General features: G+C 29.8%; 4 protein-coding genes across 10 annotated transcripts; 3 read left to right on the top strand and 1 right to left on the bottom strand.

Moving 5' to 3' along the window:
* Nucleotides 1-14,485: 14,485 nt before the first annotated feature.
* On the bottom strand, nucleotides 14,486-21,865 carry LOC129303199 (homeobox-DDT domain protein RLT1). 4 transcript variants are annotated; one of them, XM_054942333.1, is made up of 9 exons: nucleotides 21,540-21,865; nucleotides 19,436-19,543; nucleotides 18,689-19,348; nucleotides 17,928-18,007; nucleotides 15,935-16,378; nucleotides 15,743-15,826; nucleotides 15,507-15,595; nucleotides 15,314-15,377; nucleotides 14,486-14,933 (listed from the first exon to the last, which is right to left on the bottom strand). In XM_054942333.1, the coding sequence occupies exons 1-8, from the start codon at nucleotides 21,553-21,555 to the stop codon at nucleotides 15,353-15,355; spliced, it is 1,506 nt and encodes a 501-aa protein (XP_054798308.1). In that variant the 5' UTR covers nucleotides 21,556-21,865; the 3' UTR covers nucleotides 14,486-14,933; nucleotides 15,314-15,352. The 4 variants fall into 4 exon arrangements, with proteins under 4 accessions (XP_054798308.1, XP_054798309.1, XP_054798307.1 ...); XM_054942334.1 differs by lacking the exon at nucleotides 15,314-15,377 and adding an exon at nucleotides 20,400-20,476 and having other exon boundaries at nucleotides 21,540-21,860; XM_054942332.1 differs by lacking the exon at nucleotides 15,314-15,377 and having other exon boundaries at nucleotides 21,540-21,858.
* A 13,934-nt stretch (nucleotides 21,866-35,799) lies between these two features.
* On the top strand, nucleotides 35,800-43,810 carry LOC129302088 (pentatricopeptide repeat-containing protein At5g01110-like). 4 transcript variants are annotated; one of them, XM_054940767.1, is made up of 5 exons: nucleotides 35,800-35,933; nucleotides 36,097-38,718; nucleotides 38,814-38,915; nucleotides 40,219-40,280; nucleotides 42,193-43,810. In XM_054940767.1, the coding sequence occupies exon 2, from the start codon at nucleotides 36,408-36,410 to the stop codon at nucleotides 38,655-38,657; it is 2,250 nt and encodes a 749-aa protein (XP_054796742.1). In that variant the 5' UTR covers nucleotides 35,800-35,933; nucleotides 36,097-36,407; the 3' UTR covers nucleotides 38,658-38,718; nucleotides 38,814-38,915; nucleotides 40,219-40,280; nucleotides 42,193-43,810. The 4 variants fall into 4 exon arrangements, with proteins under 4 accessions (XP_054796742.1, XP_054796744.1, XP_054796743.1 ...); XM_054940769.1 differs by having other exon boundaries at nucleotides 42,162-43,810; XM_054940770.1 differs by lacking the exon at nucleotides 35,800-35,933 and having other exon boundaries at nucleotides 36,648-36,782; nucleotides 36,854-38,718.
* Nucleotides 43,811-53,063: 9,253 nt separating this feature from the next.
* LOC129302090 (uncharacterized) lies at nucleotides 53,064-54,027 on the top strand. The gene has a single exon (XM_054940772.1). The coding sequence runs from the start codon at nucleotides 53,214-53,216 to the stop codon at nucleotides 53,892-53,894; it is 681 nt and encodes a 226-aa protein (XP_054796747.1). The 5' UTR covers nucleotides 53,064-53,213; the 3' UTR covers nucleotides 53,895-54,027.
* A 12,559-nt stretch (nucleotides 54,028-66,586) lies between these two features.
* LOC129302089 (uncharacterized) lies at nucleotides 66,587-67,407 on the top strand. Its single transcript, XM_054940771.1, has one exon. It carries the CDS (start codon nucleotides 66,642-66,644, stop codon nucleotides 67,329-67,331), a length of 690 nt encoding a protein of 229 aa, XP_054796746.1. The 5' UTR covers nucleotides 66,587-66,641; the 3' UTR covers nucleotides 67,332-67,407.
* The last annotated feature ends 1,038 nt before the right edge of the window (nucleotides 67,408-68,445 follow it).

Raw genomic sequence — 68,445 nt, 5'->3', positions numbered from 1 at the left:
TACATATTTTTTTATGTTTATTTTTATTTAATATCTCAATTATAAAACAATATTAATTACGCTCCATAATTAATAATATTTTAAAAAAAATTATTAATTGTACTTTGAAATACTCAAAAGATGTTATATTTTTTAGGATAAACATAACTTTTAGTTCTTATATTTTACTCGCATTTTACTTTTAATTCCTATACTTTTTTTTTATATTTTAGGTCCTTTTACTTTTATTTTTTATTACTTTTCGGTCTCTCTATAAGCAAAATATAAAAACTTAGAAGGATCTAAAACAATAAAAATAAAAATGTAAGACTTAAAATATAAAAAATAAAGTATAGAGATCAAAATCAAAACAAAAGTAAAATGTAGGGATCAAAAGTTATATTTATCCTATTTTTTAATATTATACTTTAAGAAAGTGTCTTGTAATGTTGAATGGAGGAAGATTAAAGAAAAAAATCATGATATATTATTTTTTAAAATAATAAGACCTTTAAAAATAATAAATAATTTCAGCATTAAAAAATAATTGTTCTACATATTTTGTATACAATAATAAATTAGTATGATAAATTTATAATACTTATTGTAACCTAATGACACTATAGAAGTAATTTTTAATAATTGAAGGTTTGGTATCACACAATTATGTAACTCCTGACGTAGCTTATTTTGTTAGCACATTAATGCACTCCCCATTTTCTGGTCCAACGTTCCCACCACATGAAACAATCATTTTTTAATAAACATTATCCATAATCATTTTCTATTTGTCTTAACTTTTAATGCAAATTTATCAGATTTAATAAAAAAAATCTTCAACATACTCTATAAAAATAAAATTGATAAACACTATTATTTTATTATTTTTAAATGATTATTGACTTGGTTTTATTATTTTTTTGCTAGCTAACTTATGTTTTAAACTTTACAATATTAAATAAATCTAAAGGGAGTTCCAGTTACAGTCAAGTTCTAAAAAGAAGTGAATTAATAACAACTAGATTTATAATACAACTTTATAAAAATCAGTTGTAAATATTAACTTGAATAATTATAAATTAGGAGCTCAAATTATAAATAAGATTTAAATTCTAAATATGAATCACAGTTTGCAATTGGGATTTTTATTTATAGCTAGTTTGAATTAATAATTACAGCTTAATTTTTAAAATTTATTGGAACTTAATTATTATTAATTTCCTATTTTAAAACTTTATTGTAAATCTCCCATAACTAAAATCCTCTACAGTGATACAAATACACATAATTGAGGCTAGTTTAAAAAATTTGTAAACGATATCCATCATTTAAATTGAGGTAAGAAAATATTTTAAATCAATATCGTAAATATCATTTCTAACAAAACATTATTTCAATTTAAAAATGTTATTAAAAAGTCTACAACTATTCTCAACTCTCATGTGACTAATAAGAATCTCTCAAAAATTTGCAAATGCTGAATGAGTTAGGGAACATGAGTTATTTCAATTTACAATATATTCCAACAAATTGGCAATTCAAAACTCTTATTATCTCAATTTACAAAGGATATATCAAAAAATTTACAGCTATTCTCAACTGATTAACAAGTACTCTATTGCTCACAAATTTGCAAGTACAGTGGGTGATGTTAGGAAATATGAACACTAGATTTTTTGGTTAATTTAGAAATTTCCAGCTCCTCTCAAATAATTAACAAATGATCTTAAAAAATTTCACAAGTTAAAAATGAGATGTGTGAATGTAAGGTTCGTATCATGTTATCATATATATATATATATATATATAGAGAGAGAGAGAGAGAGAGGATCATATCATTTACAAAACTGTGTGGGAAATATTTTTTGACTTGATTTGTGGCCACCTATTCATAATTTCAAGCATAAGTTCAATTGATGGAAAATATCTTTTAAAATAAAATAAAGGGTTAAATGCAAATTTGGACATTAAACTATAAGCTCGGAGGCTATTTGAGCTGAACTCTTATTTAATATGTTGTAAACTCTAAACAATTAAATTTGAAATAATCTTACCTCCATTGTTAATTTAAAAATAACATATGTCATTTTATCTACAATGGGCCCTAGAAGTTTATGTTATTCTCTCTCTCTCTCTTTTTGTCTCACACTCTCACTCTCCCTACCTTCTCTAGTTCTCCTCCCCCCTCTCTCTAAAAGTAAGCCTTAGCCTCAACAACCCTAAAAATGTCCTCAATGCAATTCTCTCAACACAAAGTTTTGCTACTACAACAATTATAGCCTCTCACAACCTCATTATTTTGTAAGGCATGTTGAAGATACTGGACCTAAGGCAAAACTCACATCCACGTCGAAGGTGGTTGCTGTAAGCCTAAGCGCTCCAAAGCCTCTACTTCTTCCCCATCTTCCACCAACATCAACTCTGCTCCATAATTGTAACTCTCATAGGAGGTGAAGGTACAGAAAGACACTTCCATTGTGATTTTTGCTTTTGCTACTACAAAAAGACTAGTTCGACATCGAAGAAAACATAGGAGGTTGCTAATAAATCATTCCCTTATTTTCATGTGATACGACTACTCATGGGCAGTGCTATATTGATGCCAAGGGGAGCAAATGAACCCCTTGGGCTTAGAGAAAATTAAAAGAAAGTTTCATGTATTTCAATATTTTACACCCCTTGGTCTAAATATTTCGCACCCCTTTAGCATAACTTTAAAGATTTTGGATTCCAAAATTTTTTAATTATTTTTAAATTATTAATTTTAAAAATGTTGCACCGTATAACATAAGGTCTTGGCACCACCACCATTGTTGCTAAAAATGTTGATGATGATGATAGAAAAACTTACATCATCTCTTTACTCTCCTATCTCACACCACCTCACAATTCTTCAACAAGTTATTAATGGTGTCGTCAATGCAAGCACTTTTGATTTGAAGCTATGTGAAGAGCTTCAATGGGTTCGCTACAAGACTCACCTTTGATCAAAGGGACAAGATGATTGAGATGGAAGAGGTGGTCTCTGTGTTTAAAAGTAGAACATTTCAAGTTTAGATGATAAGATCTTGGGACTTTATGGGACTCATCAACTTGGTGCTAACAATAAGGTAAAAATGTTCATCATTTGAGAGTGATGTTGTGGACATTAAAGTGTGGTTGGAGTTTGAGAGTTTTGTTGGAAATTATGCCCTATGATCAATCATTACATTATGTACATTGTTATTTAATGAATTTCTCTTTTGTTATCGTAACAATTGCATGTTCAATATGATAACTATATCCTTGGACAAACTATACTAATTATCCTAAATGTTCCTGGTCGGTCATCTATAAGGGATCATAGATGAAACAAGACTAGTATGATTTTAATTAATTATAGAGATATAAATTAAAGTCATAGGCACTTGAAAGAGTACAAGATGCTGGACCGACCCGTTATAAAAAAGCTGTATGGTACAAATCATAAACTTATCTCATATGTAACTATATCACTAAGCCCTTTGACTTAAGATTATCATAGATTCCTACATGATAACCACTGAACTTTAACCTAGTCAAAGATCACCTTTGACCGGATAATCATAAAGGTTATGAATGAGTTTAGTGATATTCATGCAGAGAAATATGAGTAGTTAAGATGAAATTTATCCCTCATATTAAGTGAGAGATATTACTAGGCCTCTCGATAAAGAAAACTGAGAAAATATATGGCCATATTACAATGAAAAGGTTTTTTCCATTGCTACTGTCAGTCCACTCAGAGATCGAGAAAGTAACGGTCAGGTAAAGGAGAATGACAGTTATGTGTCTCATACTTGACCGAAATATCGTGTGACAAAAGAGATATGATACAGTTACATGATAGGTTACATCGGATCATCAATTTTTATGTGAATTGGGTAGTTGCAATATCTTGCTAGAAGCCACTTGTGACTTGTAAGCTAATAGCGTAATTAGTATATTGCCAATTTCATATGAGTCTACCGAGTCACACACAAAAACAGCCCAACTCGAGCTATAATGTTTAAGTTCATTGAATTTGAAATATGTCTAGATTCAATGAATGTAACATAGGGTGAATGAATTTTATATATATATATATATTTGAATATTCATTTGATAAATATTTATATATATATATATTTATATGAAATATAAAATTTAAAATATAATTTTATATATTTTGAAATATATATATATATTCATGTGTGTGTGTATAAATCTTATATATATATATATATTTTTTTTGAAATATATATGTATATGTATATATATTCGTGTATATATATATAATATAATATGTATATGTGGTATATATTATATTATATTATGTTATGTTATATTATGTTAGTTTTAAATTTAATTTTATATGATAAATTAAATTTAATAACTAACATGATATGAGAAAATATAATATCAGTTTTATAATTTGAATTTATAAGATAAATTTGAATTAAATGTGATATCATGGATTAAATTTATGAGATAAATTTAATTATATTTTTGTGGGTATTTTAAGTGAAAAACGAAAACCCTTATCAATATATTATATATAGATAGGGACATCTTTTATGAAGGAAGATAGAGTTAAAAAAGTTCTAATGGTAAAAATACTTTGAAAGCTACAAAACACCTTATAGAAAGGAAAAATAACGTTCAAAGAAGGAACGGACGCTGGGAGCGTTAGCACACTGTTCGAGTTAGAGAGCTGTTCATGTGGATATCGATAAAGGGAGCAGATCTACATTATCAGCTCTTGAGATCCAAACTCTTAAAGAGAACGTGCTTTAAGTTCAAAGATTTAAAAGGCAATTTTTCTATCCACCTTAATTTAAACGAGTTCGTTCGGTCCATATTAGGATAGGGATTTTAAAATTTTAATCTTCTGCTACACCTCTCTATCCTACAAGTTTTAGGGATGAAGAAGGCCATAGAACTCATACTAACTAACAGAGAGAGAGAGAGAGAGAGAGACAAAGAGAGAGGGAAGAGAGAGGAAGAAGAGTGAGAATTGTTAGGCCCACACATTAACGGATGTTTCTATAAAATGAAAGGGAGGGTCAAATTTTTTTAAGTTTAATTTGTTTAGGATTCAAAATAGGGTTAAAGTGCAAAAATACTCATTAAGTGGTCGACAAGAAGCATCTAATAACCTAAAATGAGAAAAATGATAAAAATACACATAACGTTACCAAAGTTGGTGTAAAAGTGATCTTTCGTTAACTTTCCCTAACATCATTAATTTTCATGTTCAATGCTAACCATGTTTGTCACATAACAATATTTACTGATAGGCTAAAAAGGGAAAAAAATACTCATGAAGTTGTCGACTAAAAGCATCCAATAACTTAAAGTGAGAAAAAGAGAAGGAATATCTATAATGTTACTTTAATAGGTGCAATCATGATCAATCCATCAAATCCCTTAAATGTTGACTGTTTAGCTAATACCTAAGTGAAAATTTAATCATTTTTCTACTAATGTGGATAAAAAAATTTCAAGTAAAATTCTATGGAGGTTGATCGGTCATCGTATGAAAATCATATGGAAAAATATTATTTTGACCAAACAAAAAGTTTAATTACTTGCTTCTTTGTAGTAGTGTCGAAAGCTATTTAAGGATTCTGAACCTCATCATTAAATCGTTTAAGATTGTGCCAATGTTCTTTAGGTAGGTGACAACCTCCTTCATAAAGTGCTTTGCATTCTTTACAGTGTGCCATAGTCTCTTCGTTCTCGATCTTCAATTGTGTACAACATATCTCATTGTGCTAAATCTTAGGTTTTGCAAACAAGAAAAATGAGTGTAGAGAAAGGGGAGAAGGGATAGGATATGTGGCGATGGAGAGAAACCACGTGGCATGGACTTTGATTGATTAGTTATCATTGCACCTAATAAAGTAACGTTATGAGTACTCTTATCTTTTTCTCACTTTAAACTATAAGATGCTTCTAGTCAATGACTTCGTGAGTGTTTTTGTTTTTTTAGTCCATGTTAACACAGATTGACATGTGATAAGCACAATTAGCATTTAACATTGAAAACTAACGACGTTAGGGCAAATTAATGATTTGGTTACTTTTCGCTAACTTTGGTAAAGTTATGTGTATTTTATCTTTTTTTCTCACTTCAGGCTACTAGATGTTTCTAACCATTCACTTAGTGGGTAATTTTGCACATTAACCCTTCAAAATATACAAAATATGAGTTTAGGTTTTAAATTGTCTTTGAACCTATAGTTTTACGATCCATATTGCCATTTAACCTTAAAATAAATACCATTGAATATGATTTATATTCTTTTTTCTCAAAATATGATTTACATTCATAAAAACTTAAGACAATAATGATATTCATAAAGGTATAGGTTGCTTTTTTTATTTTTATGAAATTACAAATAAAGATATATAAATAATTTTGAGTGTCTTGAGTGATGGCAGGGAAATATAATTAACTATTTAAACGATGATGGTGATAAGTTGATAACATAATTTTTTAATGTTTCATAAATCTTCTGATTCATTAATAATATTTATACAATTATAATACATGCATTTCTTTCCATGATTCATGAATCTTATAATCTGTTCATGAACTATTTTAAGAGTACTTTTAAATAATTCATAAATTTCGTCTTGAGTCATACCATTTGCAGTAATTAATGAAGGGGTGCAACTTTTAGTCTCTTATGTTTGGAGGAGCTATTAATTTGATCTCTCAAATTTAATTTCTATTATTTCAATCCTTAACATTATTTAAAAATTATATTATCTAAGTAACCCTTAATTTTATAAGATAAATTAATATTGTCAAATTTTGATAACATGACTTACGAAATGATGATGTGGTAGCTATGCAGATCAATGATGTGAGAAGCAAGAATGATGACCTGGATAAGGTGGGGAAAAAGCAACATGTTCGAGAAAAAAGCTGCTTAGATTGAATTAAGAATAATAAAATAGTAAAACTAATAACACATCAACAATTAGGATTAGGATATTTGGCCTATGTGCATTAATTAACTCACGTGTATATTCTACATTTATAACTTGCTTTACACGTTAAGTTTTTTTAGGGCTAATTTACCTTGCAAAACTTAGAAAACTACCTTTGAAGGAAATGTTAATGATTAAAATGATATAAATTAAATTTGAGGAACAAAATCCATAACTCTACAAACATAAGGAATTAAAAGTTACATTTATATATCTCAATTCATGAATTATAAATCTAAGCATTTATTAAAATCTTTTCACAATCCCTCACCATTTTCAAAACAAACTCTTCTCATTTTAAAAATTGACTGGGACTTAAAACTATTTTGATTGTAACTATTTTGTTTGAAGCATTTCGGTGGTCAAACCAAGCTAAATTAATTTACAATTCTTATACATAAAATGATATCTTATTCATTTCAGTTGGATTTTGGAACTTGTCAAGATTAGGATAAAATTCATAGATCTTATAAAGATATTTATAGATTATTTATAACGAGTTTATATTTTTTTTTATTGCAGCTCTTGCCATTTGGATGAGAAAATTGAACAGTTACTAGAGTATGTATAAAGAACCAAAAAACAAAATTTTATTTCGTAAATTTTGTAAATGCAGAAATTTATTGAGAAACATGATTTCTTAAGCAAGATATTAAATTTAAGTGTCATAGAAAAATTCATTTACCTTCATTTGGAGTCCTGATGATATAAATTTAAGCTTAGAAAACATCTTGTCGTGGAATTTTTTAAATAATTAAACTATTTATAATAATTTTATATTTAATTATTTTTAACGGTAAAAAAATGTGGTCCATCCCCATGTTATTTTTGCTGCTTTTTCGAGATACATCTTTCATTTTGTCAAGTGCGCGTGTGTCAAATAATTAAACTATGTATAATAATTTTTTAATTATTTTTAGGTTGACTATAGCAAATTTAGGATGCGATTATCTAAATTAATTATATTTAATTTTTTCTGTCTTGATTTCTTTACTTTTTTTCCGCTTTTTTTGCATAGGCACATGTAACCTTCTATGATTAGTTTCTTTTGCCCTCATTTGATGAAGCTGATATGTATTGATATGAGATATTTAAAATATCACAAATAACTAAATTACATTAAATTAAATTAAATAAAGAAATTGGATTGAAATTGCTGGTATAAAAAGTTGAATTGAAATTGGCAAAGGCCAAATGGGGACATGCAAAACCCATAATTGGTTGTCTTTTGCTGTGAGTGAAAACTGCATGTGCTTGTGGTTGGAGTTTGCGAACACGCATGTCCTATTTAATTACTAATTTTAATTTATAAGAAATAAAATATGCAAGTATTATAATTAGCATTCAGATTTTAAACCATATCTCATAAAAACATACATAAATATCAAATGCTCAAATATAAAACAATGTAGTTACTTAATGATAATTTTGTTGTGACACTTTTATATTAAAATGTGTTATTACTTAACATATTGATTATTTTTCGTCACGTGATAAAAAAAATTATTTTAATTTTATTATTATTATGATTTCTATCAAATGATTCATAATGTTACACGAATAGTTATTAAAATAATAAATCTTTCAAGTGTTTTTCTAACGAAATATGAGTTTTATATAACTTATTCTCAAGATAGCCAAAATATATTAATGTAATTAAAAGTTTTTCTACTCTTCCAATGGAATTAAGTATGTTTTATCAATGCATGAGATAAATAATAATTTAGAAGTTTTTGGAAGATTATTATGTATTTTTTTCACCAATGAATAATTAAAAATATATTAATAATTAGACATAGTAAGAAATAGGTATACTATTTAAACATAAATTATAAATAGCAAAAGCCTTAAATAAATTTTGTATTTTGCAATCATTTTTGAGGTAGTGATTGAGAGACTTTGGAGAAAAGTAAGTGTGGGGACTTAGCCACAAGCCTCACAAATACAAATCATGCATGGTCCCTCCTTATTTGGTTCTAAGTGGTCCTAATCTTCCTAATACTTTCCATGTATCTCAGTCCCACACTTACCCAACTACACTGTATCCTGATGCTCCACATCTCTATTCATTCAGCTTAAATTTATATCATTATCATAAGAGGCTCTATCTAGAGAAATGGGTTAAGGTTTGAATTATAATTAAAAGATTTATTTATATTTAAGATTGAAACATGCTTGTGCATGAAATTGGTAACCATGTGGGGGGGGGGGGTTTAGTCCACATGAGTTCAGGTCCAAAAATCATGTTATTTTAAAATTTATTATTCTTTTTCAATTTACGACTAGGCTTATAAGACTTTTTTTAAATTTTTTTAAAATTGAAGATATATCATTTTTAGAGATAAAACTAAATTCTCAAGCCTTTTTTTTATATAGCATAAATAGGTTGGGTTTAAAAAACCTTCTATATAAAAACACCCCACTGTTCAAAGTCAAAAGTCCTAAAAAAACAAGTTTAAATGGATAGTTTAATAGGCTTACTCATGTTTCCAACTCTTGATGTACGCAATTTAAGAAATAAGATTATTATTATTATTATTATTATTATTATTATTATTATTATAACAATTAGTTTGCCATATGTGTTTAAAACGACAGTTTTGTTTGCCTGCAAAGCTCAGAATTTCAAGATTTTACTTGAGAAAAATCAGGGACGGACTATTTGAATAGATTGTCATCGGTGAATTTGGCTTATTTATTCTCTCATTAGAATTTTGTTTATGAAAAAAAATTTATATATTTAATCTTATATATTTAATATTTTTATTTATAATTAAATCAAGAAATGTGAATCTTTTATAATTTATTTATTCTATAACAAACTTTTATTATTAATATTATCAATATATTAAAATACACTTATCTTAATTTAATTGGATAAAAGTATATTAAAAATATAATGCTAAGTTTAAGTCTTTCCTTTTATAAAATTCTCATGAGACTATTGTTGGTAAAAATGGTTCCACGCAGTAAAGGTCTAGATTCGTTTAGGCATGTAGTAGTAATATCCCCAAGTTTTCAAAGATATCGAACAATGGAATAAAAGAGAATTTTATAAAATTAGATTAAAATAAAATTTTAAGTTTTTTTTTGTTGGAGTTATTTTTCAAGTTAATAACTAAACAATTATATTTTTTTGTGTATATTTTTCAAATCAAAACTGAAAATTATATTGCTCAAAAAGTCCAAATGAAGAAGTACTCTTTATTACGCCTCTTGAGTCAAAAAACAAATAAAAATGACAAGGGTTTAATTCTGTTAAAATTAGCTGATTAATTGAAAAGAAATAAGTCTATTACAAATTCATAATACACCAAAAATAGATTGGTGCAACTTGAAATCTAAAAATATTTTTAGATTCAATTTTTATTTCACAATCAAGTGATGTAAAAGAATCTGTAGCAACTCATTAAAATGGACATATCAATAAACCTTATCTCTTGCATTATTCATTCTCAAAAGTCCTCTTTAGCTCCTTACGTTACTTTGGCTTTTGGGAATTTTTTTTTTAAAGAATGCAACTCATATTTTATAAAGGGGCAGGTTCAAATCTTACTGATAACTTAAGAAACTCATTAATAAATAATATATAAATACTTTTATAAATTTTTTTTTAAATTATAAACCCCATCTAGAGCCTTGTGAATTTTTGAAAAGTGCTAAAAATTGAAATGATCATTGAACTAGTCAAACATTAATTCAAAAATTAATAATTAAAAATATAATCAAATCTTAGTCAAATCAATCAATAACAAAACGCTTTATTAAACTAGTTAAAGTATTGGTTGAACAATTTAATAGTTTAGCTGGCCAACGTTGATATGGATTTCAATACTATAATTATTGAAACTCAACTCACATAGCATATTTTTGAAAGAATTTCATCTAAGAATCACATTAGTTATTTATTTATAAATCAAACCCAAATTTTTTTTTGAAATTACACTACAGGATTGGGGGGCCTAATTGAAATAAACTTTCAATGCAGAATAATCAAATTGCCTTAACGTTTAAAAACGAATAAGGTTATACACTTAACAAATAACGCAAGGAGATTAACAAGAAATGTTAGTGATTTTATAAGTAAAATTAATAATTTAACAAATCATAATAAATAGATTTCATACATGTTGGATAATATATAATTAATGTCATATATTTAATAAGTAACACAAGGGAATTAACATGTAATATTAGATATTTAACATGTAAAGTTAATTATTCTTCTAAATCATTTAAGAAAGATATTAATAATTTTGCTATAGCATTTCATTTCACTTCAATTCCAAAAATCATGTCGTGTAATTTCAGAGTTTTTGGGTCTGAATCGTAAATAAATAACTACTATAATCTTTAGATGAAATTCCCCTTAAATTTGGGGTAGAGAAAGAGAGTTGTTGGAATACAAATTGAAGCATGTGAGCTTCCAAGTGACAATTATTTTTGAGAAGTGAACCGAACGTTTAAAAAAGTTGGTTTGTCAATTATAAGGGAGAAACACACAACATTATTGTTACCATCACACTTCATCTTTTTGCCCCCTTCTCTCCTTTATCTCTTATTCATTCTATCACGTCTTTAAATCATAATAATAATTTAATAATATATCGTGTATTATTTTCTTCAAAAAAATATTATTTAATATCTCAAGGCTCACCTTAGTTTCCGTGCTAAACATAAATTGATGATAGTCTAGTTCAATCTAAATGGTCTATAAACAAAATGCAAAATGAAAAAAAGAAACAAATTAAAAAAGAGAAGCTCTTTTTTTTTTTTTTTTGGTTTCAATTCATTCTCCTCACAATGATTCTTGGATTGAATTTCTTTGGTTGGAACAAATCTTGGGATCAAATCAAAAAGTGAATCATCTTTTTTTTAAAAAAATTCAATATAAGAATTATACTTACACGTATATACTTTGTCAAGTATTGCCTTAATTTCATTTATATTTCATTTTAAAAGTTCGAAGTAGTATTTTTTTTTTACCAACAAATCAAAGTTCAAAGTAGTATTTATTAAACTTTAGGATCAATTTGACAATATAATCAATATTTCTATGTACTAATTACATTTCTTAATTTATGCGTAGATATCTTAAAAAGATTTATATTTTAATTTTTTTTTTTGCCAGGAAATAAAGGGAGTATTCAAAACTATCATAACTACTGTATTTATAGGTTAAGATTAAAGCCATCTTTTTTTGCCAAACAGTCTCATCTGTCATTATTCCATAACAAATAGTGCAGGGTATTCCCACAATTGAAAATGCAAAACATTTTTTTAAGGTTGGATATTAAAAAATATAAAATATTTTTAATATTTTAAAGTGTAATTAATATATTTTTTAAAAAAATATTCTTAATAAATAAATTACTTTATATTTATTTTAAAATAAAACACTCTATTAAATTAGAGTAAATATTAAAAGATTGTATTAGTTTAAAAAAATTAATTAATTTACTCGGGTGAGATTTGATTGAAAATAATTTATATTTTTTTAACAAATGGAGTATACATAAAGCAATCTCATTAAATTGGCTAATCTCTTTATAAATAATACTAGCTGTTGATTTGGGTAATTGGAAAAATTTCAATGAGGATTCCTTGACCAAAAATTAATGTCAATTAAAAATCCTAAAAATTTGAAATTTCACTACCCATATGGGGAGCTGAAATGAAATTAAAGAGTTAGTTGAAATGATATTATTATCCCTAACGAAGCTAAATGCATGAACAATTCATTTGGAGAAATTAGCAGTTGATGTATAAAAAATGAACAATTGACATAGGTGAAATTTGCAATTCTCATTACCAGTATAACACCACTATAAATTTGTAACTCTTATTTCACTTATATTAACTATTCATTTTTTTCTAGATGAATTATTCATGTGCCTAGTTTCACTTGTTTATATTTATAGTGGTGTTATACTGTTAATGAGAGTTATAAATTCCACATACATCAATTGTTTATTTTCTATACATCAATTGTTAATTTCCTTACATCAATTGTTAATTTTCTCAATTAAATCTATTTCTCTTGAGCTTTATGTTAATTTTATGATTAGCTTCCATTAAATCAAATTTGTGGATGATCTTAATGAATTAGGACGTAAAAAGATAATATAGATATAGAGAAATAGATGTGAATCATTAAGTTAAAGATAATTCTAAAAATTTATGGTGATTTAAAGCTATTAATTCATGGTTTAATAAGTTAGGCATTATAGAAACAAACCAACACAAAATCAAAAAAGGGACTAATAATTTAAGAGAATATTAAGACACTTCATAAATAATTGTTATTGTAATTACTTGGTTGTAACATTTTTGAGATATGTTGTCTCTGCTCCTCTAAGAAGGAATCCCTTGAACACGTGTTTCTATCATGTCATTGGATAAAGGTTACTTGGTTTGCTAGTTCCTTGTCCTTGGTTGTTACTGATTTAAATGTCTCTTCTACGAATCAATGGATTTCTTCATGGCTTTTGAACCACAGCACGAACCTTTGGCAAAAAGCACTTATAGCTGTACCCTCTGACAGATTTGGAAAGCTAGATGTTCTTTTTTGTATGAAAAGGTGAAGGTGGATCCACGCTTGGTCAATAAGCGTGCTGGGAACATGCTTTTTTGAGTTTTGTGATGTGAATGGCTGTATTAACAATTCTGCCTTAGTTGATGAACAATCTGAAAATGTTTCAAGTCCTAAATGGGTTGCTCTTGTTGACAACACTTTAAAAATTTATACTGACTATGCTTTTAGTGAGAAATTAAACTAGGCTGCTACTGTGTTTGTTATCAGGGATCATAATGGGTGGATTTTGGGTAGTTTGAATGACCTGTGTGATGCTTCTCCTGCTCGAGGCAGAATTTTTAGCTTTGGAGCGGGCAGTTATATTTGCAGTTCAAAATAAGCTTGAAAATGTTTGTTTTGAATCTGACTCAAAAGTTATGATCAACTAATTAAACTCTATGTCGGCCCTTATTGATTGGAAGTATCTCTTTTCTTTTGAGAACATTCTTTTTATGAAGAAATTAATACAGAATTACTTGTTCTTGTGGGTTATCAGGGAAGCAAATGGGATGGCTTGGACTGCTAAAGCTTCTTTAAGGAATTATGTCCTTCGAATCAGGTTGTTCGGCCCCCTCAATTCCTTTTCCTAAACTTTTGGAGATTGATTGATCTTTTTTCAGATATTCTGGTTAATTTTCGTTTATTTTTAGTGTTAAGAGTTTTGGGTTAGTTGTTGAACTCTTTCATTTATTAATAGAATCTCCCTCTGTTGCCCAAAAAGAAATGAAAGAAAGAAAGAAAGGATAGAAAGTTAGAAACTAACAATTTATAGGATTTATGCTAAACTCCAACATTTAATGTGATTGTGTCTTTCTCAATTAACTTGAGATGGGTGCTTCTATTTATATTTTTGGCTTATTTTTATTCAAGAATCCCTCCTTTTTCCCTGAGCTATTAATTGTTGAATTATTAAAAACATAACTTCCCCTCGGGTTTATTCCAGACTACTATGCGAATTTTTACTATTGCCATCTCATACACTTTCAAACTTGGATCAAGTTTTTGGAAGGCACTGCCATAATCAACCAATATGGCAAAATGATATGTCCTAAGCTGAGTTTTGACTTTTGATACCTACTATCAGAACTCCAAGCAAATAATATATTACATTATTGACAACAGAAACAAAAAAGTTGGGGAATGATTTTTTTTCTTTTTTTTGTACAAAAAGGCACACAAGCGAGCACCACAAACAGCAAAGGAAGTCTTGCTTCTCTATTGCTTATATTTTTCTTGGCCAAAATGTATCTCTTGTCATTTTAGACTGTACATATTTCTCAGACTTTCTAACACCTACCAATGACCAGCTGGTTAGTCCAGCGAGGAACTGGATTCAGCGGTTTCATCTTCACTAAAGCTAGAAAGTATCTCTGTTGCAGACCTACATATCACACACAAAGCAGTTAGAAATGGAAAGAGCATGCTAGGATTAGATTAAAAGTGTTTCAAAGGAAAAAGTAAATTTTCACATTTCACCTATTAAGCTCCTACCACCCGCCAAAAAAAGAAAGGGAAAAAAAACTCTTATCTCACTAGGTGAAATCGACTACATAAATTGCACGACATCATTATGCATTATCATCAATGAAATCTTTGGAAATATTGTTAACAAAGAGATCTCGCCATTACAAATATGCATTACATTTGTTTTCACCATTATGAATGATATAAACGCCCAAAAGTTCACTATGAACCAGCTATATCTATAAAATCACTCAATTTTACTTCTCATAGCAGATATGCATCAGAAAAAACCCTTGCATGATCTTTCAAAAAGCATTGAAAGTTTGACCATCATAGCTACCAAACAATCTTGATAAACAAACTGGAACATGGGAAACAGAAAATGCACACATACGGTCATACACTTGCATATCACAAACAGAAATTTGAGAGGACTGGGGATGGCATGTAATCATGGAAACTACAAAAGCAAACAGAACTGAATGCCCACCTCCGATTTTTCTGAGGTTGCATCTCAGCTACTAGTGCATGTTTCAGATTCTGTTGTTGAGGAAGATCATCTTTAACTCTTTTTGCAATCTATGGTGTTAATATAAAATAAATAAAATGAGGGAACCTAGAAAAGCAAACATTTTTTATAACACATTCTTGGAAGGAGGGGAATGAGGTTAACGCAAAGCAAAATACTGCGTTCTGCATTCACAAGTTCTTGCAATTCAAACGCACCGTGGTTTCATTTGGAAGCATCCTCATTCTCTCTGAATCATGATATTGTTTTCTCGCTTTCTTGTCTCCAATAAACTTCTCTTCCTGAAAATATTCAAGAAAAAAAAAAAGGCATTTTAAGACATCTGTTAAAAAAATAAAGTGATAATCACTTACAAAAAGCAAAGATAAGTCACAGCTATCTTAATGGACCTTTGCTATCTTTGAAGATAGTCCTCTTTCTTCAGTATCAAGAGAAACGCGAGAATTTCTTAATGAATTTGAAGGCTTAGATTTTACATATTCACTTCTCTGAATTTTCTTTGGATTGACATTATCATAGCGATGCAGAAGTGAATCTGCCTGCTTAACCACAAGGTCCCCTTCAAAGTGATCACTATGGTTAGAAGCAGAATCAGATCTCATCCCTACACCATGTTTAGACCTCATTGTATTATAAGCAGGTACTTCTCTAGTAGAATCTTCATACAACTCCAGGGAGGAGTTCCTATGAGGTATATGATTGGTATGACCCTGAAATGTCCGCCCTTGCTTGTGTCGACGGGGTTTCTTATCCAGCAAATCAGCGTCATGCAAGGAGCCAAGATCTCCTACTTCCATATGTAAATCTTGGGAACTATATTTGGAGTCATACATCTGTAAAAACACAGGGAAAAAAGGAGACATAGGATATACTATCATCAACTTATGTCTATAAGCTCGAAGAAAAGAGCAGTTTCTCATATGCTGGATAAGATAATGTTTGCCTCTATCGAATAGCCATTCCTTTCCAGCGTTGATTTTTATCCTAGGGAATGATTATTTCTTTATTTACAAACTACTATGACTGAATACCCATTTTAAGGGAAAACTCAATAGGAATCCTCATGCTATTCCAATACTTCTTGGACAATATCACTCTCAGATTAATCAAGTATTAAAAAAAAACATTTAATTAAGTAACTATTATTTATTTTGATATTATTTTGTATCACAGACTCAGCAATTTTCAGAAATATACTGGTTAGTTTAGTTTCAAATTCGAGTATAGCATCATCATGAGGTTACTGTCTTCATACCACTATTATCTAATTATAGCACGCCAAAGGCATATATTGCCACAATCCTGGCCACAGCAAATGAGGCAATGAAATGATACTTTCATTATAGCACATCTCCATTCCCAAAAAACAATTCCATGTTATAAAATTTGACACAGAAAAGGTGAAATTTAGACTGCATTAATTTTCCATGCAAGACATAATTCTCAAATAAATATGAAGAGCAATATACTCAAATCTTTCCAAACCCCTCCTTCCTCGGGTCTCTTTTTTTCATCAATGGTATGAGAATTCTAGGCCAAGGAAAGGAATTTCTAGTACTATCTCAAGATTAAGAATCAACACCACCCTCCCTCTCGCCCCCTTTCTGTTTCTTACCCCTCTATTCCAGCTAACAATTCTATTAATCTCTAAGGACCGGTTTGGTTACGGGAGAAGATGAGCATGGAATGGAATGAAAAAAATAAAAAACAAAAATGAATTAAATCACCCTCCCACTTATGGCAAGCATGATAAAACCTTATACCACATAACATAAAAATGGCAATTAACATATCCTCCACAAACCTCATGAATCATGATTCAATTTCATGAACTAAATTAGCCTTCCCATCTAAGAACATGGTTAACTTATCTCTTACCCAAATCTCGATTAGTCTATTTTTACCTTTATTTTTTTAATTCATTTTATTTCATTCCTTTTTAGTAAGTAAATTGGTCTCCTATCTACTAATAAATTATCTTTTCTAACAATTTTCCACCAATTTGTTAAGAAGCAATTACAAAAGGAAAGAAATCAAAATAAAAAGCGGCTATCAAATAAAAAGAGATGCTTGAGAAATGCTTTGGTCTGACAAGAAGGTAATTACAGTATAATTTGAAGGTTAGGAACCCAATTATTTTTTATTGAATTATATAAAAGCGTCGCCTGGATTTCTAAAATCTAAATTTTGCATGATTTTACTTAACTTTACATTCTCACTATAAGTTTATATTATCCAAAAAAAAAAAAAAAATCTAGCTCAGTTTTTGGAACACCTGTCACCTACAACCAACACTTGATATAACTGACTGAAAACATTCTACCCACCATGTTTTTACAAGGCTTATCAAAACACAAGAATGCATTAAAAGATTGCACTTACAGAGTTAAGGGCAGGTTGCCTTTTCCCAGCAGGAATTTCTGTAGGACTGGCAAGAGAAGGATTCGCAGTATGGAATGATTCTGCCAATGTAAACCAGAAAAAATTTGTAGTAGTAAGACATACAGTAATCTGAAAAAAAAATTATTTGATGCAGCAAGAAGTAAGATCTAGAGATAAGTGAATCAGCGAAAAGAAGGTCAATCCTCGACCTTCAGCTCTGAAGAAACCTTCACCGTTAAAACATGCAAAAAGCAACATAAACTCCATTGACCCAAACAAGCAAATGGCGATGAGCAATTGATCATACAAATGCGATGTGCTATCATCCCTTAAAAGTATAAAAAACAGCCTCCGCAACCAGGAATGAGGTGCCCATATATGAATAACTATAGAAACAAACTCTTCCAATATTAGATGTAAAATAAAATAGGTATTTTGGCATATTCTACTCAAGAATATGCTAGTGCATCAGCTAAAAGGAAGGTACATTAAGTGAATATGCAGAGATTAGGGTTTCTAAAAAACAGTCTTTAGTTTCTTATTCTTCACCCTCAGCCCAATCTTGTTGAATTTTCAAATTCACTCAAGCCATTTATAGTTTAAACTGCTCATGACAGAAATAATGAAATACATAATTCTTTCACCATGTAATATATGCAACAATATTTCTCACCTAAATAAGCAATTGTATTAGTTAATTTAATGATAAATGGCATTCAAGTCTTAGAAAACAGATTTCACATGTATACAGTACAACCTACCATCAACTGGATCTGCAATTTGGCACTCAAATGCCCCTGGAGGAACTGGATCAAATTCTACACTAAGCAGTGGACCATCTTCCTGATAGTGTCTTCCTAATCGCTTCTTGACAGCAGTTATAGCAGCATTTTCTATCTCACCCTTCACTTTCAAATATCCTGATGGTTTATATCCAATGTTAATTGCAGCTTTGGGAACTAAAGGTGGCAGAGCTCTGTTAGGTGTCAGATGTCTAGAAGGCTCCATGTTATATGGATCCTGCCCTTGAGAGAACATCTGATCTCTTAAAGACGAGCTACTCTCAGAAGATGTGTTATCAGTTCCACCAACATCTTCATTATAGTGTCTATTACGTCCATAAGTCATATCTGCAACAGAAAAGTCATTGCTGTAGAGGCCATGACTCTCAACCTCTTTCAGATCAAGATGCTTATAATCACCATGTTTAGTGCTTCCACATGAATCTTGCCCTAGTCCACTTACATGGTCCTGGATGACACCACTTGAACGATCTTGCCGTCCATTAGCACATGCTTCATCCTTCAACAATCTTTTATCTTTTAACCGTCTGTGGCAAAACCATCCAGATACTTGCTTTTCAGTCAAGCCTAACTCCTCAGCAAGTTCTGATTTCATTTCTTCTGTGGGATATTTGTGCTCTGGAAAGAAAAATCAGATGTTATTCCTAAAGAGTTAGCACTTAGCAAGAAGGTTTTAAACACATGTGACAAGAAAAGTACTCCTACCATCATAAAATTTTTCCAGGGCCATCACCTGGGCAGGTGTTTTAAGCCTTCTTTTCTTATTTTTCTCCATAGAAACTTTATTCTCTTCTGATTGCAATTCACCTGATTCTAAAATTTCCAGAAAAGTAAAACAGTTTAGCATGCATATTACAAATTTACAATTACAAATGCAGGGGTAATGGAACGTTTCCATGCTTCTATAAATGCAATGGAATCACATATATGTCTACATATCCAAATCCTTAACAATAAGAACATAAAACGGGAGGCACATCAATCATACAGCATTTAATGATCCTCCTATCTTAAAATTTATCATAGAGTGGAACAATAAGTTGTAAATGTATTAAAAATGAGATGCCTTCGATTTACAGTTCAACTTCTTGTGCATCTTTGACCAGAATCAAACCACTAAAATCCTTGTAATACTCTTTCCATTAAATCAATCAAGAGACATATTTATATAATATCTCTATTACAAATTTACAATGCAAAACATACTATTCTTACACTGTTAACATGGGCGCACAATAAGTCAATGCTTACCATTCACCACTTTACTTTCGATTTCAATGGCATCCTTGGCAAATATTACACTTATCAGTGGAGACATCAGACAACTTATATAATCCCTGGAAAACTTATGTAATTTCAAATAAGTTGTTGCTATCTTCAAATCTTGACAAAAACTGAATACTTAATTTGGTATAACATTAACACGAAAATGATTTTGCACAACAAAAGGTTCAAAAAAGAGTATGCAGTTAAGGAGCAGCATTTATAATGATCATCCACTAAAATAATTTCAAGACATTATGAAGTTCTTACATGAGATCATTTATGCAGCACAGGGATCAACACAAGTATAATGGGTACAGACAATTATGGAAAATTCTATTAAATAAATAATAAATGTAATGAATATAAAGCTTTTGGTAAATGATAGAATACAATAACGTCATACAATTCGAGTAGCCGACGCCACCTAGTGGAATAAGACTTGTTGTTGTTGGTGTTGAATGAATATAGAGCTTCATTCATCTTGTGAACAATCAAATAGAGGTAGATAACTTTTTGTTATTAAATCCCATAATATAGAGGAACATAGTAACCCCACTCCACAACTCATGCCTACTTAAAGCCTCAAATACAGATTATTTAAATAATAGCAATACAATGTTTGGACCAGAAATGGTAGTGCCCTTTCGAAAGAAAGAAAGAAAGAAAGAAATTGACGTATTGATGGAACCCATTAAATGGTTCAATAATTCGGTCAATAGTCAAACCAACTGACTATTTTTTAAATTGAAATAACCTATACATAACAAACACAATATATTTAAAAACAATCACCAATAAAGTAAAGCAAAAACAGAATTACATTGATGCGTGCGCACATTGTTAAAATAAAAAATACTTCTTCTTTTTGGCCAGAGAACAGCCAGCTTAATTTTAGCAATTACCAGTTAACCTGTTCTCTCTTGGTTGAAATTGCATATTCTTATACAATATTTCAATTAAACTCTTGGGACTAACCAACCAACCCTTCATAGATGGAAGAAAACCAACAAAAGTTATATTCTGCAGGCACAGACATAGAACATCATTCAATTTTACTATGGCAGCTGATTTCACAAGAATTACCGGTAGTTCTCTCCTTTCTCTCTCTGTTTTTGAGGCAAAAGCAAATGACTCGCCTTAGAAAGTAGATCTAAGTGTAGGCAACAATTTATGATAATCGACAAGGAAAATAGAAACTAAGGCAAATTGGCGTAAAAGAGAAGATTAAATGTTCGACAACAAAACGTATGAAGACACTGAATATTAAACTTTCTACACTTAGGGTTGCAAGATTCACGACAAAAATTCAAACCCCAATATTTCTCCAGGTTAATTCACTTTCCCGAAATGAAACACCAAAATTGAAGTCCTCGGTGGTATATTTCACCTTCAAATCACCTTCTATAAGAATGCAAGCAATTCATATTAGCGAATCCACTCAGGCCATTCAGTGCATGGCAATTCAAGCAATCAGACAAAATCAAACAAGATCTAAAGAACCCAAATATCAAATACGACCAAAGCACGGTGAGAGAAATAATACCTTCCATGACTGTCATAAATTATAGTGAATCTCCTCTTTTCTGCAAGTTATCGAGCAAAAATAAAGAGATTTGTTCACTTGCTTCTCAGAAAAGTGAGAACCATTACACCAAACGCAGAACAGGGATGGTACGAAATGTCAATACAATTCAATTCACGTCAAATACAATCCCCAATTCATCATAGGAAGAGACGAAGGAACTTCTGATGAAAGTGGAGACACAAGGAAGAAGAATTCGCCCCCGTTCTCATTTGCTTGTTTTGAACAACTTTTACAGTTCGTGTTTTGTTCATTTAATTGATTGATATTGAATTCAATAACGTATCAAATCTGATCTCTATTTTTTTTATCGTGTTTACCAGTTTTGCACTCCATTTTTAAATCCCCAGCATGAAGGAAAAATATTTACGTTTATTAATAGATCAAGGAATGAAAATATTGATATTTAATAATTTAATTTTAATTGTAAATTTGAGCAATATCCCACAAGAATCGTGCAGCTTTTAATGTGAAAATTTTGTTTCGGACAATAAAAGAACATAGCAATATTCCTATTGGTCGTTTGGTTTGATGTTTTGATTAGCGTGGCCCGGCCCTGGGGCAAGGAAACTCATACAAAATAAATAAAACGATGCACTATTTGTCCTTGTTGTAAAATTGTCTAAATTTTGTTCTAATTACTTTTTAATTTAGGAGATCATATTAAAGGATAAAAGAATGAATTACACTTAAATAAAAATTAAATGATGGAAAAATGACAAAAAAATTCCTCCAACATTTTAGTCATGCTCAAATATTTATAAATAATTATTTAAATATGACTAATAATGCATCCATGCTCAACCAAAACCCATAAAAATGTTTACAAAATAAATTTATAGTATATATATATTCCCTTCGTTCAAAAATATAGGAAATTTTTAATTAAATTTTACTTCCTAATAAAATAATTATTTATTTTCAAACAACCATATCTTTTCATATTTACTCTCATTAAACACCCTATAATAAATATAAAGTCACTATCAATAGGGGCACTTTTGAAAAAATGTTATGATTACACCTTAAAAGATTAAAAATGCCTTACATTTTTTAACATTCAACTCCTCAAAAAATTTCTTACATTTTTGAACGAAGAGAGTATATTATTTAGCATAATATTAATAACCTATAAGGAATAGGTTATTAAAAAAAATTTGAAAAAGTTGGGTTAAAAAAATTGACAGCTTTTTATGCATGAACAAATTACATTCAAATATTTACAAGTGATTGTTCGGATATGGACAACACATCCATGATTGACAGTAAACACATAAATGATTGAAAACAAGTTATAATATGTGTGTGTGCATTATATTTTGCTATATATAACTAAAGATGTTTAGTGGTTCAGTGGCACTATTTTTTTTGAACATCCAAGGGGTCAAAGGATCAAATCCTTCCTTAGCCCTTTTTTTGAATTGACCAATTGTTGACCATTCACCAACAATAGAGGTTCGGCCTCCAGCACAACAATGGTTTGTTGTAGGCAGTAATAGCTCCAACACCAATGATGATGAGGATTTTATTTTTTTTAATATAAACCAAGGGTATTTTAGTAATTAGACTATAAAATTTAATTATAATTAAAGCCCTTAGACATGTATTAAAGCTTCATAATCTATTGGGCTTTGCATGTGATTAATTTCATTTTGAGAGCCCTAATTGAAAAGTTTTCTAATTAATTAATTCATCTTTATATTTTTATTTAGTCTTCAACTCAATTCTTATACTTTTAAACTCACAACTCTAGCTCTTTGGTTTATAAAATCTTAGATTAAGACGTTGTTCTCACTCTTGTGATTATATTTTATAGGTGAAAGTTTTAATAGGAGCAAAGGGAAAAAGGAAGCTATAGAGGATTAGGATAGTTATCAATTGCATAGTTTTTTCTTTTGTTTGTAATTGACAAGTATATATGATTGATTTACATTGCCAACTTGAGACATGCAATCTTTTGATTACATTTGCATGTAGTTGTATTGTCTTTCTAATGTATTTTAGTCCAAATTGATGTAAATGTATGAAAATTTATATAAAAGACTGAAATACTCATGCAAATGTGCATATGGTGGTAATTGTCACAAAAAAAAAACAAACTAAAAGTCACCACTAAAAGTCTTTGACAACAGTCATCACTATAACAATCATCGCGAGTAGTTTTTTGCGGTGATAATAAAAGTATACTTTTAGCGGCAACAAAAGTTTTTTTGCCACTAAAAGTCTATTTTTAACCTTTTAAAAAAATAATAATTTATTTTATGTTGCTGTCAAAAATTTCTTTTACACTTTTTCCAAAAAAATTTTAAAAATAATATTTTATTTTATACCATGTCACTTTACTACGCGTGCATCACCTCGCCACCTCGTGCCACATTACCTGCCACATGTGTGCCTCCTCAAACCACCTCATGTGCTATGCCACCACCATACATCACATCTTATATTTGTTGAAAATATGCCAAAATTAAGGTTTGAACTCTTGACCTCCCATCTCTAATCTCCAAGCCTTAAATATCCCTTCTTTATCGGTTGAGCTAAAACGTGTCTCCAGTTATTATATATAAAATTAATTATATATTATTTAATTACATATGCATATATCAAATCATATATTATTAAAAAGATATGCATATATTTTATTTTATTTTCAATTATTAATATGACAAAATAATTTATATGAATATTTAATTATATTTTTTATAAAATATTATTTTTTACCAGTAAATATTATTTTTGTTAGGAAAATAAATTTAAAATAAAAAATTCTAAATATTAAATAATATTCTTATATATATTGTAACCAATTTTTAAATTTTAGTTTTAAAATGAAAATTATTAAGTATATAGTTTGTTTATAAATATGTATTATATTAGCTTATGTTAAATATCTTTGACCTTTTTCTTCTGTATATTTTTATCAAAATTAATGAATTAAACAATTAAAAATTTATCTTCTCTCAAAATGATTAAATGTTTCCCTCTCTTTTATTAAAAATATATTTTCTCTATAATTTTTCAATATCTTAAAAAAGTATTTTAATATCAAATTAATTTCAACCACATAAATTTTGTTCGGAAAAACATACAATTTGGTCTTTGTACTTTGTTCGTATTTCGTTGTAGGTCCCTCCACTTTTTTTTTGATGTTTTGGATCCCTATATTTTTATTTTTTGATATTTTATGTTCATCCAAGGTCCTACACTTTGATCATTTTATTCATTTAGGGACCTAGAACATCAAAAAATAAAAGTATAAGGACCCAAAACATCAATAAAAAGTGTAAGAATTTATAACAAAAAATGAATAAAGTGCAGGAACCAAAATGTATGTTTTTCAATTTTGTTAATAATCATGTTGAATAATTTTAAATTTTTAATAAACAATAATAACTTTTATAATATGAGATAATTATAAGAGTCTCATATGTGATTAATCTAATTAACCTCTAATCGTTCTCTACCTTATAGCAAGGTGAATTGGAATAATTTTTCATATTCTTCTAAATAATAATTAGTTATAAAAATCTTATTAGTAACTTTTTTTTATATAATAATGAAAACCTAAATACACTAGGCAAAATCACATGTAATCTTTGTCCAAAACTCATTAGAGTCCAGCAAAAGAAGTTAACACCATCTGCATATCAAGCTAAGCATCAATTGCACAATATATCAAGTAGCCTACAATATTATTTGCATCTTGTGACATTTATACAACTTTAACATTCCAATTTCATTTATGTATTTGTATGTAAATAATAATTTATGTATAACTTAACCTGATTATAATTAAAAGTAATAACCCACCAAGATTTTAATTTATCATATTAAAATAATAACTTAATAACTTAATTCTTAAAAAATATGAGCTATATATATCTTAAAAAATATTATGAATTATACAAATTAAAAAATATTTAATAATTAAACTTAACACATCTTCACTATTATCCTTTTTATTTCACGATCCTATATATCATGTATTTATAATTTTTTAAATAAAATAAGAAATTTATTTTCATAAATATCTTTTGAATAATTTTATTTAATTTTAAAATTTTAAAATAATTCATAAATTTTTTTAATAATTTAAATGATAATTTTATAAATTATTTTATATAATTTAAAATTATATTTAATTTTTTAAAAATACTTTTAGTGGAGACAAATGTTGTTACTAAAAGTAATCATACAAATTATTTTTTATAAAAATACTTTTGGAGGCCACCACCAAAAATCCACTTCTAGTGTGGAATTGAGAATGAAGTTTTTATTCTGCACATGCCAGATCATGAATTAGTAACTGCATCTAATCTCCAAAAAAATCTCAATTGTTTTATTTTTTTTAGAATGGAATATTCACAAAACCCCTATGAATAAGACCAAACATTATTCCATGGTATTTACATAGGATTTCTCTTTTTTATTCTTAAGCAAGTCCCTGAGAGGGCTTACTTGATCCATGATTAGTGTTTAGTCTTTCATTTATTTTTGGTCACGACATATTGTTGTCGCCAGAAGTGGACTTTAGCAACAAATTTGATTTGTCGCTCCTAAAAGTTCACTTTTAGCAACGACCACTAAAAGTTATTTTTTTGTATTATATGTAATTATCATTAGCCATAGAGATATTAAGATGAATTATGCATTTATCCTTTGATTAATGTTATTTCAGGTTTTTTATGACCGTATTGTGTTTGAAATGTATGTATATGTATTTATTTGGCCAATTATGTGTATTATGGTTCAGGTGAGTTGGTTTAAGTAGTCTTTAGGCTATTAGCATTTGATTTTGGTTTTAGACACCTTTGTATATTTTTTGAAGTGAAAATATGACTTTATACACCTTGAGTGTTGTGTTAATAGTTAGATGGCTTGATTAGCTATGTGTGAACATTTGAATTGCTTGAATCGAATGTCAAATGGCAATATGATGCACTTCAAAAGTTGGACCGGAGAGCTATCATGATAGCATCACACGCCACATCGTAAGGCATGTGCACCAAGGTGTATGGTACAATGTGAGGGATTCTCCCTTTGTGCCATCTACTACAATGAGTGATACATGTTATGGCTAATGGAGCAAGTTAGGCCGAATGCCCAAATTGTCTATAATTGATACCTATTTGTCGTTCTTCTTTTTCCATGCTTTTATACCTTCCATAATGATATTTTAAATACATGTTTAAGCTCAAACACATTTTAAAAAGGATTTTCTAGAATCCTAATTTTCTATTTAATTTTGTACTTAATCTTTTTCTATTATGGTGGTTTAATATAAAGATTTACTTAATCCTAGTTGTCATGATGATGTTGTATGATGTGTTTTAGTAATGTTAAAGCAAACATTATAAGAGTCTTTCATTGAATAAGTGGGACGATATAAATATATAGGCAAGTCATTGAGCTCTAAATAGTGGCCATATCACATAGATATAGAATTATCTATTATTCTTGCCAAGTAAACTCTCACTTCATATGATCATGTGATGCCATTAATGCGCAACTCATAGTATACACATTATCAATCATCATGTTCTTGCATGCAAATTCTCAAACATCATAGCATGCAACTATTACATCATCAACATATTACATATAAGCCATATATGCCCTTATAAATAACTTATTTCATGTATTTCGTGCAAGAGTTAACAATGACATTACACATAATTAATTTCTTTCCTTAATTTTCATTAAGCCTATTCAAACATCACATAACTTAATAAAATCATGACACACTTGTATTGTACATTTTAAAGACATCATATTTTCTAACTAATCAATTAAATAAGCAAATGCATAAATTTAATTTCTTTTTGGTTGCCTCAAACTTTTGAGAGGTTAATGGTTTACCCTTCAACACCAAATGCTTTCAAAGCTCTCTATAGCTTGAATGGTGTTGAAAATAATTAATCTATAATTAATCATTCCTATAACTCATCAATATCATAATACTTCTCAACTCATACTTTAAACTTCCAAAATCCCAATCCATCACATGTGAACATACCTGTAAGATTTATTAACTTCTTTTAGCTTACATTTGCTTCATTAAACCCTTAAACCATCATTAATAATTTTAAACAACCTTCAACTATCTCATTTATGGCTAATTTTTAGACATGAATGACCTCCAACACCAACAATGCATAAAACCATCAACCCATGGTTTAAATAATTTAAACAATTCTCATTTACTCCACTTAAGTTAATAAGTTCTGATCTATAGCCCCAATGTCTAAAAATCACTTCCAACAACAAAACCTAACTCAAAATCTTAGAAAATTAAAGAAGAAAGGAAGAAGAAAGCTTAAGGAACTTACCTAAGGCGTTAGATAGTCTAAGCACACTCCCAAAGCTTTGAAAATGGTGTGCCTTAGCAAAGGAAGCTAGCTCCCGTCACCTTCTCTTCTATTTTCTTCTTTTCCTCTTCTGGTCTTTGTAACGCAGACAGTCTCATTAAACCATATGTTTGTCTATACATCATGGCACATGCCACATATACCATGACATGTGATACAAAAAGCATTCTTCATGTCTTTGTGATCCATACGCTATGATGAACACTACATGTGCCACGACGTATGGTATAGAAACATCATTTTTAAGGCCCAAGTGGCTTAACTCTATTTCAAACTCAATCTTTAGGCTACAACCATAACTTAATAAGCCCACTTATGCTCTCTAAACACTCTCATTACATATTTATATTAGCTTAATTAGCCTTATTTAGCTCAATTACCCAAGGGTTAGATTTTGTTGGGATGTTACATATCACAATACCTAGAACACATTCAATAGACTTATAGTTACCTATATAATGCACCACATTTATCCTAAACAAACATATATCAATTTTCAACCCTCAACCCCAATTATTCAAAGTATTCAAGGAAGAGGGTCACAATGACATTATCTAAAAAATCATTCAAACAGGTATTAACATACTTGCACTAGAAATTCTAGCCCTATCTAAGTTAACCATTTTAAACTATATTAACTTTGGGCATGAAATACATAATCATAAATTCACAACACATTTGTGCATGTATGACAAAATGAAATTTCTAGTTGGCAATATCATGCACTTACACATATATCTATCACAATATAAATAGGCATTACAAATGGGCTAACTAATCTTTAGTCCCTTATGCCTTTCCTTTAGCTTAATCAGAGTTAGAAATTGTAATATGTTAAGAGAAGAGTGAGTACAACCATTCAGTAATCAAAGTACATTAATTCAAACATATGCAAGTAAAGTTACAAATAGACATGCAGAGGGGCATACTTAAAACCAATCAATTCCATATACTTAAGTATTGTAAATAGAAAACAATTATGCATATGTATGCTATATGCCTTATCACTTCTATTCTTTCTTTCGACCGAATCCATATATTGTCAATATAAACAAGGTTAGGTCATGTGACTAACATAGTCCAAGCTCTCAAATCATGAGGGTAGCTCAGTTAAAAGTCACCTTACTTACTCTCGGATCATGGCTCTCCCGTCCCCAACCAACACAATGTCATATGCTGGATTCTATACCATCACCTACTTACCTAGAATGATAATGCATAGCTTTCATCAAACTCCACACTGATACTCCCATAGGAGATGGTGATTCATGACTATCTAGATGTATATTGGACTTCGCACTAATTTCTTATCGAGGAAGGTGATATACAATATGTGCGTAGCATCAAATTTATCTAGGTGTTGGCAAATCCATATGGATTTCAATTATTCCTAACTAGGGTATCATTAGCCATCAATCATGCATCGTCCTTAATGCCCATGAGAAATAATTAAACACCTGCTTGTCTTTTTCACACAAATTATAATTTAATACTTCACAAAATCACATTCTTATCAAACATGCCTACTTGGATAAATACCAAAGCATAAAACATATGATTTGTAAAAGTATATTTTCAAGTTCACAATATATCTTAAACAGCCAAAAAAGCAAAGCATGAGAATGGTTTCTTTAAGTTACCTTAAACCTTTAGGTCACCAAAAGTTATCCCTTAATCCTTGCTTCCCAAAATTGACTCCAAGCTCATAGGGTGTAACAAACATGTTTGGTCTACAATATTAACCAATAACATTAATAATTAATCTCAATTTCACAACTTCCAACTTAACTTAACAAATCTAAATACTACTTTTCTTATATTTCTCAAAACCATTACATTCTAAATAACCAATTAACTCCCATGAATTTCCTTTAGCTTAGTTAGCATCATTAATAACACCCAACAATCCAAAATTAACCATTTATGCCATTTATGTAATATCCTCCTCCTTCTAATCTTATAATTAAAACTAAATCCCAAGTAAGTAGGAATGAGATTTATAGCAATCGTTAACCTCTAGAAGTTCATGTTATTTCATCACATTTTTCTTAGATTCTAGTCCATTTTGGTTTATTTGTATATGTTTTATTGCCCAATTTAAGAAAATATGTATTTTGTTTTGGGCTTGTGTTCTTGGCTTTAATTTGATATTTTTAGCCTAATTTCATGTTATTTTGATTAGAAGCATTTCTGGAGCTTTGTGGATGTTTTTGGAAGGCTTTTGGATGAAGAAATCAAGAACAAAATGAATGATTTTTGTTAGCTATAAAAACAGTGCAAAACTACCAAAGTCGTGACTTTCGTTCGCGACTTTCATTGCTGTCAGAAAAATGCTGCATTTCATTTATCAAAAATTAGTTGGCTAGGACACATATAAACTGAGAGCTGGACCCAGAACGTATTCTTCAGACTTTTAGACATTTTTAGAGCTTGGTTGTGCTAGAGTTTGGGCATTGAAAGAGTTGGGATCAAGAAATTGAAGCTTTGAAGACATTTGGAGCTCATTTTCTTTAGTTTTTCTATTCCTCTTCCCTTTCCTCTCTTGTAATCTGAAATGGGTCCACTTATTTTGTATATTTATAGCTTGTGGATGATTGAGTAGCTAAGCCTTTTGTTCTAGGATTATTTGGAACCCTTGTATGGAGTAACACTATATTTTACTCTTTTCTTAATGCTTCTACTTGATTGGCCACCATTTAGATGTTGGGTTCACTTAATTGATGCTTGAGAGGGCTAGGTTGAGTGTAGAACTTGGGTAAAATTGTGTAAGAACTTGATATTTGCATGTTGAATGGATGGTTTTGCTAGTAAGATAGAGATATACTTGCTAGCCTTACATAGCCACATTAGGGTTGGTGTTTAAAATTGAGTTTTATTAATTGTAACAAGAAATTGTGCAATCAATTTAACTAAACACTTGTTCATGACTTGAGAGAGCTTGTCCAAGTATTTTTAGAACCTTAGGTTAGCACTTATTTTCATTAAAAGCATTTATGAGAGAAGATAATTTTGGTGTTATGAAATGCAAGGGGGATAAATAATCTTAGGTCTTAAATTGTATTAGAAGTTTGTGAATCACTTACTTTTCTTTATTTTCTAGAGTTAATTTCATTTGCAAAATCATTTTCACCTAATTTTATGCAGCTCAACTTAATTAAATTTACTTAGTCTTTTGCTTGATCATTGTTTTTGAACAAATTCTCGAGGAAACGATACTTTACTTTCATTATATTACTTGCTACGATCTGTACACTTGCGGTGAGCAACAGTAATTATCAAAATACAAAGTTTTCAATGGTTAGTAAACTGGAGATCCTAAGTTTACAAGACAAAAATCATTTTCAAGTCTTGTAACTAGAGAAAGCAGAGTTTACAAATATACAAAGTATGAGATCATTACATAAGTGGGTGTATTTGTTTAAGAATTTGAAACAAGAGAATTTTTAAAAAATTTTGAGGCATGCGCCACAGCTTATCGAACATGCACCACGGCGTGTTCGCCTCTGTGACACATGCCGTAACTTATGGCACCATGCGCTGCAGCGCAATTGCACGAACTTTGACAATAAATTCTATTGTTAACTTAATAGCATTAGGGCCAACTTTCGACATGGCCCAAATCTCTGTTAGAATGATGTGAACTAGGTGTCTACAGAAAGCCCTTTCTGAGTTCTAATTAATGGAATTAGTCTCAAACTCAAATTCTTTTTAAAACAAAATTTGGACATACTTTTCAAAAGTTACACTTTTACAACAATTTTCACAAAATCAAGTGTTCAAACCAAATACCAAGAGCCAATAGCTACCGACACTAATTTGACCACACACAAATCATTAAAACTAACTCATGTAATGCATCATATCTCATGAAATACTTCTAGATAAAATTTTCACTACTCAACTCCTTAAACTCAAAAACATAAAAAAAAAGGATTCGACCACAATTTTCATCAAGTTCTCCTAAATCATATCATAATATGCTTTACTCTTACTTGCATTAGTAGTTTAGCCCTATCACACATATTCATCAACTCACTCCCTAGAGTTCAAAATACACTTATAATTTACAATTCACATAATGCAATTAAGGAACAAATGAGAATTCTCAATTGACAATTGAAATTGTTATACAATTACTCAAAATAAAGAAGCCTACTATAAAAGGATCGCGGTCTTAACCTCTGGTGTTTTCCTCTGTCCATACCTCTTGAGCTATTCCCTGTAATATTGAAAATAATGAGGTGAGTACAACTACTCAATAACCAAGATCCGACTAACGCATACTAATGCATATCAATTAGTTTAAATGCAAGTAGCAGTTAATGTCAATGCTTTAGCCCATGTAAAATATTTAAAAATAGATATTCATAATTTCACTCACATAATAGCATTTACTTGAAAAACAATGCTTTTTAGCACTTTTTTTATATAAAGAGAGTTGGTCGCACAAATCATTGACAAATACATTAGAAGAAATTAAGACTCAACTCGTGATATCATCATTAGAGACACCATATAAACAACAGGTGCCCTTACTCACTATATGCCTGATCACACCTTCCTTATATCCTCCTTATTCCTCTGACATAAAACCGTGGGCTATAACTCAATGGGATAGTCTATATTCATGACTTCCCTAGCCTAAATACTTGTGAGGGGATTACTTGGCCAAGGCACACCCAACTCACTTATGGAACACAATTTCCCCTATTTCTTACACTATAGGGGTGTCATACACCTATACTAGCCTCCTTATTGAACTGGTGGATAGCTAGCTAGGTTTGAATCCCTTATTGAACCAGTGAGACAATCCTTCATTGAACAAGTAAGACAATATAGATATAATCAATCCAGGTAAACCATCACAGGAATGAGGCCTTACCACGTGGATTTTATCATATACTCCTCTTCGTAGGCAAACTCCTGCCTCTCAAGATCATGCAATGCATATTTATGCCATAATTCACACATATACAATTCATATAACTTCACATTATCAATTTTCATTGAATTTCATCATTACACAATCATTGAATTTCTTAATCACATTTTCATTGAACTTCAAACGAAATAAGTCATTGAACTCCAACTTCACAATCATTGTACTTCACACTTCCAAAATCATTGAACTCCACTATTTTAAATATCATTAAACTTCTCATAAACAAAGATTCATGTTACTTCTCAATTCATAAAATCATTGAACTCCCAATATACATAATACGAAAATTCACCGATTTTGTTCTCAAATAAATTTTACATCACAAGGCATAAAACTCAAAAATTTGATCTAGTGAATTTTCTAACAAATCAAGCCATACTTGCATTTCTTTTTAATTTACACATTTCAATGATAAATTATAAATCCTTAAACTAATAAATACACAAAAACATAAGATAGAATTCTCCCAGTTACCTCAAACCTTTAAGAGGTCAAAAGTTTCACCCCTCAATTACTCACTCTCAAGGCTTTCAAGAAGCTTAAATGGTGCTAATGGTAGTTGCTCTACAAGCATTTACCATGCAAAATATCAATATCCATATTTGAGCTATTTTTCACTAACACTTCGTCATTTCTTAATACTCAAAATTTATTCTTAATTCATGTAAAAGTACCCATAAAACTTCTTAGCTTCCTTTAACTCTCATTAATAACATTGAACTCTTAAATAGTCATTAATGAAACCACATTGTTGCAACCATCAAATTTACGAGAATTGTAGACATTTAATATCCTCCAACCACCAATCATCATAAAACCATAAATGCCAAGTTTACTTAGCTCAATCTACTCCCATTAACTCTATTTAAGTCAATAGGTTTGGACTTATAGCTTTTATGGACTGAAAATCACTATTAACAATCAAACCCTAACTTCTACCATTAAGAAAATGGAAGAAGACAGAAAAATTTAAGTAAGGAGACTTACCTTTGGTATTTATGAGCTCCATCTTACTCCTATAAGTCGGTTTCTTCAAGCACTAGCTCAGCTCTTTCGTTCTCTTCATTTTTTCTCTTCCTCTTCTCGTTTCTCTTATACAGATACGAAACTGATATATCAGGATTTTGATTGTGTGCCGCGGCGCACGTTGCTCTCTGTCGCAGCGCACGACACAGAGGAGCCTGTTGGATTCAAATCTGCCTCTGTGCGCCTCGGGGGACTAATTACGGGCCGCGAGATAGGGCATAGAGAGCAAATCTTTAGTTTTCTTCTTCTTTCCTTGCCGGGTGGCCCACAATTGATCCGAATCTACTTTTAGGATTGAAATCACAATAATTACACCAAGCTAAACCCTTCTGACCACACACCTCATTAATACACTTACTTAGTCTATTTGAGTTTAATTAACTTAATTTGAAATTGAGGATGTTACAATTTACATAAGGTGTAACTATGTAATGACCCAAGAATTTTTTTAGAAAAAATTAAAATTAATTAAAATTATTATGAAGTTAATTAAAATTTATGATAAGATATTTAAGTGTATATTTATTTATGTTGGGATAGACTTACATATTGGTGGTCTAGTGGAGCTTTGCTAATAGATTATCATAAGGTTGTGGGTTTTGATCTTTCTATTACCTCAAGAAGCATTTTAATTATTATTTTAGCCTTTTGAAATTATTGTTAAGCTCTCAACCACATCAGATATTTTTTTCCTCTTCATTTCTTTCCCTTTTGTGTTTCTTCTTCTTGATTTAGGTATAGAGAGAGAGAGAGAGAGAGAGAGAGAGAGAGAGTCAATTTGTGAGGGAAACCCATGTCTGTCCTTTTTAGTCTTCCTTCTTCATTTTCTTCTCGCCATTCAACTTGTCGCCAGTGACTAGGGAGCGTCTACCATTGCTGTTGCTAGAGATGCGTTCACGCGGTTTTTGGTGTTTCTGACTATTCTTATTAAAATTTTCATATTAGCATTAGTTTAACAAATAATCACAAACTAATATTGGTAATTGGCATGTCAATATTATTAATACTGTTTGTGCTACGTCAATATTCTTATAAAAATGTATTGACTAAAGAAAATGCAGGAACTTAAAAAACTAAAAATAAAGTGCAAGAATCTACATTAAAATTCGAGTAAAATGCTGGGTTTAAATGTGGTGTTTTTCCATACATACATACATACATACATACATATATATATGACTGGGACATTTTCACTACCGTTTTTTGCCGTCGGGGTCAAACTTCAATTTGATAGAAAACAACGTTTCAAACACTTCTTGTTTTGATCTAGAAAATCAATTTTGATTTTTGTCAATTATAATTTATTAAGATTGGTTCCTTCTTGTTGTTTTTCGGTTACAAATGATAAATTAACTTCTACTTTCTATCATCTTTACTTCTAGCCAACATCTTTACATTTTTTTAATATTATAAAAAATATGTTTTGATTATTGTAAAAAAGAAAATTATTTATTTATCCAATACAAAATGTGTTTTTATTACGCATACGTTTCTTCTTATCAAAATTAATTCAGTCTAAATATAATTATAATTTGAGATAAGAAAGAGATTGCTGGCAAGAAGAATTTTTTTTTTTCAATTTTGAATTTAATACAACATTTTATGAATTATGATCATGATTTTAACTTAAAATTATCGTAATCATCCTCATTCTTCGCCCGCCACTTCGGTTTTTTAAAATATACTCTCTCTATTAAAAAGATATAATTTGTTTTTATCTCTTAATTATTTAATTAATTATATTTAAATTGGTATTAATGTTTTATGTTTGTCCTCATTTAATAAAAATATAGGAAAATCATTTTTAGATTTCACATAAGCCATGTCCAATATTTGGACACCCATAACACACATGGGTCACACGTGAGAAGAGGTGGGGGCCCCCTCACATAAAAGTGGTTCCGCCACTGGCTTTTGCTATTCCTGCTTGATGTGTCGCCAATGGGAGTGGAGGCGCCAAACACTGCACAGAATGCTCCAACTGAAGTGACAGAGGAGAATATAGATGCCTTGCTTGAGGTGAGTTTCGCTGATCAGATACTTTCTCTTAGCCTTGCTTACGCCTTCTTCATTGTTAACAACCGATAATTCCTTTTCTTCATTGTTAAATCCCCATATATTATGAAACATGCTGATTCATCAGCAATGAATGTTACATTCTGAACTTTTATTTGTTTAACAGGCTGCACGATATGATGATGAATGATCTTGTGAGCCTAGCTTCTATTGGTGTTCCACTTGATTCCAAGGATTCACAAGGAAGAACAGTTCAGTAACTATTTCTGGTTGGTAGTTCCATTGGAGGATTAGGTAATCGCGGGAGTGCTTGCTAGAATGGGGATTAGGTAATCGCGGGAGTGGTTGAATTATTATGATAACTTTTGGCTCATCCCCGCGTGTTTCCATGGCGTTTGGCAAGTTTGCTTTCGCCTTCGTATTCTAATATTTTGCATCGTTCATCCTGGAGAAAGTAAGCTTGCCTAAGCTCTTCAAATGGCGAGACTACGCCTTTTGCTTCATAACCTTGCTGTCGATGTTGGCACAGCCTGCACAAAGCCTCGTACTTATGGCCAGCTCTTAGTTGCGCGTCGCTTCTGCTTTTTCTCCTCTTTTACGGACACTAGCTGTGGCCTCAGGTCTCCTCGAACCCACGAGACATTGGGAAATTTCAACGAAGAATCAGTTTCCTCAAGTTCTCTTTCTGATGCGTTTTTGGTGGAAAAAGTTTTCTTGAGTTTGAGGCAAGGGAATCTCAATTCACTGAGCAATCACCTTTTCCGTGCTTCAGACCCATCAATTGTGGTTGAAGTTCTTCATCGATGTCACGATAACTTGGTCCTGGGTCAGAAGTTTGTCAATATAATCATGGTAAATTGTCCAAATTTTAAGCACTCATCCCGCTCGTTGAGTGCAATGATTCACATTTTATTTCGTTGTAGGATGCTACCAGAAGCCCAGGCTTTGATTCTTAGAATGATAAGGAGGAGTGGCGCTTCACGTATTGAAATTGTCGAGTCCTTGCTTTCAACGTACGTCAATTGTGGTTCCAATTCTTTTGTTTTTGATTTGTTGATAAGGACTTTTGTTCAGGCGAGGAAATTAAGAGAAGGCTGTGAGGCATTTCGTTTGTTGAGAAGTAAGGGATTTTGTGTTTCTATAAATGCTTGTAATGCTCTTCTTGGTGCTCTTGTGAGGGTTGGTTGGATGGATTTGGCATGGAATATATATGAAGATATTTTGAGAAGTGGAACACAGATGAATGTATACACTCTAAATATTATGGTTAATGCTTTGTGCAAAGATTGCAGAATGGACCAAGTTAAAATTTTCTTGACGAACATGGAGGGTAAGGGGCTTTTTCCAGATTCTGTAACATACAATACTCTAATCAGTGCACACTGTCGTGAGGGGCTTGTAGAAGAGGCTTTTGAATTAATGAACTCGATGAAGCTTAGGGGGTTGAAACCTGGCCTTTTTACTTATAATGCTATTATCAATGGCTTATGTAAGAATGGAAACTATGTGAGAGCAAAGGAACTTTTTTATGAGATGTTGAGGATAGGATTGAACCCTGACACTGCCACTTTTAATACATTGCTTGTTGAAAGTTGTAAAAAGGATAATATTTCTGAAGCTGAAAAGATTTTTAAGGAAATGTCACAGCATGGAGTTGTTCCAGATTTATTTAGCTTTAGCACACTTATAGCGTGGTTCTCCAGGAATGGATACTCTGACCAGGCCTTGGCATATTTTGGGAAAATGAAGGATGCTGGGTTGGTTCCTGATACTGTTATATATACTATTCTTATAGATGGGTATTGCAAAAGTGGAAAAATGTCTGAGGCTTTGAAGATGCGAAATGAAATGGTAGAGCAGGGCTGTCTAATGGATGTGGTTGCATACAATGCTATACTGAATGGATTGTGTAGGGAAAATATGCTTGTTGATGCTGATGAGCTATATAATGAGATGGTGGAAAGGGGGATTTTTCCTGATTTCTTCACCCTCACCACAATCATTCATGGCTATTGTAAAAATGGAAACATGACAAGAGCGCTTAATTTATTTGAGACTATGACTCAAAGGAACTTAAAGCCTGATGTTGTGACATATAATACGTTGATGGATGGCTTCTGCAAAATGGGTGAAATGGAAAAAGCAAAGGAGTTGTGGTATGACATGATACACAGAGAAATTTTTCCTAACCATATATCATTTAGCATTTTGATAAATGGATACTGCAGCTTAGGTCTTGTTTCTGAAGCATTCAGGTTGTGGGATGAAATGGTAGAAAAAGGTATAAAACCGACCTTGGTTAATTGCAACACCATTATAAAGGGCTATTGTCGGTCTGGTGATGCATCAAAGGCAAGTGAGTTCTTGAACAAGATGATTTTGGAGGGAGTTTTACCTGACAGTATCACATACAATACTCTAATAAATGCTTTTCTAAGGGAAGAGAATTTGGACAAAGCTTTCATTTTCATTAATAGCATGGAAAAACAAGGTATACTACCTGATATTATCACATACAATGCAATTCTTAATGGATATTGCAGGCGAGGCAAAATACAAGAGGCTGAGATGGTCTTGCGTAAGATGATTGACAAAGGTGTCAATCCTGATAGATCAACATACACATCATTGATAAATGGGCATGTCTCTCAAAACAACCTGAAAGAGGCATTCCGCTTTCATGAAGAGATGCTGCAAAGAGGATTTATTCCAGATGACAAATTCTAAGATTTTTATGGTAGAAGCTATTTGGACATATTAGCATCTCGTTTTACATCCATATATGAAGGTTGGACATGTTCTCTTTGAGAATCATAGTTCCTAGGTCTTGATTTTGCAGGCTTGCAATGATTCACTTGCTCATGTAATTTTGTAATGTGTCAGGTCTAAAAGTGACCAGAGAATATTATCAAAGGAAGGAGAACGGGACTTTGACCAGAAAGGAGAATGGGATGCGGTGGTGGACTATCCTGTGGCATCATGAAGGTAAGGCCATTTCTAACTTAGTTATTGACAGCAAAATTTTGGTCGCACATGTGCAATGTTTTCCTTCTTGTAAGTTGTAGGGTGGGCTTTGGGTAATAATTGGAAGTAAACTAGTTGCCTAATTATTACTATCAAATTTATAAAAAAAGATGAATTCTGTGCACATCTAGAAACAGTCCTTTTGAATTCTGCCAGTGTAAAGAAAGAAGTTAGAAGACAAGAGGATTTGTAAATTAGGAAAGAAATCTGGGTAAGTAATTGAAAAAAATAAATGAAATCATATAGGAAGACTGATTATTTGGAGAGGAAAAAGAAATTCAGAGGATCAAATGAATTGAGAAATAACCTGTGAATTGGATCCTATTTCAATGGGAACTTGATGATTCAATCTGCCTGCACAGGAGTTACACCACACATTTTCAAGCTTAAATAAACCAAAACACATTAAGATTTATTTATTGACTTCTTTGTTTTAAATTGTTTGCCTTTAATGTTTCTATTTTTGACTTCAAATATTAAAGGATGATCGAGAATTTCAAATTTGGTGAAAGGTAAAAAAGAAAAGAATTGAATATTTGTTAGTAAATTGAATATTATGTAATTTATGGATATGATTCTCATTTGTTGGTTACAATTTTGTGGGCTAGTGTTTGTTTCCTTGCTCTTGCACCTCATGTCTTTGTGCCACTTGTGCTCCTTTGAGAACTATAATTTGTAAACTAGGATCATTTTATAACCATTATAGAGATGCAGCTTCAATGATGAAGTTCGCTTCTTTAATTGTTCTAACCAGGCATAGGGAAGCCAAGAGTTACATGCTGCTGTGCTCCTTGTAAACTTATAGAATTGGAGCCTGAAATCATATGAAACAGATGTATTATACAAGATACTGTTCTGGCATGTCAGCATGCTTTATATTTGTAACTTCCTTATCCATATAGACGTTTCATATCGCTTTATAAAATTGGAGCAAGTGTTAAGAGCATAAAATTGAAATGCTGAAGAGATGGAGGTTATGTTGCTGTGGTAAATATTAAAGCTAGCAGCTGGTGGTACCACAAAGCTTGTATGGAAATTGTTAATATCTTTGGAATAAGAATAAACATTTTGGGTTATACTAGAAACTTTGATTTTTCCAATTGAAAATCAATTAGCAGAAAAAGAATTATAGCATCACGTGGAAAAAAAGAAAATAATAGTTTCAGAGGACAAAATAAGAACAATTATTGGAAAAAAAAAATGCTCATATTGGATGAACTTTTGCATGTGTTCCTGACTTTGCTTCCTTAATGTTTGAATTCAGCTCTTCACATGGTTGCTGCTAATGGACATCTTGACGTTGTAGACTACTTAATCAGCAGAGTGGTGAGAAATCTTTTTTCCCCCCCAACAAATATTTTTTCCTTTCTTTTGAAAGTTTTCGCTTGAAATAAGCCATTAATTAATTACTAAAGTTTGAGTGAAGGTTTCTAATGTACATAGTTCATTTATCCTGTTAACATGTCATCTTAGTGATCATTATCGTGTTCACGGGACAATCCCATGATGTCACATTATGCCATGTGTAGTTTCAACAGTGTTGATTAAGAAACATCAATGGCTGTTGCTGTTGACTTATATTCCATGTGTACTCAGTACTTTGTCCTTAGTTCATCTCCCAGACTTGTGCTTGTGATTTTGGATAAAGCATTTCATCGGATGTAAGAAATTTGTCCTTGGAAGAACTGTAAAGTTTGTGATATGAGGAGAGCTCTGATGTCAGAGGCTGAAAACTACTTGTTTATATTATTTTTACTTTTAAATGATAGTATTATTATTCACATCGCACCCTGCTTATCTTAAGCAATGTTATTTTAGTATGTAATCAAATAGGCCTGTCATTTAAAAACACTATCACCTTATCAGCCTATTATTCATTTATCTATTTAATGTAGTAAAATATCAAATGCTCAGCTGCCTTACTGTGGAGAATCTATCCCTTACTTATCTAAAGGTTTACCTATTTCAACATGTTTGCCACTTGGCTGCAGAGTTTATGTGGATAAGTTCTCAATATTGCTTGAAATATGATGCATACGATGGGAAAAATAACTATCTTATTATAGTGGGTAGGAATAAAAACCTCATTTTCCTTGCCCCATTGGAAACCAGATGTGCTGTGATGGAACTCTCTACTATATTAAGCTTAAAAACAAGCAAAACCAGAAAATAAACTGTAAATGTAACTAAAAATTACTATTGCTGAATAATAGAGTGGGATTACAAGCAAAATAAAGACCGAAACTACACTGAGATGGCAATTACAGAGCATGAAACAACATCAACTACACCCTCTGAGCAGCAGCACGAACACAAGCCTCTCACAAATACAAACTAAAGTAGAAAGATAAAATGATGAAGAAAAGATGATTTTCTCCACCCCTAATCTGGCATTCGAGAGATCAGAACTCTCCTCACTTGACCACAATTCTCCAAAAGAAGTCCTCCTCCCTCAGCACGAAGCTACATATTTAAAGGGTCAAAAGTAGTCATTACCCCTATTGACACTACTCATATCATAGGCTACACCTAACCTGACTTTTCTTTTATCATTTGAATCTTACAGTTATAAACCTTCAAATAAACCTCTTGACCATTGGTCTCAGTCTTCTCTAAGTTACCTCCCTTCCTAGATTGTCTAACGCAAGCCTTAGGAAATGACAGACAAATCTTTTGGGAATCACCAGCTCTATTATGCTGTAACCTATCATGTTTCAGTAATTTGCAGATCTACTTAGTTGTCCCTTTTGATCTGTATTGGCCGTGCAAGCTTGTCCAAAGTAAGGAAATAATTTCAATTTTGGAATTCGATTGAAGCTAGAGCAACCCCTGAGCAATGCATGCGGGTTTGAAACCTTTCTTTCAAATGGGAAAAAAGAGTTCGGAAGAGAAAAGGGGGACAAAGTGACTGAAAATTTACAAATTTAGCATGCACATTAACATAACTGGGTAATAGATTCTACTTTTATAATATATCATTTATTATAGTGACATTGACACTTTAGGTTATTACTGCCACTTCGATTCATACATGAGATTGTACTAGTACAAAATTATGTTGAATCAGTCAAAATGGAACCTCAAAAGAAGTTGACCCTAACCTATAAGCCTTTAGAATCCTCAATATCCATATCATTCATCCATGACCAGTGTTTTTGTGTAGATTGAATATTTATGCATTTTATGGATATGATTCTGATTTGTTAGTTACAATTCCAATGTACATGATTGCGGTCAGAGGTTCAAAGGCTTCTTGGATCTGGGATAGTATATTATGTGGACGAGAGTTTTTGAAAAATGACCTCTGATGGCAAATAAGGAGAGGAAATTATGTTCAAGTGTGGAAGGATCCGTGGATTCCTGGAGCTGATAAGTATTTATTGCAGAAAAAAGAAACTGTAGTGGATGAGTCTCTGCCAGTAACTACTCTAATACAGGACGGAAGATGGAATGTTCATGAAATTGGAGACTCTGTGGCACCAGGAATATTGAGATTAATTCTGAAAATTCCTATTTCTCCATCACGAAAGGTAGATCAACTTGTGTGGGCTGGTAATACTAATTGCATGTAATCGGTTCGAGCAGGATACAAAAGACTTGGGGAAAGAACTGGAATGAGCTGTGGCTGGTACAGAGACATCATCACAGGTAGCTAACAGATTGCGGGCAACAATCTGGAAGTCAAAGGATTATCCCAAGGTCAAATTTTTTATTTGGAGAATTCTCTCTAAGGCTGTTGCTATAAATGAAGGAATGAATAGGAGGAGATGTGGTCATAGTCCTGTTTGTCCTATATGCTTTAATGATGTTGAATCTGTTGAACATATGCTTTTTAACTTGTACTTGGGTAAAGGCAGCTTGGTTTGGTAGTCCACTAAGTATTCTTATTAACCCTGCTGCTATACAAAGTTTTATGAAGTGGTTTGAAGGGATGCTGTTTCTGGATATTGAGGATTTGGAGTATGTTATGGCGTATGTGACTTTTTTTTTTTTTGGCTGGAATTTATGGAAAATGCGGTGTGATTTCATCTTCAATAATTTGCCTCTTGATCCTATGGAGATTATTGAAACAATCAACAGTATGATCAATGAATTTTGGAAAAATAATGGTCTGTTCCCTCCAGAATCTCTTAACAGACTGCCGGTCTGAAGTTGAATGGACTAAACCTCCCTTGGGTGAGATTAAAATTAAGTAAGATGCGGCCTTTCGTAAGTTCACTTCAGCTGCAGGTCTGGGCGTTTTGTGTAGGGATTCTATGGGCTGTTTTGTTCAAGGTTGGATGGATCGAATCTCAGAAAGCTCAAGATTCACGGCAGAAGAACTATTGAGTGTGAAGAAGGCGGTGGAATTAGCTGACTTTTTTTTTCCGGTTAAGGTTACCTTGGAGATGGATTGCGCCGTTCTCTATAGGGCTTTGACATCCAGAGAGTACCATTCGCGTGCATGGAAATGCCATCACATTCTAAAAGATTTGACTGAAATAACAGTCTGAGTTTTCTATCATTTTCTCTTGTTCCCAGGGATGGGAATCGTGCTGCTGATTCGATGGCTGCTCAGGCTTCAAGGGAGTTGCGACCATCAGGTCTGGTTTTGTTACCACCAACTCCTCCAGCTTCTCTTCTACTCAGGGATTCAGTTCATCAATTCTCGTCTGAATTAGTTCAGCAGAATGTAGTGACTGACAGGGAAGGAATTGGCTAACTTGTTTAAATATCTGGTTATGTTTTTCTGTTGCTGTTTTATGGTTTTTTTTTTTTGAAGTATTTTCGTTTCGGTCTTTACTTCCTTGTACTGTTGAACCTTTGTTTTTGCTTTCATTAATGCAATTTGCATCCTCTTGACGATCAAAAAAATTAGTGCGTGTTTCCTTGCTCATGCCTTTGTGCCACTTGTGCTCCTTTAACCATTATGATTTGTACGCTCAATCATTTTATTGCCATCATAGAGATGCCACTTCAATGATGAAGTCTAACGCTGGGCTTAAGTGCTTCCTTTTCTTTTAAAAAATATAAAATATTTTTAATTAAATTTTACCCTCAACAAAATAATTAATTATTTTAAAACTAATACCATCTTTTAATATTTACGCATTTAATAAGATATTTTACATTAAAGTAAATATAAAATGAGTTATTTATTTGGGGTGTTTTTGAAAAAAATATATTAAATTTTGAAATATTAAAATGCTTTACATTTTTAAAATGAGGAGAGTATATTATATATAAAAGATGAATTATCTGTAAACATGAGATTTTAAGTTGAGTTAAGATGTGATGTTATTTATTTTTTCACCACCCATTTGTATGATAATTATGATTACAATTTAATCAGTCATTAAGTATTCCCTCTTTTAATCATTGTTCTAAAATCTTAATCAAGTCTTGAAGAAAAACAACCGAAGTATTTCTTACACTCCATACGATACATGAGAGCTAGGTATACTTTTCATAACTACAGGATATCATTTATGAATAATAAACAGTATTCCCCCACCGCCTCCCCACGCCCCGCCCCCCAAGAAGGGGAAACATTTCAGTCAATCCAGTGTAATTTTAGTCAACATCTTCTAAAAGTTTGAAATTTCAATGTATATTTGGGGACTGTAATAAAATTAAAAAAATGGCTCGGATGACTTTATTTTTTTTGGTGAAGTTGAAAAACTTTTATAAGAAAAATGAACAACTAATATTGGTGGAGTTTACAATTCTCATTAATAATATAGTACTATTATCAATTTGTAACTCTCATTGTAGTTACATCAACTATTCATTTTTCATGTATTAATTATTCATTTTTTTACATAAGTTGTTCATGCACCTAACTTTACTAAAAACAATAAAATTATCTAAGTCAGCTCTTTAATTTCATTTAAATTTTTTAAATGTACAATGAAATTTCAAAGTTTTGGGAGGGTTGATTGAAATTATATTGGGTCAAGGGGTTGACTAAAACTTTTCCTCAAAAGAATGCAGTCACTTTGGTCTCATTATAAAGATTAACTAATTTCTCAATTAAAAAAATGTTTAACTTTTCAATTTTGTCCTCTACTAAAATTTACTATCATTATAAGTGAGGTTGATATGGTTGGTAAATATTTGATTTAGCTCATAAAGTTTTGGATTCAAATCTCGTTATCAATGTAAAAACCTTATTAATGTGCATTCTATAAGTACCTCTATAAGTTTTCTAAGTCTAAAGATATACCTTAATCTTCATGAGTCTGTGAAACCCAACTCATTTAAACTTTTGGGTTTAAAAAAAAATTAACTATCATTATGACATAGTCTTCTAATTTTATTTAAAAGTCACTTTTAGCATATTTCATTGTAACAAAAAAAAAATAAACCTTATTAATTCTATTATAAAATTTTATAAGTTTCCATCTTTGCCCCCAGTGAAAACAAAAATAATTATTTTTAATATTTTTTCAGAACATTTAATAAAGACATAAAAGTAAAAATGAATATAGTAAATAATAAAATTTTCTATAAATAAAATTAAAATTAACCTTTTTTTCTCTCTATGAGTACTTGATGCTCCCTTTGTTTCTATTTATAAGAAAAACTATCACTTTTTATTTATTTTTTTATATAAGTAAAATTACATATTTTAATAAGCATTTATTACACATTTTTAAAATCACCCCTCATAATTTACATTTATGAAAAATAATTAATGCATGTTTATATTAATATAGAGTATTTTAATTTAATTTTTTTTATTTTTAGATATGATTATTATAACCAATTCACTTTCTTAAATTATATTGTATGATATAATGTTTTTTCATATATGTAAAAACCGAGGGAGCATTTGAAATTGGGGTCGGAGCAAGTAGAAGGGGAGGTTGGTGAGTGTATACTTTTTGTCCTCATTACGATAAAGAATATTAGTCTGCAGGAGAAACTTATATACGTACATTTCTCGTAAAAATAAAAAATAAAAACGTTTAGGTCCAAATTCTTTAACTAGCATGGCCATCACGGTTGGGCAAAAACCGCCAACGAACTCTCCAAAAGTGGACTTTTTAAAAATGTTACTGATTATTGACTAATTTTTTTATATCTGAATGTTATTAAATGAATTGGTTTGGTAGTCCATTGGATTGGATTTTTCTGGAGGGCTAATAAATTGCCACACGTGGTCTTTCAAGTCTCAGTCAACCAATTCAAACATTCAATATTGCTAGAACCTTTTTATTATAATAACAATAATAATAATAAATTATGAATAGCCCTGCAGAGCGAATTTATTTATAAATAAATATCATAAAATTAAAAAATTAGTTAAAATTGAAGTATAATTTGTGATTGGAACACAAAAACAATGTTATCACTATTAATTTAGCTTTTATTTATAACTGTAACTATAATGTACGAGTAAAAATTTATAATTCATAAATCAAATTTTTTGTAAAACTGTTATCTCTAAAAAAAATTAGTCGCTTTCAAATAATTACCAATAAACAATTAATATATATATATAGCGATTGAGTAAAATTATAATTTTGGCCTGTGAAGCCATGATCTGAAAATTCATCAAAAAACCTATTCTAAAAAGTAAATTTCATTACAATAATTGATTTGTATTAAATTAATTCTTATTAAATAAACTTTTTGACAAATTTATTTTTATTTTTTTTTAAAATAGACTGACGTTTAGTCAACCGAAATAAAAAAGGTGCTACATTTGAATTGTGAGTACCTCCCTTTCTAAACAATTCTTTCAAGAAAATTGAAACTCCTTCGTAATGCACATGGAATTAAATATTATGATTATAAAGTATAAAAAAATAACTTGCTTGAGAAAAAGAAATTATAATACGGACGTGCTTTACCCCAAAACATTTCTATATACAACGCCACCAATGCATGGCCTCTTAATTATGTATAAATATGAATAATTAAAAAAAAATTAGGACACATTGCAATCACCAGAAATTATAGAATCTAATTTCTGGTTTCTCGCTGGTGTGATGGGTGTGTTTACATATTCCTCCGATCACCCGTACATAGGTTCTTTTCTCTAAGCTTTGTTTAGTTCATAAAAAAAAAATAAGTCTAGATTAATAATATCTAAAGCATTTAATTTTTTATATTTTACATTAATATAGTCTATATTTTTTATGTATTTTCGTGAATATTACAGTTTGTATTTTTAATAAGTCAACTTCTATTTAACTGCACTTCTTTTAAAAATACTGTTTTAAAAATATATGACATTATATAATTTTTATAATATTTTTTTTTGAGAGAATTACATCCAAGAATTTGACAAGAAACTTATTTACAAACAATAATCAATATGAAATGAATTGTTGTTAAAATAAAAATATGAACTTATTTTTTCTCAAACGGGATTTGTTAAAATGGAAACAAACTTATGCTTTTCCCCCCTCAAATGGGACTTATTAAAATGGGAACAAACTTACTTAGTTTTTTTACCAGGTTCTTGAATTTGATTCTTCCTATACTTTTTCTTAAAAAAATGCATTGGAATTTTAATTTTCATAATTAATGCACTTATATAAGATATTTAACGAAAATATGATTGAAAAGGCGTAAAATTTTTCAAGAGATTAAGATTTCACCTCTCTTTTTTTAAAACTGTGAAATAGTTACAATATTCTATAACAAAAAAATCTTAGATGGGCCTAGTGCATCATGCCATCCATGATTGATCCAATAAAATTGCACCAATTCAATCAGATAAAATTTTATGTGCCATTATTTTTAATGACTTTATTTTTATAATAGAATACTCATTTAATTTCTTCCATTTTCTCTCTCTATCAATATTAATGTCAAAATCAATTTATAATCTAACTATCATGTTTTTAGTAGATGGATTGATGATTCTCTATTTTTTCATGTATTTTGAGGAGTTTTATTGATTAATTAGAGAGTCATCTAGTTATTTTTAGTTAATTGTTTTGTATTTAGAGTTCATTTTGATGTTAGTTAGCTTGTTCTGTAAATATTATATTTTGATTTATTTTAAAGTAAAAGCTTGGAAGAAGTGGAGGAGGAAAAATATGATAATGAAAAAATTGGAATTTAATGGTTACCCACCATAGTAGCTGTTATAGTAGGTCAATATTATAAGTCAAATTTTAAACTAAAAATAGAGCCTACTATAGCGGGTGCTATAGCATTAGAATGCATAGTTTCAACTTTTTTGTCTAATAAAAGAGGAAAACAAGAGTTTTTTAAAAGAGGCTTCATTTTTTACGTTCTTTAAAGGTTCAAAGGTGATTTTTGGAGAGTTTGGGATGATTTTGAAGCTTGGGAGTAAGATTATTTATCACCATCTACATTTTCATTGATTTTTCTTTCACTTTTCTCTTTCTTTTCCTATGTTTGATTTTGGCCCATTATTCTGTTGTTTTAGGATTGTATTTAACTATATGTGACTTAACTATGATATTATAGAGTTCTATGAACTTATTTGCTCTAATTTATCTTGATTTACCAATTAATTTGTGATTAATAAATGTTTTATGTTGTAATTCTCGTTTAGCTTTGTGTTGCTTGATGATTGTCCACCATTAAGTGATTATTTGGAGGAATAGAATGAACTTTGGAAGAAAATTTCTATTTAGACCATTGGAATTGAATACTTAGAATTAACTACAGTTAATTTTTTTCTAACATAGGAATATACCTAAAGGACCTAAGTGGCCAGAAATGATTTAAACTTAATGCTCTTAATCTAATTTTGGCAATAAATTGTTGGCTTAGAATTAGGAGGATTTTGGTAATAGAAAGATGTTCAATATTAATTCTAATATCCCAACCCTTAAAACTAAAATTAAAATTAATTTAATCGGTAAGTTGAGTGTAATGGAAAAAATGAAATATTAAAATTTTAAGGTGCTTTTCTAATTGTCCTCTTGACTATAGAATGCTTTGAAACCTTAATTAGTCACTCATTTTACATTTTTATTTTTAAATTGAATCATTCACCACTATAATTTGCTTGCTTAACTTGAATTAAATTAAAAATTTAATTCCTATTTACCAATTTATTTAATTTTTTATGGGATCAATCTTGATTTGTCATTAATTACATTTACAACCCATGTACTTACAGTGTCCATTCAATTTTCATTTGCATCATAGACCATGGATGTTGACATGGTGCACCTAGCTCATATAACAATTTCTCAAAAGGTAGTATTATAGACTAGATCAATAATACACACTTGATATCCCTACAACCTTTGGAAATGCCAAAATTCAATGCAAGGTTATTAATATAATTTGCACTTATTTGGTTCCGGGGTTTGACCATTGATTGTTCGTATACATGTCATGCCCAACATTAGAAGTGTAAGAAAAGGGAACAAAAGAAGGTTTTAATTAAGTTTGAAGATATATTAAAAACAAGGTCAATGATTAAAAGCTTTTATGATTACGTCAAAGTAGCAAATGTATGTTACACGCTACACACACACACACAAAATTTATTATACACACAATTTATCTGTGGATGAGTTGTGTTTAGTGTGTATATATAAATATAGAGGTGCCGGTCCCCGTGTATTGCATTGATCCGAAATATATATTTGATTTTCACATTTTATGAAGGGTGAAGATGAGAATGTTGATATGAATATGTGGGCATGCACCAAAAAAATAAAATTTGAAGTGAGCATATATATAAAAAAATTGGGTGGAGAGATTGTAGAAATTGTTTGAGATGGTTTGATTTGTGTAAAGAATATAGGTCATGAGAGTCACTGGTGAGAAAAATAAAATAGATAACTTTGAATTCTATAAAAAGGGATAGAGGAAGACAAAAAAAACAATCATATGAAAGTTGTTGAATAGAACTTCTTGGTTTGCAATATTTCTCAAAATTCGATTAATGATATAATACAATAGTATCATTTAATTCATGTAGCATATTTCACATAATAGGATAAGGTGTATTGTTAATGTGTTGTCCTTGTAATTTATTGTTTAAAATTTTTATGAAAAGTATAAATTATTGTGGTGGGTTATAATCTTGAGAAATGATTTTTTTTCCTTAATGATTTTCAAATTTTACAATATATATCTCCAAGTAGCATTTGTGAATGTATATTTGATTACTTTTAAAACTAGAGTATCTTAACAAAACAATTAGAAATATGATTACTTTTGGTAAAAGTATACAATTGATCCTCCATTTTATATAAAATTTTTCTTTAATTCATTACAAAAAATATGACTCTTGGCTGCGACTTTTAACAGCGACAAATTAAAGTTGTCACCAAAAGTGAACTTTTTTTGTCATGGCTAAAATTCACCATCAAAACTATATTTTTGGCGATGACATCTAAAGTGGACTTTTGATAGTAACTTTAATTGCGACATTTATCATCATCAAAAGTATTTTTATAAAAAATAATTTAAAAATAAAAAATAATTAATATAATTTGCATGTCATCAACAAAAGTAATTTTATAAAAAATAATTTAAAAATTAAAATAATTAATATAATTCACTTTTGGTGGCGACATTTGTCACCACCAAAAGTATTTTTAAAAAAATAATTTATATAATCCACTTTCGATGGTGACATTTGTCGTTGTCAAAATTATTTTTATAAATAATAATTTATATAATTTACTTTTCACGGTGACATTTGTAAAATTATAATTTACATTTTAAAAAAATTTATGAATTTTTTAAAAATTTGAAATTGAATAAAATCATTCAAAATACATTTATGAAATTAAATTTATTATTTTTATGTATAGAATTAGAAATAAATGATATATAGGATTGTGAAACAAAAAAAAGGTCAAGTTATACTAAGTTTAATTATTAAATTATTTCTAATTTTATATTATTCATAATTTTTTTTAGACATATATAGCTCATATTTTTTTAAAAATTATGTTATTACTTTCAATTATAATTTGGTTAAGTTATACATAAATTATTACTTACATACAAATATATAAATGGTATTGAAATGTTAAAGTGGTACAAATGTTGCGAGATACAAATGATATTATAGACTACTTGGTATCTTACACAATTGATGCTTAGCTTGATATACATATAGTGTCTACATCTTCTACTGAGCTCTAATGGCTTTTAAACAAGGATTCTATATAATTCCTCCTACTTTATTTAGATTTTCATTGTTATAAAAAAGAAGTTGCTAACATTTTTATAACTACTTATTACTAAAAATAATATAAATAACTATTTAAATTCACCTTGTTATGAGCTTGAGGATGATTAGATGTTAACTCGATTGATCACATATGAGATTTTTGTAATGATCATATATTATAAAAGTTATTAGTATTCATTTTTAAAATTATTCAAAATGACTATTAACAAAATTTATGTGGTTAAAATTAATTTTTTATTAAAATAATTTTTAAAATATTAAAAAATTATAGATAAAATATATTTTTAATAAAAGAGGGAGAAACATTTAGCTATTTTGAGAGAAGATAAAAAGTTAATCATTTAGTTTATCAATTTTTGAGAAAAATATGGAGAAGAAAAAAGTAAAAGATATTTAACGTAAAATAATATAATACATATTTATAAATAAATTATATACTTAATAATTTTCATTTAAAAAAATAAAATTTAAAAATTGGTTACAATGTATATAAGAATATTATTTAATATTTAAAAATTTTTTATTTAAGTTATTTTCCTAACAAAAATAATATTTACTAGTAAAAAAATAATATTTTATTAAAATTATAATTTAAATATTCATATAAATCATTTTGTCATATTAATAATTGAAAATAAAATACAATATATGTATATCTTTTTAAAAATATATTACTTGATATATGTGTATATAATTATATAACATATATTTAATTTTGCATATGATAAATGTAAGTACATTTCAGTTCAATTAGCAAATAAGGGAGCTTTAAGACTTGAAGGTTGAAGAGGTCAAGGGTTCAAACTTGACTTTGTCAAATTTTGAAACAAATATGTGATGTGACGTGACGTGTGGTGGTGATGTGGTGTATGAGGTGGCTTGAAGAGGCACATATGTGGTAGGTGACATGATTGCATGGCGGTGGTGTGGTGTATGAGGTGGCTTAAGGAGGTGCAAATGTGGCATGTGACATAGCATGAGGTGGTGGGGTGATGTGGCATCATTTGTCAAACACGTGGCCTGTAATGTGGTACAAGATAGCAAGTAACATGGCATCATGTAATGCACATGTGACAAAGTGATGTGGTATAAAATAAATTATTATTTCTTTAAAAAAATTGGCAACGACAATTGTTTTTTTAGTGGCAACATTTTTTGCCACCAAAAATACTTTTAATGACAATGCCGCTACTAGAAGTATATTTTTGGTGGTGACAAATATTGTCATCGGCAAAAATTATTAAAGATGATTGTTATAGCGATGAACTTTTAGCATTGAAAAATCACTGTTAAAAACTTTTAGCGGTGACTTTTTATCTCCACCAAAAGTCTAATTTTTCGTAGTGATTTGAATCCATAACTACTTTTTAAAATATCTTTTTGATCCTCTACCTTAATATCATTAGTCTCAAATGATAATATTTTATGCCAATCATTATTATTTTTAAAAATTAAAATTAATATTATCTCAACATTTAATTTGATAATGTTTATGAAATATTTAAAATTAATGTCAAAAATTTTTATTAATGAAATTATAAATGTGTTAAAGTTAGATAATTAAAAAATACTTTATAAAATTAAGAGACTAAAATAAAAATTATGTAAGGTCAAATGATTAAATATGCAATTTTTTCTAATATTATTTTGGATTGTTAATCTTTCAAAATACTAGATGAATGAAAGACTATGAAATATTCAAGTTATTGTCTAGCTTTTAGCCAGTCAAATAAAATTGTAAAACAGAACTTATACATCCAAGCCCCATGTCACGAGGGAGAGAGAGTAGTATGTTCAAACCGCCATGGCTGACCAAAACCACCGACCCGATCCAATGAAACCTTAAAGCCGAAAGCAACCTTGACTTTATCATCAGAGTCAATCCTTCCCCTTTTTTCCCACCGTCCACGTTCCGATCATATATAACGATCCTCCCTCTTCTTTCTCTCGTCACTGCAATTCATTCCATCATCATCATCCCCTCTAACGTTTCTGTTACAATGGAGCTCCAGATTTTGCCTCTTCAAGCTCACTGAGAAGCGAAGATCCATCTGAAAATTCTCTCAACAAAACGCTCTTTGATTCTACTACTTGCTTCAAGCAATACGTACTCCCTAGTTTCCGATATGGGAAATGCAGTAGCGACGCCGTGTTTTGCGCAGCAAAATCCGACTTCTTCGTCCTCGTCTTCAATAAAGCTGGTCTTCTGCGAAGGCACGACAAGGTTCCTGAGAGGAAAACAGGTCGCCGGCGCGATCATGTTCGAGTTCCCGGACAAGATGGTATGCCACGCCGACTCCTTCTTCATGGGCTTCCCGGTGCCGGCATTAGCCCTAGACGACGAGCTCATGCCAGGCCAAACCTACTTCGTTCTTCCCATAGATCGCTTCACCGGCAAGGTCCTTTCGCCGTCGTTCCTTGCTGCCCTAAGTTCATCGTCATCATGCCCCAACAAAACCAGTACGTCGTCGTCGTCGTCACCATGTCCGATCAAGTTTGGAGAGAGCCCTAGTCCTTTTGAGTACATAAAGGGCTCCAATGGGAGGGTTCTCATAAAGGTGAAGCCTGAGTTCATTACGAGGCTTATTAATGCAAATAATGACAAAGAAACAGATCGTCATGGTGATAGTAACTATAGCTTTCTATGTAGTACTCCCGAGTTGAAGAAGCACTATGATCAGCTTGTGAGGTCTAAGGATCGGGTTTGGTCACCAAAGCTTGAGACCATTTCGGAGTACAAGGTTAGGTTTTCGCCGTGCAGGTTCTTGGGCTTAGAATGGAAAGAAAAAGAGAAAAATGTGTATTAATTCATGTTCAGAACTCAGAAGAGAGATTTATAGATGACGATTTTGTTTTGTCGTCTCATAAAGTGTTAATTAATTTCAAATTTTCTCTCCTTGTTCATATTTAAGTTTTGGAATAAAATCAATCAGTGATATATTTGATGGCGATTTGTTAGATGACTGGCCAATTCATTTTCTTAGTTTAATTGTCCAGTAAGGAGCTTAAGAGATGTGAGATTAACAATGAAATTGACAGTGATCTATGCATGGATTTCCATATTGAAAATGTCAAAATTCTATAAATCTAACAACAAATTACCCAAACTTTACTTATCTTCATTCCTGATAGATCGTAATCGTGTCTATATTACACACACACACACAAGGATAAAGTCAGTGATGAACACTTTGGAATTATTTGACATATTTTGATAAAGTTTATTTTTCTTTAATTTATTCAGTGATGAACACTATGAAAACTTGTAGTTGCCCTTCTCTTATGGAGTTGATTTTCCTCTTTTGCAAAAGAGAGTAGAGGGGGATCACTGCAGATCTATACTGTTAAATTGGATTTAATGATTTAAATTTGATAATTTTTAAAAGTATAGATTTAATTTAAACGGTTTAAATTTATAATGGAAAGGTAATTCACGAAAAAAATAGTGGAGAGAAACCTACCCTTTCCTTTTTAGTTTTTATACTCTACATACCAAATCATGTTATTCCAAGTCTACTTGTAAAGTACATTTTCAATCACCTAACTTTAACACCATTAGTTTTATTAACAAAAAAATGCCAACATTGAGCTATTAAATGTTGACAAAATATACATTCTCAAATAAGTTTAATTTTTTATAACAATAATGATTGATACAAAAAATTATTTGAGACTAATAGTGTTAGGGGTTACATGATTGAAGAGATATTTTTTATAAAATTAACAATTCAAATAAAAACCTTATATAATGTTGTAAGACAAAAGTTTCACTCTTGTTTTCTTTTTCACACTGATACCCTCTTCTTATTCCAAAAGGAAATAGAAAATCTTGAGGTAGCATTTAGATTGGTGAATTTAGATTTGAGTTTTAAATTTAAAATCTCATATTTATATTAAATCTCACGTTTAAAATTCTTTGTGTGTGTAGAATAAAAAATTGTAAACCCAAAGAAAATGAAAAAGGGAGATGGGAAATGAATGGGAAGAGCATGAGAGAGGTTGAGTGGCTAAAATTTTAAATAATTAGGATGTATGAGGGATTTTAAATTATAAAGGAATTATAATAAATTGTAAATTCAAATGTAAATGAAACCTAAATTCATAATTTTTTATGAATTCAAATGGTAGATTTGATACAAATCCAAATCTAAATTCCTTACATCCAAAAGCAACATGAGTTTAATTTGAGACTTTTTTGAAAGTGTATTAAATCTTTTTCTTAATCCAACAATGACCGGTAATTTTACTAGAAAATACTTCCTCGAAGTCCTAATTATAAGATAATTTTAAAATCCTATTTAGGCCTAAAGATAGAACAAAGATTTAGTAGTTATTTTTTCTCAATATTATACTTCCTTAATTGCACCAAATTGTAACTTCCTTAGTTAATTTAGTAGTTTATTTAGGTTTTCAACTTTAGTAAAGGGCAAAATTGGAAGTCAAACAGTTACAAGTTAAATTTACCCTGTAATTAGGGCATGATGGATTAAGCTTTAAAAAACTAATTAAAAATAGTTGGTGCAAATAGAATTGACTTGACGTCTCTTAAATAAAATATCAAGTTTGAGTTATAAATAAAATAAAATTACGTACGCACAGAGACCTGTCTTTTCTTGCTCAAGGCTCAGTCTCAGCATGCTGAGCCTTGAACAAATATTAGATGACTCTCAGAAGAAATAGGTATATAATAAATTTTTGTCATACCAGCTAATAGTAACAGCAAAGATTTGATGTCGCGGCTATTGTACATATTAGTACTTCCTTAAACAAAATATAAAATCAATAATTTCAACAAAAGGTGTCAGCCGAAAAAAGCAAACGAAGGAAAGGTGGACTTTTCATATCCTGTTAGGGGCACACATGAAGGAATTTTGTGTGCCATATATTTTTAATATTATTTTTTTCAAGACATTGAATGTGAGCTTTCAAAATGTACAACCTCCATCATTATTTATTTAAATACATAATTTTGGGTTAGTTGAGATTAAATACATTATTTTGGAAGAGAATGATGCTATAATATTCAGACCTTTTTGAATAGGTCAATTTTTATACTGCATCAGGAGCAAGCATGATAAATGAGTTAAATTGAGATAAGCAAACAAACAAATGTTATTCTTGACAATATAGCTAGTGTGTACACATGCAGCATTAATCATTATGATATCATCATTATCAAGTTATTTTAAAAATAAAATAGAAACCACCAAATTGTTGATGTGGACCGGTAAACATAGCAAATTCACATTTATGAAATCTCAGAAATTATTTTTTTTGGAATGTTGGTATTAAAACTAATATATGTGTGTGTGTTTATGTGTATAAAGCAGTGTTTTAAAAATCAAATCAGATGGGATAGTCAGACCACTCCGATTGTTTACCACTTAATAAAACAACTTGGTTTAACCATTTGAACCATTTTTGCATTTGGACTAGGTTGATCTATGTGGTTTTAATTAGAGAACCAAATTTGATTGGAAAACTGGAGTGGGTCATCAATTTTCAAAGCCAAAAAATAAAAAAGAAAAATAAATTTAGGCTAAGTCATTCAAATTTATGATTTTTCTTCTTTAATCTTTATTTTTCTTCCATCTTCTCTTCTCTAATCTTTAACCTCTCCTCTAGTTTCTACCTCCAACTCTAGTGATCCAACCTTTGGCATTAAGTTTGGAAGCACGTTAGTCATGACATGACAACGTGCCTCCAACTCCTACGTTTTAATTTAAGATCACAAGCTTGTACCGACATGCCTTTGCCTCCAATTCCAGTGGTTCAAGTTTCTAGCCTTTGGCATTGAGATCCCAAGCACCATTAAAAAATTAATGTTTTATTTATATATTTGTATATATAAATATTACTCCCTTTGTTCCAAATTATAGAGCACTTTTGAAGGAGTTTTTTCATCCTAAAAAATAAAACACTTTGGATAGATTAAGGTTTTATTAAATGCACTAATTACAATATTACCCTTTCTCTATTTATAATCAATTTCCATCCCTTCTCTTTTTAATGTATTAAATGATGGATATTTTGGGAAGTTTACATTTTTGTTTTGAAAAGATAAAATTGTTAAGTGTATTTAATGAGGTTTATTAGTATGTGAAATTATGTTTAAAAGTATCTTATAATTTGAGATGGAAGAAGTATTTTTATTTAATTTTTATGTTTTTGATTCAACCACTAGTTGAACTATATATGAGAACCATTGCTCGTTACTCTTTTTGCTAGTTCGACATCCAGTCTAGGTTTCAAAATATTAGTACAAAGCTTACAAAATTTAGAATTGGGGGCTTGATGTAACATCTCAATTTAAATTTTAATAGTTAATTTAGATTAATAGAAATTTTAAAAAAATATATTTAGAGATAAGCAAATTAGTATAAAATGATCATTAAATCTAACTTAGGATATAATTCTAAATTAAAATTTAAAAAAAATTTAATTAAAAAAATTATTAATTAATTAATTAAAAAAATATTATTAAATTATTATTATAAAAAAAGGTAAAAAAAAAAAGAGAAGAGAAGAAGAAAAAGAGAACTTGCTTTCGGCCGCTGCATGCATCAATAATTGTATAAAATAATAAAAAAAAGGAGAAGAAGAGAGAGAAAAGAAGAAATAATAAAAAAAATGTGGAACCCACTGAATTTTTTATAAAAACCCACCTCCTTCCTTCTTTCTTCACTTCTTCGTCTCTTCATTCTTTCCTGTGCGTGAACTGAGGCAGAGAGAGTGTCTAGTTTCGCTGGTGTTGGATTTTAAGGTAAGAATTTTTAATAGGATATTTAGGGTGTGATTTTAAGCTTTTCAAGACTAATTAAATATTTTTAAAAATTTTATTAGTCATCCTTCCTCTTTGGTTTCTGATTTTGTGGTGGTAGAAAATTTAGGATCTGAAAAAGAGATGAATTTATGTTGAATAAATATGATTTATGAGGTTGTTAGTAGTATAATAAATGTTTTAAAGTATAAATTTGTTGATGATCTTTGAATTTGTGGCTTATGGATCAAATTCTAAACTAGATCTGAAAATATATGTTAATTTATTTAGGTTTAGATGATTATTTGGGATGATAAATAAATTATTATGGCTATAAGATTATGATTCTAAGCTAGAGACTCAATTTTTAATTTTTGGGTATTTTAGATACGAATTTATGAAATAAAAAGAAAATTTTGATAATAGAAATTAGTTTAGAATTTGATTTTTAGATTATTAATTTTTGATAATTAAAAGAGGAGTTAAAAATTTTACTTAATAGTGTTGACTCTAGATTTGTTTTAAGATTGAGATTAGAAATTATGTTACATTTTTAATTCTATTATTAGAATTATTTTATTAGTTTTAAAAATTAAAACTAATATTTATAAATAATATGTTATTTGTAGATTGTATTATTGGTGAAGATTGTGGTGGGAGAGAAATTGTAAGGAATAATTTATTGAAAAAGCCACAAAGTAACCATGCTTTTAATTTGTGATTAGTATTACTTCATGTTAATTAGGTGATTATTGAAAAAATTATGAATATTGTAATATTGTATAATTGTGCAATATTATTATGAATTTGTTTGATTATTGTGGGAGGTGTTGGGAGACTTGCTATTGTTGTATTTATGTGCCACGTGGTACGCCTCTATTAGAGCTCAATAGATGGCTTGTAAGGGCTCAGGTTAATCTACCTTTGGTCGGGTAATTTAGCACCGAGTGAGGGCTACAGCTCGAGATTAATGGAGGGATATAAGGATGATTCATTTGTGTGTATTGTAATATTTCTTATATTTTGTTGGAATTATATTATTTTTGGTTCCCATTTAGTAAGCACACACTTAACTGTTTGTATACACTATCATAAATTAGCTTTGGTTACTGGGACTTTTAAGTCTCATTATATGGTTAACAATTTTCAGAAAAAGAGCCACGAGTGACACGTGAAGGAGTCCCAAAGGCTTAGTGGCATAGATCCACTGTCACTTTTGGGTATTTGATTTATGATTTATAATGTGTTATATTGCTAATATTAGGGCTTTTTGTTTATTGACAATTATATGAATATATAAATGTGATCATGCCTTTCAAACTATTTCTATTTTTGGTACAATTTGGATGACTGTAATTTTAATATTTAGTTTACTTTGGACTTGTTAAAATGGCATGATTATGAGGCCAAATAACTGGCTTATTTTGAAAAGTGATTAAATTATTTATTTTACTTGTTGGGAGTATAAGGATGGACAAATGTGATTTAGTTTAATGGTATGTGGGAGGTAAAAATTTATCTAAAATGTTATATTGTGCGAATTGAAGTTAATTATAAAATATTTTTATATTAAAATTATTGATATAAAATGTATTGGGTGGCTGTATTCCAACTATGATTGAGTTAAATTATTTTAAAAAAAAAATTTGGTGTGTTACACTTGATGGTTAATTGGTCACAGATAATCAGCCAATGGAAAAAATAATATATTGAATAAATGTGTGCCTGAAAATTTTCTTTAACTATAATAAAGAAAACATTAATTCTACCACAAGGTTCAAAATTCAATCAATAAATTCCCACAAAAATTAATAATCCAAATAGCATTACCTAGTTGGTTTGGATCTACATTTTACTTATCTCTCATGATCCGTAACTCTAATGCCAACTTTGAGATTTTTGGGCATAGATAAGCGAAATTCTAAAATTTTCAAAAATCCACATGCAAAATCTAATTAATTATTACTTGCCAAAAAAAGATCTAATTAATTATTAGATCAAACGACACGCACATATAAGTTTGTATACATGTATAGCCTATCTATAATAACATATACATAATTAATGAGCTAAGTGTATGCCTAACTTGACCATCTCTTATTGTTTGAATTGCATCAAATTAAACTAGGTGCTTCTTAATAATCCACTATCAATTATTTATTACTGAGTCCCGTTTTCATCTCTCTTTTTTTATAATGTTTTTGAGTCCATCACACACTAGAGTTTGACATTTCAATAGTTATTTAATTTGTTTAAATTATTGACTATGAGTACATTTTTTGTTTTAAAATTATATTATGAAAATTAGGGATAATATAAATATTTTTTACTATTAAATTAATCCCTAAACTTTAATTAAATATAACTCAGTATTTGTAGCTTAAAGAATTATAAGGACTAATTATGCTAACTAAAAAATTATAAGAACTGAATTGTTCTGGATAAAAAAAACTAAAAAAATGAGTTTTTCTAAAAAAAATTATAGAGACTGAATTCTTTTGAATCAAAAATTAAAAATTAAACTGATAATTGAAAAACATTTAGAAACCACAAATCAAGGTTTTACAGGACGTAGCACTTGTCCTTCAAAATAATAATAATAATAATAATAATAATAAGTAGTTGTATTCTGGGCGCCCACGGCTCACGGCGCTTTGGTGGGTTAAGTTCGGTTTTGTAAAATTTCGTATTTGAATTAGTTGACAATATAAATACAAGATATATAGCCGACTTGGGCATATAAATTGAAGGAAGACCCCCAAAAAAAAAACAAAGAAAGAAAATGGTAAGAAAACTAGGGCTTATTTGTTTATGTTTTCATTTTTTTTTTTAAGATTTATTTTGTAGAATAGTTTTTAAAATTATTTTTAAAAAATAAAAAAATATGTTTGATCGTGTTAATTTAAAAATAATTTTGAAGTTAAAAAATTAATCAATATTGATTAATAGTGGTGTGTTATAATAATCATTGGTCAATGCAAAAAATAATAGCAGCTTTGAAAATAATTAGATTTAAAACAGTTATCCAAACAGCGATTTTTTAAAAAAACTGTTTTTGGAAACAGAAACTAATGGTCTATTTGGTTTCTTCTATTTTTAGTTTTAAAAATTATTTTATAATATAATTTTTAAAACTGCTTTTTCAAAATAAAATAAAAAAATTCATTTGATTGTGTTAATTTAAAAATAATTTTAGAATAAAAAAATAATTAATACTTCTTTCATTTAAAAATATAAAATATTTTTAATTAAACTTTACCTTTTAATAGCTTTCAAATTAACTTTATCTTTTTATATTTACCTTTATTAAACACCCTATAATAAATATAAAGTCACTATCAATAGTGATACTTTAAAAAAAAAGACAATAATTACACCTCAAAAAATTAAAAATGCTTTATATTTTTTAATATACAACTCCTCAAAAAATACCTTACATTTTTAAACAGAGGAAGTAATAATTATCGATATTTAATAGTAATGATTTATGATAACTATGGATCAATGTAATAATAATTTTTAGAAATCAAATTTAATATATTTTTTAAAAATAAAATAAAAATAATTTTACTCCCTTCGTTAGGCATTTTTTGAGGAATTAAATGTTAAAAAATGTGAGATATTTATAATCTTTCGAAGTATAATAATTACCTTCTTTTTAAAATGCTCCTATAGTAACTTATATTTATTATAAAATATTTAATAAAAATAAATATAAAAAATAATATTAATTTAAAAGTAGGTAATTATTTTATTAAGGGTTTGATTTGATTAAAAATATTTTATATTTTTAAATTGAGGGAGTAAAATATTTTTATTTTTTTAAAAAAAGTTAAAAATCTGTTTTTGAAACTGAAACCGCACTAAACATCCTTTATATTAAATTAAATTAAATGGAAAAGACTGCAAGTTGGCACGTGAAACACAAAAGTCAAAAGAGAGGCAAACAAGAGAAAAACAAATCGGTCTGCCCCTTGAGTGACTCAAACTCTGAGATACTCGCCGTGACGCAACCCTTTTTTGGGATTGGCTGGCGTATACATGGCAATTTTACATATTTAGTCATCAATTTAAGTATAAAATGTAAAATGTAAAATTAATCATGTTTTCACAAATTATAATTACTATAACTCACTACCTCCATCCATTTTTTTATCGTTTCAGCAAAACATTTTCCACTTTAAATGTTTTATAATACCAATGGATGATTAATATTTTTTCCAATTGTATCTTAATACTAGCTAAATGTGTGGTTCTTAATACCATGCAATCACATGAAAATTGAAAAGCATAGTGAAAAACAGAGTGAAGGATAGAGAGAATATAATAAGAATAATTTTAGCAAATTTACATCAATCATTAAGTGTTGATTGCCTCTTTTAATCATTGTACTAAAACCTTAAAAACACCTTTTTTTATTAATAAACAAAAAGACCACAAAAGTACTCTTCCGGTTTATTTTACAAATATGTTTGTTGGTAAAATTGTGAATATATTAATGAAGTCAATTCAATAACGTTTGGACTTTGATCTCTAAAAGTACATGTTATAAATTTTTAAAAATTCTTTATTTAATAAAAGATAGAGAAAGAAAGAAAATAATTTCCTTCTCATCATGTCATACTTGATAGTTGCAATTAATTTTGGAGGAAGTCGGATATGATTATATATGATATTAGTTTTTATAATCGGGAGGAAATTAAATTAACCATTTAGCTCCAGATCATTCTTTGATTTAGTTTTCACTAAAAAGAGGGATGATAAACAGTTTTTTTAATATAAAAACATATTAGGGGTCTGTTTGAATTTCAGTTGAGTATAATAGATTATGAAAATAATTGATTAATAGTGTGTTTGGATAAGGGAAAAAATCGATTTTCCCCCTCCAAAATCGATTTTTTCAACAAATTGTCCAAACAGCCAAAATAAGACAAAAATCGATTCTCGCATGTTACGCGCGTTTTTTCGTAAGCTGATGGAATCAGCTTTTGCCAAAAGTTAATCAAAAATGTTGGAGAAAATTACAAAAGAAAGCCCACGAGCAAATTACATATAAAGCACATAATTTAATAAAAATAAAATTAAACTCTTTTCTCTTCTCTCTTTTTTTTTTCCTTAATTAAATTCAAATTTTATATCCTCAAAAAATTAATTTTTTATATTTAAAAATTAAATTATATAGTAATTTATATAACTAAAATTGATTCTGATTAAATTATCCAAACATTTTTAATTCTGTTAAAATCAATTTTAAAAAAATAGTATCCAAACAGATTGCGTCATAACATAATCAATTATAATTAAAATCTATCACTTAATCAATTATTTTCATAATCTATTATACCTAATTGAAATCCAAACGGACCCTAAGTGGTAGATTTTAATCATAATTGATTATGTTATAACGTAATCTGTTTGGATACTGTTTTTTTAAAATTAATTTTAACAAAATTGAAGATGTTTGGATAATTTAATCAGAATTAATTTTTAACTATATAAATTACTATATAATTAATTTTTAAATACCAAATATTAATTTTTTGAATATACAAAGTTTAAATTTTATTAAGGAAAAAAAAGGAAAAAGAAGAGAGTTTAATTTTATTTTTATTAAATTATGTGTTTCCTTTATAATTTTTTCTTGGGCCTTTCTTTGTAATTTTTCCCAACGCTTTTTGATAAACGTTCTGCAAAAGCTGATGGAGAGAACTTACAGAAAAACGCGCGTCCTGACCCATAATCGATTTTTGATGATTTTCGATTGTTTGGCTAACTTTTCATATTAATTGATTTTTTGCCTCAAAAATCGATTAATGAGGCAATCCAAACAGACTGTAGGTCAATTCCATGACCAATTCTCATCATTAAATAAGTTACCAAAAAACAAATCGTTGGAAGAAGACAAAAAGTGGACCTTTCTTAAAATATAGAATTAGTTGGCCAGATACGTTGGATTTTTCTGGAGGGCCAATAAATTGCGACGTCTGTGATCTTTCAAATCTCAGATCCCTCAGAATTATTCTATTCAACCAATTCAAAGTAAAAGTTTTTTTTTTTTGATTGCCCAACAAAGTATAAGATTCGCTAGTGGTACTCTGGAACCTTATAATATTCGTTAGTAACCATGGGTTCCCAAAATCATTTTTAAATTCAATGATCAAATGAAATTTAGACCAACAATCTATACAGTGAATAGTGATCCAATTTAATAAAGAATTTTTAAGTTAATGATTTTTCTCTACTGATTATTATGGTACTGTAATTATAATAGTTCTCCCCCCTAATCTTCCTTTGTGAGACAATTCTCTAGTGTGTTTGGATTGATTTAGAATTATGTCGAATCTCTTATTTGAATATATACAAATTTATAAAATCTATTACTTATTATAATTTTTTTATAATTTTAAATTCTTATTGCATCCTAATTATTTAAAATTTTAGTTACTTAAAACATTTCATTATCCTTATGTTTTTACTAATGATCCTTATGACTCTCGTATCTTTTTTCTCATGTCTCATTCCCGTCCTCTATCCATTGAAAAATAAATATAAACTCACCATTTATAATTTTTTATTTTCATTTTAAATCAACTTATTTCTGTTATTCATTTGAAATTATTTAAACTACTCAAACAAATTATTTGAAATGTGAGATTTTAAATTTAGAATTTAAATGCAAATGATACCGAAAATTAATTCAAACTCCTTCACATGTGATTAAATATTATAATTATTATATACATTATAATAGAAATGACTGATTAAAGAAAAACATTGATCACATGCACCATCTTATCATTATTATATAATATTTTATTTAACTTTATTTATAAGTTATTTTTTACATGTTTTATTGGAATCAAGAAAAATTTTAAAATTCATTAACTTTATCCAAAAATGTAATAAATTTTTAATTTTATTCCTATTAAATATACATACTTTAATAATGTGCTATTTTCTCTCACTAATATTTAAGGGAAAATAAAAGAAGAATCTCATGATAAAAATTTAATGACATAATAGGAAAAAAATCCATCATTCTTTGTATTATAATTATATCAAACGCCAATAATGCATGGTTTCTTTTTAAATGGCTAGAAAACATAATTATTATGTATAATTATGACTAATTAAAATGTTTTGTGACAATTATTAGATTATCACCAGATATTATTAATTCTCACTCCACTGGTGTGGTGTGTTTGTTTATTACTCCATCTAATCCCTTTTTTATTTTTTGGCCACGCTCCATCTAATCCTATTCCAACAAATTTTACCAAAATTCAATGAAAACATTAAGCCTCATTAACTTTATCTTAAAAATTAATAAGCTTTCACTTCTTCTACCCTAATAAGAATAAAAATTATTATTTATATTTTTATAATTTTTTAAACATTTAATGAGGACAGAAAGGTAAAGATAAATATGAAACATAATGAAATACCTTATAACTATGCTCAAAATTAATCTTTTCTCTTGTCCTATACATAAGACCGTGCCATATGAGTATACATATAACATACACAAACACGCCTGCGACCTTCAGAAATGTCAAAATTCAATGCGAGTTTGGGTAATATATGCTCCTTTTGTTTCTTATTTTGGTTCAATGAACTCTGATTTACATAATGCTCAAATTCATGCCATGCAACGTTAGAAGTGGTGTAGAAAAAAATAGGTTTGAAAATATTTAAAGTAAGATCAACGTTAAAATATGATTTTCCTTGTATAAAAAATATAAAAAATGATAATTTTTCCCGTAAATAATAATGGAGGAGTATGTTTTTAGGTAGTTAATTAAATATAGACGGTCAAAGGAGTGTGTGTATCTGTGGATGAGTTGTGTTTATAATGGTGGAGCCAGTCCTCGTGTTTTACATTGGTCCTAAATTTTATATTTAATATTGGATATTGATTGTTCATATTTTTTTAGTATAAATAATTAGACAATGCATTTAAAATTTTAAAATAATTAAAAAATAACTATATGATGACCCGTTTTTTAAAACTTCAAAGTAATTTTATGAAAATTAATTTATTATTTAGAAATTTTAGTCCAAGTTAGCAATTATTTTTCTTTTAATTTGAAATATAAAAATGATTTACTTTTCAGTTATTTCCAGATTTTATGATATTTCTATATGGGCAAAAATTATGATTTATTTTTTACAAGATACACATGTATTGATTTAATTAGAAATAAGCACCTTAAATATATAAAATTAAGAATATAAGTTTTTTTCCTTTTATATTTTCATCCTCACACTTTCTCTCATTTAATGAATCTTATTATTTTAAAAATTTATCATCATTTTTAACATAAAAAATAAAATCTATCATTATTAAGTGTAGCTTACCAAAACAATAAGAAATCTAATATTTTTTAAAACTGACACAAACATCTTAAGATTTCTCAAAAGGATTTTATAAAATAATAATATATTTTTTTTTTCCATAAAAAGGGGTTCAGAATATAAAGCAAAAAGGTTTAGAGCAAGTCTAATAAAATATACAGATTCAAGCCCATATCACGAGGGTAATGCGAGAGTGAGCAACATGTTCAAACCGCCATGGCTGACCAAAACCACTGACCCCACGAAACCAGAAACCTTAAAAGCCAAAACAAACCTTGACTTTTTCAGAGTCAATCCCTCCCACCCCCCTCTTTTCTCACCGTCGACATTTCCATCTATATACATTTTCTTCCTCTCTCCTTTCTCTGCAACATATCTCTCTCTATACGCTGAGAAATCGACCCAACTGAAGTTTTAGATCATTACTCTAGTTTCTGATATGGGCAATGCAGTTTTGACACCGTGTTTTGCGCAGCAAAACCCTAATTCGTCGTCGTCTTCTTCGATAAAACTTGTCTTCTGCGAAGGCACGACGAGGTTCCTGAGAGGAAAACACATCGCCGGCGAGATCATGTTCGAGTTCCCAGAAAAGGTGGTATGCCACGCTGACTCCTTCTTCATGGGCCTCCCGGTGCCGTCGTTAGCCATAGACGACGAACTCATGCCAGGCCAAACCTACTTCGTTCTTCCCATAGATCGCTTAGCATGCAAGGTCCTGTCGCCAGCGTGGCTCGCAGCCCTAGGTTCATCATCATTATCATCAACATGCCCTAATAAAACCAGAAAGTCGTCGTCGTCATCACCATGTCCGATCAAGTTTGGAGAGAGCCCTAGTCCTTTTGAGTACATAAAGGGCTCCAATGGGAGGATTCTGATAAAGGTGAAGCCTGAGTTCATCACGAGGCTTATTAATGGAAATAATGACAAAGAAACAGATCGTAATGGTGATAGTAACTATAGCTTTCTGTGTAGTACTCCCGAGTTGAAGAAGCACTTTGATCAGCTTGTGAGGTCTAAGGATCAGCATTGGTCACCCAAGCTTGAGACCATTTCGGAGTACAAGGTTAGGTTTTCGCCATGCAGGTTCTTGGGCTTAGAATGGAAAGAAAAAGAGAAAAATGTATGTTAATTAATGTTCAGAACTCAGAAGAGAGATCTATGTAGATGATATATAATTCTTTTTTCTGGGAAGAATTGTACACTGATAGATAAAAAGATCTTGTCTCATATATAGTGTTAATGTTAATGTTATTCATAAGTTCTATATCTGTATGGTGTTGTTTGTAAAAAACAGTTAATCAGGCGTGGTGTCGCGAGGCATGCTAGAGGCATGAGGTCTCAAGAGGATGGAAGAACCTGATTTCTAATCAAATGTCGGGACTCAGGCTCCCTTACCACAGTTTACCCGGATGTGAGAATGCGAAATGAAAAACATTAATGGAGATGCAAAAAAGCATAGATGCATTAATTAAAGAAATAGGTAGCGGGCTATGCCAGCCGTACAATGAAAAGTAAAGACTAAAACTATATGATAAAAAAAGTAAAATAAAGTAGCAAACACGGAGTCTGAGACTGATAGTTTGTTAATGCTGATGATGACTGTTGAGAGAGAGCTCCTCTATTTATAGATGATCTTGGCTTGGTGCCCAAGCCCCATGATTGCCACTTTTCTTGAATTTAGAAAGCATTTCCTCCATCATGTTCACTCATCATGGGTAATGATCTTGACTTAATGGCTAAGACTTCATAAATATTCTTTTTTTCATATAATTATTTTAAAGCTAATTAAGTTGAGTTGGGCCAAGGCCTCCATGTTCACAATTTGGGTGCAGATAATGCCCCCCGCATACAAATTGGCCAGAGTTTTTGTAGGCTAATTTTGTATGGATATATCTTGAAGGACCGGCTCATTGTCGTTCTGATTAATTGTTAATCTGGTACTTTTCTTGAAGGACACCCTTGTAATTGAGGGTTAAGGACCATGTGATCCAGCTTATGATCAAGTTTCTCAAGGTTTAGGACCTCAAGAGCTGGTTTTAGAATTGACCCCTTGAGTTTTTAGACTTTAAGGACTGATTCTGTAAAATCTAGCTGTTACGAGGCCCCTATGAAGAAAGCCTTTTAGGAGATAGCTCTCGTGGAAAAAGCCCTTGCAAAACTTACCTTTTTGACTTTGGCTCCTGCAGTGCCAGCCCCTGTGGTGCTAGCCCTTTGGTTGTGGCCCCTATAACTTTGGCCCTTGT

Source organism: Prosopis cineraria, unplaced genomic scaffold (genome assembly GCF_029017545.1).
Source record: "Prosopis cineraria cultivar Desert tree isolate PC_DT_omini unplaced genomic scaffold, ASM2901754v1 PC2, whole genome shotgun sequence".
Taxonomy (NCBI): Eukaryota; Viridiplantae; Streptophyta; class Magnoliopsida; order Fabales; family Fabaceae; genus Prosopis; species Prosopis cineraria.
Note: the sequence above shows the minus strand (reverse complement) of the source record. Positions and strands in the feature narration are given on the sequence as shown.

Excerpts from the sequence above, each read along its gene's own strand:
- LOC129302088 (XM_054940767.1), top strand. The coding sequence starts at position 36,408 with ATGGCGAGACTACGCCTTTTGCTTCATAACCTTGCTGTCGATGTTGGC.
- LOC129302089 (XM_054940771.1), top strand. The coding sequence starts at position 66,642 with ATGGGCAATGCAGTTTTGACACCGTGTTTTGCGCAGCAAAACCCTAAT.
- LOC129302090 (XM_054940772.1), top strand. The coding sequence starts at position 53,214 with ATGGGAAATGCAGTAGCGACGCCGTGTTTTGCGCAGCAAAATCCGACT.
- LOC129303199 (XM_054942332.1), bottom strand. Across the intron at positions 18,008-18,688 it reads AATTGCAGATCCAGTTGATG|AATCATTCCATACTGCGAAT; the intron begins GTAGGTTGTACT and ends TTACATTGGCAG. Across the intron at positions 14,934-15,506 it reads CAACCTCAGAAAAATCGGAG|GTCTGCAACAGAGATACTTT; the intron begins GTGGGCATTCAG and ends TGTGATATGTAG.